This window comes from Alosa sapidissima, chromosome 18, assembly GCF_018492685.1.
Source record: "Alosa sapidissima isolate fAloSap1 chromosome 18, fAloSap1.pri, whole genome shotgun sequence".
Taxonomy (NCBI): Eukaryota; Metazoa; Chordata; class Actinopteri; order Clupeiformes; family Clupeidae; genus Alosa; species Alosa sapidissima.
In genome coordinates this window covers 19456806-19517753 of record NC_055974.1, presented here as the reverse complement: position 1 = coordinate 19517753, position 60948 = coordinate 19456806, and the positions used below count along the sequence as shown (strand labels likewise).

The window sequence follows — 60948 nt, the reverse complement described above, 5'->3', positions numbered from 1 at the left end:
CTCAGTTGTGGTTGTTGTTGCCTCATTTGTGATTGTGGGTTCATTTGTGGTGGAAGTTGTTGTCTCAATTGTGGTTGTTGTTGCCTCGATTGTGGTTGTTGGTTCATTTGTGGTTAAAGTTGTTGCCCCAATTGTGGTTGTTGTTGGTTCAATTGTTGTTATTGTTGTCACTGTTGTAGTCGTTGGTTCATTTGTGGTTGAAGTAGTTGGCCCAATTGTGATTGTTGTTGGCTCAGTTGTGGTTGTTGTTACTTTAGTTGTAGTTGTTGGCTCATTTGTGGTTGAAGTTGTTGCCTCAATTGTGGTTGTTGTTGCCTTAGTTGTAGTTGTTGGTTCATTTGTGGTTGAAGTTGTTGCCTCCATTGTGGTTGTTGTTAGTACATTTGTGGTTGCCTCAGTTGTGGTTGTTGTTGGTTCAATTGTTGTTGCCTCTGTTGTAGTCGTTGGTTCATTTGTGGTTGAAGTAGTTGGCACAATTGTGGTTGTTGTTGGCTCAGTTGTGGTTGTTGTTACTTCAGATGTAGTTGTTGGCTCATTTGTGGTTGAAGTTGTTGCCTCAATTGTGGTTGTTGTTGCCTCAGTTGTAGTTGTTGGTTCATTTGTTGTTGAAGATGTTGTCTCAGTTGTGGTTGTTTTTGCCTCAATTGTGGTTGTGGGTTCATTTGTGGTGGAAGTTGTTGCCTCAATTGGGGTTGTTGTTGCCTTAGTTGTAGTTGTTGGTTCATTTGTGGTTGAAGTTGTTGCCTCCATTGTGGTTGTTGTTAGTACATTTGTGGTTGCCTCAGTTGTGGTTGTTGTTGGTTCAATTGTTGTTGCCTCTGTTGTAGTCGTTGGTTCATTTGTGGTTGAAGTAGTTGGCACAATTGTGGTTGTTGTTGGCTCAGTTGTGGTTGTTGTTACTTCAGATGTAGTTGTTGGCTCATTTGTGGTTGAAGATGTTGTCTCAGTTGTGGTTGTTGTTGCCTCAATTGTGGTTGTGGGTTCATTTGTGGTGGAAGTTGTTGACTCAATTGGGGTTGTTGTTGCCTTAGTTGTAGTTGTTGGCTCATTTGTGGTTGAAGTTGTTGCCTCAATTGTGGTTGTTGTTGCCTCAGTTGTTGGTTCATTTGTGGTTGAAGATGTTGTCTCAGTTGTGGTTGTTGTTGCCTCAATTGTGGTTGTGGGTTCATTTGTGGTGGAAGTTGTTATCTCAATTGGGGTTGTTGTTGCCTTAGTTTTAGTTGTTGGTTCATTTGTGGTTGAAGTTGTTGCCTCCATTGTGGTTGTTGTTAGTACATTTGTGGTTGCCTCAGTTGTGGTTGTTTTTGGTACAATTGTTGTTGTTGTTGCCTCTGTTGTAGTCGTTGGTTCATTTGTGGTTGAAGTAGTTGGCACAATTGTGGTTGTTGTTGGCTCAGTTGTGGTTGTTGCCTCAATTGTGGTTGTTGTTGCCTCAGTTGTAGTTGTTGGTTCATTTGTGGTTGAATATGTTGTCTCAGTTGTGGTTGTTGTTGCCTCATTTGTGATTGTAGGTTCATTTGTGGTGGAAGTTGTTGTCTCAATTGTGGTTGTTGTTGCCTCAATTGTGGTTGTTGGTTCATTTGTGGTTAAAGTTGTTGCCTCAATTGTGGTTGTTGTTGGTTCAATTGTTGTTATTGTTGGCACTGTTGTTGTCGTTGGTTCATTTGTGGTTGAAGTAGTTGGCCCAATTGTGATTGTTGTTGGCTCATTTGTGGTTGAAGTTGTTGCCTCAATTGTGGTTGTTGTTGCCTTAGTTGTAGTTGTTGGTTCATTTGTGGTTGAAGTTGTTGCCTCCATTGTGGTTGTTGTTAGTACATTTGTGGTTGCCTCAGTTGTGGTTGTTGTTGGTTCAATTGTTGTTGCCTCTGTTGTAGTCGTTGGTTCATTTGTGGTTGAAGTAGTTGGCACAATTGTGGTTGTTGTTGGCTCAGTTGTGGTTGTTGTTACTTCAGATGTAGTTGTTGGCTCATTTGTGGTTGAAGTTGTTGCCTCAATTGTGGTTGTTGTTGCCTCAGTTGTAGTTGTTGGTTCATTTCTGGTTGAAGATGTTGTCTCAGTTGTGGTTGTTGTTGCCTCAATTGTGGTTGTGGGTTCATTTGTGGTGGAAGTTGTTGCCTCAATTGGGGTTGTTGTTGCCTTAGTTGTAGTTGTTGGTTCATTTGTGGTTGAAGTTGTTGCCTCCATTGTGGTTGTTGTTAGTACATTTGTGGTTGCCTCAGTTGTGGTTGTTGTTGGTTCAATTGTTGTTGTTGTTGCCTCTGTTGTAGTCGTATGTTCATTTGTGGTTGAAGTAGTTGGCACAATTGTGGTTGTTGTTGGCTCAGTTGTGGTTGTTGTTACTTCAGTTGTAGTTGTTGCCTCAATTGTGGTTGTTGTTGCCTCAGTTGTAGTTGTTGGTTCATTTGTGGTTGAATATGTTGTCTCAGTTGTGGTTGTTGTTGCCTCATTTGTGATTGTGGGTTCATTTGTGGTGGAAGTTGTTGTCTCAATTGTGGTTGTTGTTGCCTCATTTGTGGTTTTTGGTTCATTTGTGGTTAAAGTTGTTGCCTCAATTGTGGTTGTTGTTGGTTCAATTGTTGTTATTGTTGGCACTGTTGTAGTCGTTGGTTCATTTGTGGTTGAAGTAGTTGGCCCAATTATGTTTTTTGGTGGTTGAATTGTGGTTGTTGTTTCCTCAATTGTGGTTGTTGGTTCATTTGTGGTTGAAGATTTTGGCTCAATTGTGTTTGTTGTTGGTTTATTTGAGGTTGTTGTTGGTTGAATTGTTGTTGTTGTTGCCTCTGTTGTAGTCGTTGGTTCATTTGTGGTTGAAGTAGTTGGCACAATTGTGGTTGTTGTTGGCTCAGTTGTGGTTGTTGTTTGTTCAATTGTTGTTGTTGCCTCTGTTGTAGTCGTTGGGTCATTTGTGGTTGAAGTAGTTGGCACAATTGTGATTGTTGTTGGCTCAATTGTGGTTGTTGTTACTTCAGTTGTAGTTGTTGGCTCATTTGTGGTTGAAGTTGTTGCCTCAATTGTGGTTGTTGTTGCCTTAGTTGTAGTTGTTGGTTCATTTGTGGTTGAAGTTGTTGCCTCCATTGTGGTTGTTGTTAGTACATTTGTGGTTGTCTCAGTTGTGGTTGTTGTTGGTTCAATTGTTGTTGCCTCTGTTGTAGTCGTTGGTTCATTTGTGGTTGAAGTAGTTGGCACAATTGTGGTTGTTGTTGGCCCAGTTGTGGTTGTTGTTACTTCAGTTGTAGTTGTTGGCTCATTTGTGGTTGAAGTTGTTGCCTCAATTGTGGTTGTTGTTGCCTCAGTTGTTGGTTCATTTGTGGTTGAAGATGTTGTCTCAGTTGTGGTTTTTGTTGCCTTAGTTGTAGTTGTTGGTTCATTTGTGGTTGAAGTTGTTGCCTCCATTGTGGTTGTTGTTAGTACATTTGTGTTTGCCTCAGTTGTGGTTGTTGTTGGATTAATTGTTGTTGTTGTTGCCTCTGTTGTAATCGTTGGTTCATTTGTGGTTGAAGTAGTTGGCACAATTGTGGTTGTTGTTGGCTCAGTTGTGGTTGTTGTTACTTCAGTTGTAGTTATTGCCTCAATTGTGGTTGTTGTTGCCTCAGTTGTAGTTGTTGGTTCATTTGTGGTTGAATATGTTGTCTCAGTTGTGGTTGTTGTTGGCCCAGTTGTGGTTGTTGTTACTTCAGTTGTAGTTGTTGGCTCATTTGTGGTTGAAGTTGTTGCCTCAATTGTGGTTGTTGTTGCCTCAGTTGTTGGTTCATTTGTGGTTGAAGATGTTGTCTCAGTTGTGGTTTTTGTTGCCTTAGTTGTAGTTGTTGGTTCATTTGTGGTTGAAGTTGTTGCCTCCATTGTGGTTGTTGTTAGTACATTTGTGTTTGCCTCAGTTGTGGTTGTTGTTGGATTAATTGTTGTTGTTGTTGCCTCTGTTGTAATCGTTGGTTCATTTGTGGTTGAAGTAGTTGGCACAATTGTGGTTGTTGTTGGCTCAGTTGTGGTTGTTGTTACTTCAGTTGTAGTTGTTGCCTCAATTGTGGTTGTTGTTGCCTCAGTTGTAGTTGTTGGTTCATTTGTGGTTGAATATGTTGTCTCAGTTGTGGTTGTTGTTGCCTCATTTGTGATTGTGGGTTCATTTGTGGTGGAAGTTGTTGTCTCAATTGTGGTTGTTGTTGCCTCATTTGTGGTTTTTGGTTCATTTGTGGTTAAAGTTGTTGCCTCAATTGTGGTTGTTGTTGGTTCAATTGTTGTTATTGTTGGCACTGTTGTAGTCGTTGGTTCATTTGTGGTTGAAGTAGTTGGCCCAATTATGTTTTTTGGTGGTTGAATTGTGGTTGTTGTTTCCTCAATTGTGGTTGTTGGTTCATTTGTGGTTGAAGATTTTGGCTCAATTGTGTTTGTTGTTGGTTTATTTGAGGTTGTTGTTGGTTGAATTGTTGTTGTTGTTGCCTCTGTTGTAGTCGTTGGTTCATTTGTGGTTGAAGTAGTTGGCACAATTGTGGTTGTTGTTGGCTCAGTTGTGGTTGTTGTTTGTTCAATTGTTGTTGTTGCCTCTGTTGTAGTCGTTGGGTCATTTGTGGTTGAAGTAGTTGGCACAATTGTGATTGTTGTTGGCTCAATTGTGGTTGTTGTTACTTCAGTTGTAGTTGTTGGCTCATTTGTGGTTGAAGTTGTTGCCTCAATTGTGGTTGTTGTTGCCTTAGTTGTAGTTGTTGGTTCATTTGTGGTTGAAGTTGTTGCCTCCATTGTGGTTGTTGTTAGTACATTTGTGGTTGTCTCAGTTGTGGTTGTTGTTGGTTCAATTGTTGTTGCCTCTGTTGTAGTCGTTGGTTCATTTGTGGTTGAAGTAGTTGGCACAATTGTGGTTGTTGTTGGCCCAGTTGTGGTTGTTGTTACTTCAGTTGTAGTTGTTGGCTCATTTGTGGTTGAAGTTGTTGCCTCAATTGTGGTTGTTGTTGCCTCAGTTGTTGGTTCATTTGTGGTTGAAGATGTTGTCTCAGTTGTGGTTTTTGTTGCCTTAGTTGTAGTTGTTGGTTCATTTGTGGTTGAAGTTGTTGCCTCCATTGTGGTTGTTGTTAGTACATTTGTGTTTGCCTCAGTTGTGGTTGTTGTTGGATTAATTGTTGTTGTTGTTGCCTCTGTTGTAATCGTTGGTTCATTTGTGGTTGAAGTAGTTGGCACAATTGTGGTTGTTGTTGGCTCAGTTGTGGTTGTTGTTACTTCAGTTGTAGTTGTTGCCTCAATTGTGGTTGTTGTTGCCTCAGTTGTAGTTGTTGGTTCATTTGTGGTTGAATATGTTGTCTCAGTTGTGGTTGTTGTTGCCTCATTTGTGATTGTGGGTTCATTTGTGGTGGAAGTTGTTGTCTCAATTGTGGTTGTTGTTGCCTCAATTGTGGTTGTTGGTTCATTTGTGGTTAAAGTTGTTGCCTCAATTGTGGTTGTTGTTGGTTCAATTGTTGTTTTTGTTGGCACTGTTGTAGTCGTTGGTTCATTTGTGGTTGAAGTAGTTGGCCCAATTATGTTTTTTGGTGGTTGAATTGTGGTTGTTGTTTCCTCAATTGTGGTTATTGGTTCATTTGTGGTTGAAGTTGTTTGCACATTTGTGGTTGTTGTTGATTCAATTGTGGTGGTTGTTGGATCAATTGTTGTTGTGGTTGCCTCTGTTGTAGTCGTTGGTTCATTTGTGGTTGAAGTTGTTGGCTCAGTTGTGGTTGTTGTTACCACAGTTGTAGTTGTTGGTTCATTTGTGGTTGAAGTTGTTGGCAAAATTGTGGTTGTTGTTGGTTCATTTGTGGTTGTTGTTGGTTCAGTTGATGTTGTTGGTTCAGTTATTGTTGTTGCTTCTGTTGTAGTCGTTGGTTCATTTGTGGTTGAACTTGTTGGCTGAGTTGTGGTTGTTATTACCTCAGTTGTAGTTGTTGGTTCATTTGTGGTTGAAGTTGATTGCACAATTGTGGTTGTTGTTGGTTCAATTGTTGTTGTTGTTGCCTCTGCTGTAGTTGTCGGTTCATTTGTGGTTGTAGTTGTTGGCTCAGTTGTGGTTGTTACCTCAGTTGTAGTCGTTGGTTCATTTGGGGTTGAAGTTTTTGGCACAATTGTGGCTGTTGTTGGTTCAATTGTGGTTGTTGGTTCATTTGTTGATGAAGTAGTTGGCACAATTGTGGTTGCTGTTGTTTCAATTGTGGTTGTTGTTGGTTCAGTTGTTGTTGTTGTTGCTTCTGTTGTAGTCGTTGGTTCATTTGCGGTTAAAGTTGTTGGCTCATTTGTGGTTGTTGTTACCTCAGTTGTAGTTGTTGGTTCATTTGTGGTTGAAGTTGTTGCCACAATCGTGGTTGTTGTTTGTTCAATTGTGGTTGTTGTTGGTTCAGTTGTTGTTGTTGCTTCTGTTGTAGTCATTGGTTCATTTGTGGTTGAAGTTGTGGTTGTTTTTACGTCAGTTGTAGTTGTTGGTTCATTTGTGGTTGAAGTTGTTGGCACAATTGTGGCTGTTGTTGGTTCATATGTGGTTGTTTTTGGTTCAGTTGTGTTTGTTGGTTCTGTTGTTGTTGTTGTTTCTTCTGTTGTAGTCGTTGGTTCATTTGTGGTTGAACTTGTTGGCTGAGTTGTGGTTGTTGTTACCTCAGTTGTAGTTGTTGGTTCATTTGTGGTTGAAGTTGTTTGCACATTTGTGGTTGTTGTTGGTTCAGTTGTGGTGGTTGTTGGATCAATTGTTGTTGTTGCTTCTGTTGTAGTCGTTGGTTCATTTGTGGTTGAACTTGTTGGTTGAGTTGTGGTTGTTGTTACCTCAGTTGTAGTTGTTGGTTCATTTGTGGTTGAAGTTGTTTGCACAATTGGGGTTGTTGTTGGTTCAATTGTTGTTGCCTCTGTTGTAGTTGTTGGTTCATTTGTTGTTGTAGTTGTTGGCTCAGTTGTGGTTGTTACCTCAGTTATAGTTGTTGGTTCATTTGTGGTTGAAGTTGTTGTCTCATTTTTAGTTGTTGGTTCATTTGTGGTGGAAGTTGTTGTCTCAATTGTGGTTGTTGTTGCCTCAGTTGTAGTTGTGGGTTCATTTGTGGTTGTTGTTGGTTCAATTATGGTTGTTGTTGTTTCAATTGTTGTTGTTGCCTCTGTTGCAGTTGTTGGTTCATTTGTGGTTGAAGTTGTTGGTTCCATTGTAGTTGTTGTTGTTTCCATTGTGGTTGTTGTTGGTTCAATTGTTGGTTCCATTGTGGTTGTTGTTGGTTCAATTGTGGTTGTTGCTGTTCCCTCAAATGTTGTGGATGTTGGCTCATTTGCAGTTAATGTTGTTGGTGCATTTGTGGTTAATGTTGTTGCCTCAATTGTTCTTGAAGTTGTTGTTTCATTTGCAGTTGATGTTGTTGCCTCAATTGTAGTAGTTGTTGTTTCATTTGTTGTTGAGGTAGTTGTAATTAAATGTGTTGCTTTAAAGTAGAATTTTTAGACATTCTAACTTTTTAGAGATTTATATTTTTCAATGCAAATATTTTTCAGTGAATTGATATTTTTCAATGCAAAAATCCAAATATTTTTGTGGTTAAACTCACCAAGAATCATCATGACCACAGTAGTTGTTGTTTCCCACATTTTTAGTAGTTTGATTATCTGTGAATAAAATGAGAAATTATACAATGAATTTTAGTGGATGTTAAAATGCATGAAACACGGTGTGTCCAGCACTGGATTTGTTTCCAAAACAACTCATTAAAAAAGAAAGGTGAGCAGAGCACTACTTACACAGTTTCCCCTCTAGAGCAATGCCACTAGCTATATTAAATGCATTTACATGGTCGGTGATGGACCACGGTAAACTGTGTGAATATTACCACAATCATTCATTAAAATAACTAACTGATATACCCATTAAAAGAGTCCATCATACACTTTCGTCACGCCTGTAATCTGAACCTAAATCTTTTAAGTTTTACATCAGTACCCTTTATATAGTTTGAAGTTAGATCAATGCCTACATATGTACGATAATGATTCCACAAGCATAAGTATTAATAATAATACATGAGTAATAAGAATTTGTTAAGCTATTTCACTATTTTACTTTTGGTCTATAGCATACCCGTTTTAACCACTACACTGTAAAACTGAGTACTGAATGATTTGTGTTCAAGAGATGATTAATTATAGTTAATCTTTCATAATGCTGCACTAAACGTAAACGTTTTCTCAATAGAAGATGGCCTTTCTATGATTAGATGATTAGTTATATAGGTTACTTTGGCAATAAATATTTTAATAAACATGAAGAAAACTAGATGAACTGCATAGCGGTACAAAATATGACTGCCACTCAGTCCTGCACATTCTCTCTCCAAAACTAAATTACGCTTGTCAATTTGTCTCCATCTCTTCACTATACCACAAATGACTGGTTAGGGAATGGCTTAAGATGGCACCTTGAGAGACCAACATACAACAAACCTTTGGTCATCCTAGGCCCTACGGCTCTAGAGATATTCACAAAAACTGTCTGCCCTACCCTTTGGGTGGTCTGGGGCTTCTGGTGAGCTACGGATCAAAATGAAAATCAATGGTTCTGTGTCATCCTTGTGAGGCTACATGCCCACCAATTTCTGTACTGCCCAGTCTTTCAGTGTCCTGGGAATTGTTGACAGAAAATTATGAACGAATAAAATCTGGAAGAAAAAAAAACACTTCGCTAGCGTGGCAGTCATAATAATGTGCTCTTAAATGTCATACTGCAACCGTAACCCTAATGAATCACTGTTAAGTAACTATAGACTACAGCGTCTTGAGAATGATGGATTGAAATGTGGTGTGAGTTGAGTATATAAGCACACCACACATCTCAAATTTTCATTACATAGAGTAGACTTTACTAAAAGTGGTATGAACAGGTCATTACCATAACTAATTAATTTGTAGTTGTTGGCTCAATTACTGATATAAAAAATATAAAGATGCTTGAGGGACATGGATTGAAATGAAAAAATCATGGAGATTTTCCACTTGACACTAACAAGCTACTTTTCCTAAAATGTTTGCGAAAACCTTGTAGACATCATAAAACACAGTCCAATGTGTACTGATAATATCTTGTTCTATATTGTTGACAATTTTGCAATAAGGAGACTACATGCAAAATATTGTAAAAATGTATGCTAAATTTATGCATTTCTGCAGGCTGACTAACCCAAATTACAGAACTGCAGCTTGGACAGGTAGTCGGAGTGATGTATGAGTTTATTGGTCCTTTGTGACCATATTCCATCAAAATTAATTTGAAGATGGTACCGTAATTAGTTGCTTACTTAGAAAAAGTAAGTATAGTAAGTAGTAAGTGTTTACTGGAAATCTACACAGATTCAAACACATTCTGTCAGGCCTATTCAATTCAATTTAAAAGAGTTGTAAGTAAAACTGTAAATCAAGAAAGCCTCACTGACCTGATACTAAGTGGTTAGGTGACACCAAAGATGCACTGTGAGTTAATTTCCTGAAAGCGGTTAATCCTTGGGAAGCTCTATTCGTTGAGTAGTCCCGGAGTCCAGTCTCCTGGAGCACCTGAAATGTCTCAAATGATTCTCTGTTCAAATTAGATATTTATATAGGTGTGGTTCTGACCCTTAACATCAGCAGTCATTTTAATTTGCATTGGAATCCAGTCGTCAACACATATCAGGATCCCCCTCCCTGATGCACAAACTAGCAAAGACATACGCCTAGAAATATACACCCACACCCACACCCACCAACACACAGCTACCTAGATAGATCATTCAACACACCCTAGGACATGTAACATACCATAATGACACTTTGGCAGTTGTGCTCTTTGAAACATCATCAATGCATTCCATTGACAAAGTCATCAAACACAGTAAGTGACATTCATGAAACAAAGGAGAGGCCATATTTAGGAGGCAAAACATGTAATTACTTGCATTCTTAAGTAAATGGCTTACCTTTTGTCCCTCTCCTCCAACGTAATGGATTCTCTGAAATTTACACTCCTGCAATTCCAAATGTTCTAGTGGTGTCTTTTCAGGCGCATCAGTGTTCTTATTCTTTCTTGGCGGCTGTCTCATGTCTTTTGTCTCCTTTGCAGTATACTCTACCTGAGCTCTGGCTCCTCTGATTCATTCCTTTTTAATTCATTTGTTTGTGAAAAAAGATTTTTTTTTTTTTTAAATAAATCAAACTGCTCTTACCACTTAATTAATGTATTAACTTAGTTTTAAGGCTGGTTTTAAGCCTACCAAATTATTTTTTACATGACATGATTAAATAGGATTCTCTTAACTATACATTGCTGTATATTTGTATTTGTAGTTGCTTTCTCTGTCTCCCCTCTTAGTTGTCATCTCTTTAAAGGACAATTCTGGGGCAAACTGAACCTAGGGGTTAATAACACATGTGTACCGAGTTTGACCGTTGCTGGGATTTATTTTCATGCTAGGCGAATGTGACCAGTTTTATTGCAAACCGCTAATTAGCGCTTAACGCTAGCCTTCGGGGCACACGTACAGTAAAAAGAAATCAATTCAATTCAATTTATTTTGCTTATAGAGCGCCAAAACATTACACATGTATCATGGCGCTTTACAGAATGTAGGCAATCAGAGAAAAAAGAAAAGAGGAAGAAAAGAAAAGAAAGAAAGAAAGAAGGCCCATGGGTAACAGGGGCGAGGAAAAACTCCCTAGAATTAGAGATACATATAGGAAGAAACCTCGAGCAGATCCATGACTCAAGGGCCTGACCCATCTGCCTAGGGTCAATACGGACAGTAAGGTCTGTATACATGACAAATGCATATGATAGTCAGGTGTGGAGAATAGGACATGGTGTTTAAAGCACCTGAGGTGAAAGTTACAAGAGGTGGGATGATTACGTATCCGGTATGATAATGCATTAATCATGATTTAGTGAGAGAAAGTGGAAATAGTCCGGCGTTGGAAATGTCCAGGGAGAGGGAGTTGTCAGGGGGCAAGTGGTGGGTCGGCAGACAGGCCAGGAATCCGGGCAGAGTTGTCATAGACAGGTGATGGGGCTGTACGGGCCAGGAATCCAGATAGGGGGACAGTAATAGGCCAGTCGAGGATAGGACATCAGGTGGGATGGGTGAGAGGAGGGCCAGGCACACGGATGGTTGATGACTGGTGATGATATACCTCACAGGGCAGCCGTGGCCCACTCTGGACTTGTAACCGGAGGGTTGCCGGTTCGAGCCCCGACCAGTGGGCCGCGGCTGAAGTGCCCTTGAGCAAGGCACCTAACCCCTCACTGCTCCCCGAGCGCCGCCATTGTAGCAGGCAGCTCACTGCGCCGGGATTAGTGTGTGCTTCACCTCACACACCTGTGTGTTCACTGTGTGCTGTTTGTGTTTCACTAATTCACCGATTGGGTTAAATGCAGAGACCAAATTTCCCTCACAGGATCAAAAAAGTATATATACTTATACATATACTTATACAAGTGAGGTACAGTAAGGGGGAAGAAAGAGAAATGTAGAGTGGGTGAAAATCAAAATGGTTAATGTCAATAAGTAATCAGTGGTACTATATATTGTTACAGTAAATCATAGTGAGAATAGGCAAGAGAGGGAGAGTTGAGAGAGAGAGAGAGAGAGAGAGAGAAGGGGAGAGAGAGAGAGAAGGGGAGAGAGGAGGGGGGGGGTTGTACGGCGTGGCACATGAAAAGTCCATGACAGCACTATGCTATAGCAGCATAACTAAGGCATGGTGAGGGGTAGTCGACACCAGCGCAGGTATGGTCAGTGACCACCATCGCACGCACGACTGGGGTGCCAGTCACACGGGGACTCAGCAGGGTGGTCCATTCAAAAATCCCTGAGGTGGGTGAAGTTCCACACCGCACCATACCTAACTATGGGAGGCAGTAAAGAGGTATGTTTTAAGTCGCTATTTCTATACCACTAACAAGGCTCAAAATAGCACTACACTTACACCGTAGCATAATGAGGGTCTCTACATGTAAACTGAAGCATTGAGAACTTTGTAAGTGTACCGCAGCTCTTCGTCGGTATATTCCAGCTCGAAAAGATAAGGACGTCCATCAAACCGAAAGGGTTCATCCTCGATGTCTTCAAATTCGTTCAAATAACCTGCCATCTCTTATGTCTCCTGTTGCGTTCAGTGCTTCTCTTATGTGTTCAGGGCTTTCTTTCGGCAACGTTTCACGCGAGATTCACTTCAGATCCCAGAGTTCTTTTTTCCCAAGGTGCTTGCCTGTATGTGAACCAGACGTGAACGGTAATGTGTTTCTTTTTAATAAACTGCCTGTACACTTACAAAGTTCTCAATGCTTCAGTTTACATGTAGAGACCCTCATTATGTTACTGTGTAAGTGTGGTGCTATTTTGAGCCTTGTTAGTGGTATAGAAATAGTGATTACTTTTTACTGTACGTCTGCCCCGAAGGCTAGCGTTAAAAGCTAATTAGCGGTTTGCAATAAAACTGGTCACATTCAACTAGCATGAAAACAAATCCCAGCGAATGGTCGAACTCGGTACACATGTATTATAAATCCGTAGGTTCATTTTGCGCCAGAATTGTCCTTTAAGCTGCAGTAGTATCCTTAGTCTTCTTCTTTCTTGTCTCCATGCTCTTAACTCTGTGTCTTCTCTCTCCTCTGCTTCATTTATTTCTGTTAAATAACTGCTCTGTTATAATCAAGCTGCTCCCGGGGAGGCTAATCTCTGAAATGAGCATTGTATTGATGAGGTTAGTGTTATTTAGTGAATTCCCAACTTCCCAAGTGTTAATCCCACACCATTACCCGGAAAAGGGTTCCCCTTACTTACGAGCAGGGATGGACATATAACATATTTTGTTATGAATATAGCTACCTAAATGATGGTTATCGGCATTATTGTGAACTCAAAATTGGCCTGTCCTCCATGCACAGCAGCAACAAAACTGAAGGTCAACAGCATTCATATGCCATAGTGTCATAAAAGTGGTGTGGCTCCATTAAATCATTAAGGCTACAATGACAAACTTTTAGCCATGAGATTTATATTCTCTGATTCTAATATTTACAGATATCTAGGCGATGCAAGCACAGCCCAGTTTTAAGGAAAGTTTAAAGTTGGCAAATGTTTTTGAAATTCTAACGGCTAAACACACCATTTTCTGAGGAATAGAAATACAGAGAGTGTAGGCCTATAGAGCCCGTCTTCTGTCTGACACATGTGAAGTGAAAATTGCCTGCCTGCAATAGCACATCACTTCCTGACACTACCCCACATGAAGAAATATTGCACGTTAACAATGGAGAGATCATTTCAGAAATTATTTATTGTGCGAACAGGTTAGCAAAACCATAGCTTTTGGTGAACAGAGACAGATTATCCCCCATGTTGTACGTTCACTCCAGTGAGAGTGAAATAAATGTTTTAAAGCCTGTGTCATCACCATAGGCTATTTGCTACGATATTCACCTCTGTTACAAGTCGTGACTTATGCCCATTAAACTTTGAACTGAAACAGCCTATTTTCAAATAGCCTAGGTGAGACCAGGAAGGACTGGCAATCTGCGTGTTCTGGAAAAGTCCAGAACGGCCGTCTATCTCTGGCGACTTCAATCACATAACACTGGATTCCACACTCACGAATTTCTACCAGTTTGTTGACTGCCCTACAAGGAAAAACAGGACAATAGACCTCATGTATGCAAACGTGAGGGATGCATACAGCGCAAACCCCCTTCCCCCCCTGGGAAAGTCAGACCACAACCTCATTCATCTCCAGCCAATGTACAAGTACAGAGGCTACCGGTTGCCACACGCACCTTCAGAAAGTGGACACCTGAAGCGGATGAGGCTCTGAGAGACAGCTTCAAGTGCACTGACTGGAGTGTGTTACAGAATGGAGAAGACTAAGAGGAGGTCACACATTGCACAACTGACTACCTGAACTTCTGTATGGACATTGTTGTTCCCGCCAGAACTGTACACTGCTTTCCTAACAACAAGCCTTGGATAACCAGCAATGTCAAGACCCTTCTCCATAGGAAAAAGATGGCGTTCAGAGAGGGGGACATGGCAGAGCTGAGGCGCGTGCAAGGGGAACTCAAAGTCAAGCTAAAAGAGGCTAAGGAGGACTACAGAAGAAAGGTGGAACAGAAGTTGCAGGAAAACAACATGAAGGAGGTGTGGGACTGTATAAAATCCATCACTGGCCTTAAGAAGAGCAGCAGCTCTGTGGAGGGGGACCTGGACAGGGCGAACCAGCTGAACCACTTCTACAACAGGTTTGACTGCCCTGCTCCAGCTCCAATGGCAGTGGTCTGTCTACCACCCCTGCTGACTTAGACACTGCTCTTATTTGCGTGCCTGCCCTAATCCCACCTCCCAGTCTCCCAGTCCCTCCAGCCCTGCATCCCGGTGACACTCAACGACCTAAGCCACCATCACCTCACGCCTTGCCCCCGCCTGTGCCTGTTGAGGTGTCCACGACCAGCCTTGACAGGGATATCAAGGAGGTGGTCATCCCCCAGCCCCCATCCCCACACCCCCTCACTGCCAGTGCAACACTCACCTCCACCATCACAGGCTATCGCACCCCCACCATCACTGAATATTGCACCCCTTCCCCACATGGCGATCACGAACAATGAGGTGACAACGACTTCAGTCAACAGCCATCAGACACACAGATCCCAGATGCACCCCTCCCCCCCCCTCATCATCACAGCAGATCAAGTAAGAGAAAACTTCGGCCCCAAGAAGGCAGCCAGACCTGACAGACTGTGTCCAAAGCTACTCAAGGCCTGTGCTGCTGAACTGGGGGAGCCACTGAAGCACACCTTCAACTCGAGTCTACGTCTCGGACAAGTTCCAACACTGTGGAAGACATCATGTCTCACCCCCATCCCTAAGAAGCCACACCCCAGTGAGCTTAATGACTACAGGCCTGTCACTCTAACATCACATGTGAAGACAATGGAGCGACTGGTCTTAGGTATGCTCAGACCCCAGGTACGCCATGCACTAGACCCGTTACAGTTTGCATACCAGGAGAAAGTGGGCGTGGACAATGCCATTACTTATCTTCTACACAGGACACATTCTCACCTAGACAAGGGGAAAAGTGCTGTGAGAATCATGTTCTTTGATTTCTCAAGTGCTTTTAAAACCATCCAACCCCTCAGACTGGGAGACAAGCTCTTGCAAATGGGTGTGGACGCTCACCTTGTAAACTGGATTACAGATTACCTGACCGGGCGAGCACAGTTCGTCAGACTGAAGAACTGTCTCTCTGACACTGTGATCAGCAGCACCAGAGTGCCACAGGGAACTGTGCTCTCCCCAGTCCTGTTCACCCTGTACACATCTGACTTTTGCTACAACACCGAGTCATGTCACATGCAGAAGTTTCTGACAATACTGCAATTGTGGGGTGTATCAGGGACGAGCAAGAGGAGGAGTACAGGAGCCTGGTGGAGGACTTTGTGCAAACTCAATCACTTTCAACTCAACACTTCAAAAACCAAGGAGATGGTAATGGATTTCCGCAGGTCTAAGCCCGCTCTGCTACCAGTCTCCATTGATGGGGTCAATGTGGAGGTGGTAAGCACCTACAAGTATCTGGGTCTCCACCTGGACAATAAACTGGACTGGCTGAGCAGGCTGTACTTCCTGAGGAGGCTGTGGTCCTTCAATGTGTGCAGCAAGCTTCTCAATATGTTCTACCAGTCTCTTGTTGTCAGTGTCCTCTTCTATGCAGTGGTATGCTGGGGAGGAAGCGCAAAGAAGAAGGATGCTGGGCGACTTGACAGGCGGTTAAGGAAAGCTTTCTCTGTAGTGGGAGCTGAACTCGAGTGCATCACTTCAATATCTGACAAAAGGACCCTGACCAAACTGATCAACATTTTGGACAATGAGTATCATCCACTCCACAGCACTATTGTAAAGCAGAAGAGCCTGATCAGCTGGAGACTTTGCTCACTGCCTTGCACAACAGACGGACTGAGGAAGTCATTTGTCCCCAGGGCCATTGAACTGTTCAATGCTTCACTTAAGGGAAGAGGAGAGAGAGAATTCTCTGCATAGTCTGTTTGCCTCTCCACCCTCTCCATGTTTGGGTACTGTCTGTCCACTTGCTGGGTGCAATATCCAGTGATGGTGGGGGTGATATATATAGTTTTTCCATAGTTGTTTTTTTTATATTACCTTGCCTACTCTCTTATATGTCCATATTTATTTTATGCTGGTCTCTAGACTTTATTCTTGCACTGTTACACTGTTGGACTTACTCATTTGCACCATCACCATGACATTCACTCACACAGAGCACCTTACCTTACTCTGCACAGAGAATCACAGGCTCAGTCCCTGCCTCAGTCATTGCAAGCGCCTCTTGATTAATCACCCACTATGTGGATACTGTTTTTAGACTTGATTTAGATTTTGTGTTATTTAGTATAATTTGTATTTTAGTATATTCTTTATCTTCTACTGTCCTTATTGCTTAGTTGTGTTTCTTATATGATATACTTTTAATTAATTCTTTCTGCTGTTAGTGAATGTGGGTGTGATGTCTGTATGCTACTGAGACCTTGAATTATCTATCTATCTATCTATCTATCTATCTATCTATCTAGTTAGTCAGTAACATGTATTCGAGAACTTGGATAGGCCTATCAAAAATGAAAAACAAGGCAACAGAAAACAGTGGGAGAACAGCAACATTTAACCAGTTTTCCCCCAAAGGTAGGCTATATTTAGGCTATTAACAAACTTTACCCCACAAACAATTTTATCGTAGCCTATTGTGCGTTTGATGTGACTTAAACCTTACCCCTTATCCAGTTTTAAACATGATACTGATGTTTTTTTAAAGGGGCTTCGAATAGGCTTGCTGTACATCTAGGCATTACCGTTTATTTTCTTCAGTTCAACAAAGTGGTACGTAGACTATTCATAAAACATTCATAAAACACAACTGTAAGAGCAGATGACATACACTAGGCCTACATAAAGTATCACAATCAAATCAAATTAAAAGTCGCCAAAAAAGGCAGAAGGCCTTTTCATTAAAGCAACACTAAAGCACTTTTCCTCTGTCGCACGCATGCTATTTGTTTATTTAGCACTGGCTTTGCAAATAACACAGACACGGCGATTTAATGAAAGTATGATGTATCGCGACATCAGATGCAAGTCAAAATTTGTAGTTTGTTATGTATCATTCCATCGAACTACAGATCCGCTACCCGATCTGGCAAACTTACATAGTGCGGTTATAGCCGATAGAGGGCCGTGAAGCGAATGCAGAAGTGTCGTTCACCCTGTTACGAGTTGATGAACCACTGAAACGATTTTGGTAACATTATATTAAGGTACAAAAAACTCTCTGGTGTTGCTTTAAACATATATAATTAAATGAAAATAAAAAAAAAAACTAGAATCTACAATAACATGTAAACAGATCATACATGTTATAAAGGGTTATTTGCAATGAACTACCCCTGTCTTGCCTACAGACTAGAGGTAAAATATAAGCCTGACAGTGCTTTGTTTAGTCTATAAGATAATGTTTATAAGATTGACTTGTAGATTGATTTGTACCCTCAATAAATGTCATGTTCAGGTTAGTTTTACATGTGTGACCTTTACTGTACATTCTTCAAAGCTTGCTCTTGATGAGATCAAACTCCCAATAGACTTGCTTAAAATGAGTTGAACATAACAACCTGTGTAGGTTTTTATAGGTTGTATTGTAATATGCGATCAATATATTATAATATAATATGTTATAAGTCAATTTATCAATTAGTTTCACAAAATTCACCAGAAGTCATCATTTAAGGGGTTATTTTTCAAAATTTCCGTCACGGGGGAGCATGCCCCAGAACCTCCCTAGTATCTGGGAGGCCCAAAAGTATTTTAATCACATGGGGCCCACATTCTCACCCAACACCCAATCAATAATTAGTATTTTTGTAAAATGTGACCACTTATTTTTCAATGTGATACCTTGACTGCCAAAGTATATGAGACAGGGTGTGTGTGTGTGTGTGTAAGAAAGTCCAGGGCCTTTTTTTAGTCCCAGTCCGGCCCTGAGACAAGACCCATATCTGTATCACTGGGATATTAATCCATGATAGGCCTACTCTTTATTTTGTAAGGAAATGTAAAAGACCCGGATCATGGGAGTGAGAATTTAGGGAGGTAAGTGTAACGGAGGCAAACTGAGCTAGCATGCTAGTTGCGCGTGTAAATCCTCACACCCCTAACCTTCAGAACGCTTCTAACCAAGTTGGAAGCCTGGACTTTTAGCTCAGTGGTTAGAGCGTTTGATTCCCATGCTGGTGAGTGTTGAGGTGCCGGGTTCGAGGGCCGTGAGCGGCGGACGAATTACGACCTATGTTACAATGACATGATCTCTACGAGACACTTTCTTATTTTTAACCGTCATTACATATGTAAATTTGCCTGTATCTGACTGTATATTTGTGGTATATGCTCTATCTTACCCGACATAGTGGCTGGTAATTTGAGCAAATTCACCCACATTTGGCTGGTGGCGGGTGCTAATTTCCATCCCTGCTTACGAGATTTACAATAGACAGGGGCAATGATATATTGGTGTACCATGTGAACCTGATGGAGTGGAATGAGAGGAAGACTACAGAAGCCAAAGTGATGATGGTACAGAAGATGGAAGTAGATGAGTGATCAGTAAATAGAGTAGTGAGGATAGCAGCATCTGACACAAGGCAGGAGGACATAACCTGATGCTGGAGTATCTGTCCAGATTGCAGCCTCCCAGCAATCTAGGTAAGGAGGGAGGCAATGTGACAGAGAGTTCTGTCTTAATTCACGAGCAGCAACTGTAGTTGGCTAATTAATGTTTGTTTGTTTGTTTGTTTAAGTACACTAAGCACAGTATCTGTTTATCTACCCGCTCATAGATACCATCACCACTTGCATAATAGATATTACTGCCATTATAGGGGTGCAAAGTGGGCAGCAGGCTACTATAGCAACATGCATGCGCATATGTCCCCCTTCATGTTAAATTGTTTATTAGTCAAACACCCACTAGCATAATAAACACATCCAACAATAACCAAGTATAAGTAGACAGTAGGTATATACTGTATACTCTTTTGATCCCATGAGGGAAATTTGGTCTCTGCCTTTATCCCAATCCGTGAATTAGTGAAACACACTCAGCACACAGTGAACACAAACTGGGTTGTTTTCAACCCAGCCGCTGAGTAAAATGGGGTCCAACACAGCATTGGGTTATCTTAACCAAGCAAATTGGGTTACTAAATTTAACCCAACAACTGGGTTGAAATTTAACCAATATGTTGGGTTATGTTGACACAACTGTTTAGTTAAAGTTACGTAATGTTTGGGTTATGTAACCAAATCCCCAAAAACTACTGGTTGATTTTTAAAATACTCTGCTGTTACAAACTTTCAATAACTCAAAGTTTGTATTTACTTACTTGAAAGTCACACCTTCTGTTAACAGCTTTAGTCATGGTATAAACAGTCTATCAAATAGCCATCAAAAGCCATGCAATGAAATAAAACAGGTCGACACAATTATTCATTTGATATTTTTCTTTATTTTTGAATAGATAGCCTAGTATAAAATGCTTGTGACACTTCCATGAAGGCATGCAGATTCCAAAGTCCGTTTTGGGGGTCAGCCCTGTCAATCATAGAAAAAAAGAGTGCATTTTAATCACTGTTAGCTACAGCACTTTATGTCAAGACTTGCATGAACCAGTGAATTATATTGACAGACACAAAAATCCACCAGGAGACAAATTATTAGTGCAGCACACTCGGAAACCATGACCACCTAATATTATGGAGTTGTTTTAAACATAATACCGGTAATAGCCTACAAAACGTGCGTTTATGTCAGATCTTGATAACACTAGCATTACCATTAGCCTAACATTAGGCTGACAAACATAAGTTCAGCAGTGCTAACGTTAGCTAGCTAATGTTTACACATTATTCAATTAGCGAATCCAAGTTAATGTTACCACCAAGAACCACCCAGTAGGTTAAATGGCTATAATATGAGGCTACCCTGAATGATTTCATAAGATGTTGTTTGGCATGATTATTATCGTAAGTTACGTGTTGTGAAGAGACTACTTCGACTGTGTTAGCTAGTTGACAAACGTTAGCCACGAAGCATATTTAATTAGCATAAAGTTTCCAAGTCTGCTAACGTTACCTACCAGCTGCTGGTATAGATAGATAGATAGATACTTTATTGATCCCCAGGGTATGCTAATTGTAGTTCGTTGTAAAAGTTATTCCAGCAGAATATTCCTTGATATCACGAAGGGTATGTCTCTGGGTGAACTTTTAAAATCCGTCTGGATAAAAATAAATAAAAGCAGATACATACCTTCCGAAATCACCCGATTTCCATTGCATTTTGACAGCTGCTGGACTTGACGGTTGAAAGAATATGCCTGCCTGCCGATTTTTTTTTTTCTCAACCTTCAAGTAACTATGCAGCTGTGTTGAAGTCACCCTGGTGCTGGGTAGTGTACTCCACGTCAGGTGGGGACAGGAGGCAGCACAGCCCTAAACTATCAACCCAGCAAGCTGGGTTACAGAAATGACCCAATATGAGTAAAAACAACCAAACAAAATGACCCAACAGCCTCAACCCAGCGTTTGGGTTGAAAAAATAACCCAGCATTTTTTAGTGTGCATTTACAGTTTTTAACTGCCGCCGGTTGTGTTTTTCTGGCTCAGTTAGAAGGCAATTTCCTTGTCAATGAGGTTTCATGCAGTCAATAAACGGTTTCGAATCAGTTTATTGGGAATAAACCGAGTTTGCGTGTGTCTTGTAAACACCTTATTCTGATTGAAATACAGCGGGGAAAATAAGTATTGAACACGTCAACATTTTTTTCAGTAAGTATTCTTCCAGTGAGGCTATTCGCATGAAATTTTCACCGGACATTAGTATTAACTTAGGTAATCCACACATATATAAAAATCCAAACATTAATGTCTAAAAGTAGTGTTATGAGTAAAAAAGTAGAATGGCACAGGGAAAAAGTATTGAACACGCTAAGAAAAAGCAGTACACAAACACAAAGAATGGCAAGGAACAAACTGGAATCTATAAGTAGTTAGAGAAATTATCCCTCCTATCTGTACAAATTGATATAAGCTGGGTTAGTACATACTGGTGGGCTATAAAGGTTTTTTGTTAGCAAGGTGTCACACAAGAAATATTTCATGATGGGTAAAAGCAAAGAGCCCTCCCAAGATCTTTGCAACCTTATTGTTGCAAAACATATTAATGGAACTGGTTACAGATGCACTTCAAAACTTCAGAATCATCCAGCAAGCAGTATTGGAGCCATTATTTGCAAGTGGAAGGAACATCACTACATCATCAACTGGCCATGCACAGGATCTCCTTGCAAGATTTCTGACCAGGAAGTCAGAAGGATAGTCAGAAGAGTAGCCTAAGAGCCAAGGACCACTCTGAGAAAGCTCCAGAAAGATTTGGAGGCAGCAGGTGCAATTGTTACAGAGAAAATCATAGGTAATGCACTCCACCGCCATGGCCTTTATGCACGCACATCCCGCATGACTCTATTGCTGAAGAAAAACATGTCAAAGCTCGTTGAAAGTTTGCTACACAACATTTGAAAAATCCTATGAAATACTGAGAGAATGTATTCTGGTTAAAATTTTAACTTTTTGGATGTCATACTACACACCATATTTGGAGGAGAAATGGCACTGTGCATCACCCTAAAAATACCCTACCAACAGTGAGGTTTGGAGGTGGTGGCATCATGGTGTGGGCTGTTTTTCATCTCATGGTACTAGCAGACTTCATACAGTTAAAGGAATGATGAATGGAGTCATTTTGTTCCAGAAGAATCTTTACATCCACCAGGATGATGAGGATGAGACATGGCTAGACCTTCCAGCAGGACAATGATCCAAACCATTCAGCAAAGGAAACTCTCAATTGGTTTCAGAGAAAGGAAATCAAGGCCCTGACTTTGATTCAATTGAACAGTTTTGGAAGTTAACTAAAGATCAGGATTCACAACAGGGACCCCTGAAATCTTCAATATTAAAGGACTATCTGTTTAAAAGAATGGGCCAAACTCACACCAGAATACTGTGACTGATTAGTTTCATCATACAGGAAATGCCTTAAAGCTGTCATTACGAATAAAGGCTTTTCCACAAAGTATTTAAGAAATTTCAGCAGGCGTGTTCAATACTTTTTTCCTGTGTCATTCCACTTTATTGCACATAACTCTACCTATGGACTTTAATGTTTGGATTTTTTTATATGGGTGGATTATCTGAGTTAATACTAATGTCTAGTGAAAATTTCATGCAAATAGCCCCATTGGAAGTACTTACTGAAAAAAATGTTGACGTGTTCAATACTTATTTTCCCCGCTGTAAACCGAAAAAGGCCATATTCGGTTTACTAATAAACCATTTGCACACCTTAGCATATGCCTGTTTTAAACGTAATATTGGGTCATGAAAACACCTTAAATGGAATATGCTCCCACGGAAGAGTGTTGTAGGCCTGCACATGCTCAATTCGCACAGAATTAGGATAAATGAACCAATTGCCTCTCATGCACTTTCCTAATCATGGCGAAACAACGTGCACACTTTTGGAAAGACCAGGAGACAAACTTAAGTCTTGCAATCATACAAGAGCTGCACCCTTAAAACAAATGTGTTGTTTTTAACACATCTCTGTGTCCAGATAGGGACAACACAGTTTGTGTTGTTTCCTTTTTACAGTGCATGAAAATGCACTGTACTGTTCTTCCTAGGCAACAACTTCTTATTATTATTATTCCGCTTACCACTTTTTCCGTACGCTATTTCTCTTGAACAGTTTAACTTAGAAACTTCATTCAAACTTTGTAACGTAGGTATTCAAACGGACGAAGCTGCTATGTCTTTTCAACTTTGAAACTTTTATACTTTTTAAACTATTAAAGAAAAACTTTTTTAAAATCCCCATAGACTTAACATTGCCGATTGTGACATCATAATACGGCCGTTAAGCAATTAGAATCCTATGGCAGGTGTTCAGGCCACCTGGATCAACTGCCAGTCTCAGGCTTTAAGCATACAAACTGGCCCTATTAAGACTACACATCCTGTTCAACTGCTTCCTCTGCCAAAAACAAAATAAAAGTCCTCACTACAACATTTCACTGTTAAACAATTTAACCCTTTAAACTACTGAACTTTTTAACTGTTCAGCCATTGTAACTGTTACTTGTCATCAACTATGACTCCTACCCACTGTAGCTAGTTAGCATAGTTAGCATTGCTAACATTTTTAACAAAACTGCTAAAAATGATTAGCTAAGTTAGCTAAGTCACATGGTTAGCATAGTTAATATATTAGCATGCTAGTTAGCATTTTTAGCAAAACTGCTAAAAATGATTAGCTAAGTTAGCTAAGTAACATGGTTAGCATAGTTAGCATGTTAGTTAGCATAGTTAGCATAACTACTAAAAATGATTAGCTAGGTTAGCTAAACCATATGGTTAGCATAGTTAGCATGCTAGTTAGCATAGTTAGCATAACTACTAAAAATGATAAGCTAGGTTAGCTAAGTCACATGGTTAACATAGTTAGCATGTTAGCATCGCTAACATAGTTAGCATGTTTAACAAAACTGCTAGAAAAATTTAGCTAAGTAGCATGGTTAGCATAGTTAACATTGCTAGCACTGCTATACACATTAGCTAAGTAGCATGGTTAGCATAGTTAAAAATCTTAGCATAACTACTAGCAAACATTAGAGCCATTCCAACTTTCAGTTATCGTCAAATATCTACTTATACACAGCCATTAAACTATTTGAATATCAACATTCATTAAACTGCTAGAAAACGTTAGCTAAGTAGCATGGTTAGCATGTTAGCATTGCTAGCACTGCTATAAAACATTAGCTAAGTAGCATGGTTAGCATAGTTAAAAATCTTAGCATAACTGCTAGCAAACTATAGAGCCATTCCAACTTTCAATTATCGTCAAATATCTACCTATACACAGCCATTAAACTATTTGAATATCAACATTCATTAAACTTCCAGTCTGTCAACAACTTTTAAACTATTTACCTTCAACTTTTAAACGGTCTACTTTTAAACTATCTATTAAACTAGCTGTCTATCAACAACTTTTAAACTATCTACTGGCTATCAACAACTTTTAAACTATCTACATTCAGCTTTTAAACAGTCTACTTTTAAACTATCAACTTTTATTAAGCTATGCAGCCACCATGTCTATCCTAGCATCACCGTAGTAACCATCTCTGTATTATCTATTTTAACTATACATGATATTTTACATCACAACTTTAGCATTTTCATGCACTGGTAATTCCTTGGAATTGCATTTCTAGTTTTATTTGTTACACAATATGTATTGAAAATAACACAACTTGCATATATAATAATGACGATTGCTATGTAAACAGGAATATGCTCAAAATGTGACATTCTACTTGCATGTAAACAGGTTAAACGGAATATGGGCAATAAATTGATTCAAAATGGTTTATTCCTGGCATGAAAATGTGCTCATTGATAAGATTAACTGGGTAATTACAACAGAGCCATTTTGAAGCATTTTTAGTCACTTGTCTGACATGTGTCTATTGTTAGTGATAATTCCATGAGAATCAGTGTATCAACTTACCCTGGCAGCATTATACATGGGTATTACGGCTGTTAAAACTGGACAAAACCATATTTTTTATGTTTCACTGTTTTTGGTGTTTTTAGTGTGTATGTGAAGTATACACAATATTGTGGTTGATTAATTTACACTTGCTTAATGTCTTGCTTGGGGCGTAAATTCCCAGTTAGAGAACAATCTGCTTTGTGCACATATGTTGTATGCAACTATTTTCCCATGGCTTAGAATAGAAGTTGAAGAGCCTGTTCTATGGAGAATGAGGAGATTTCCTTAACAGGCAGAGAGAATGAGTGAGAGCCAGTGCCTCAGGCTAGGACAGGGATGGGCAAACTTTTTGGCTCAAGGGCCACATTGGGTTTTGAAATTTGGCTGGTGGGCCGCAAAACCATGATGTTTTGACACTGACATTGTAAAGGTTCTCTAAGGAGACTGAAAAGCAGTTTACAGTAAAGCTAACGGTAACACTCCATAATAAGGTGCCATAATAAATAGCAAACTAGTAATTACCTAACCCTTTGTTAATATTTGTTAATTGTTACTAACATATCTATTTGGCACAAGTTAATAGTTTTTTCATCATCAATTAAATATTTGTTGTTTGCATAAAATCTGTATGTTAATGTTTTAGCAAATATATTAACTAATATTGTATTAAAATGTGTTAATAGTTAACTAAATGTCTTTTTGGCACTAATTAACAGTTATTTCTTACATCATTTCAATGTTAAATGTTTATTTACAAACTATATGTTAATAGAAAAGTTTATGACTTACTATTATTTAACTAATTGTTATTAAACTGTGCTTCTGCCTATCCTAATATGAACCACTCCCCATAGGACCCTTACAATAGATATATAGATAGATATAGATAGATAGATAGATAGATACTTTATTGATCCCGAAGGGGAAATTCAAGAAAAAAACACGGAGCTACCTTAACATGCCGCCACTCTTGTCGACGCCAGAAACGCTTGCAATAAAGTTGGTTAAGCTTAATTAATATATTAGTAGTATATAGCTATAAGCGTGGGGCCCCTTATAATAAAGTTGGTTGAGCTTAATTAATATATTAGTAATATATTACTATCAGTATGGGGGACCCTTATAATAAAGTTGGTTAAGCTTAATTAATATATTAGTAGTATATAGCTATCAGTGTGGGGCCCCTTATAATAAAGTTGGTTAAGCTTTATTAATATATTAGTAATATATAACTATTAGTCAGACAGTGAAGGGACTGAGACCAAAACTGGCTTATCACATTTATTCCTTTAGGAAAAGTTAAAACAAAACATCCCTTCAGGCACTGGCATACATAAAACAGCATCTGCATAAGCAAAATAAAAAGAAGTAGTTGAATGGGCTATATTACATGCATGATTCCTATACCATCACTGTCAGCCCTACTAGCAAGGGAGACGTGCGACATGGAATGTTCAGGTGCACAGAACGAGTTTATTAATATTCTGAGACTCACTAGGCCTAAACACTCACAGACGTAGACCATACAGAGATAATGCATAAACATAATGCTAAACTAAATGTACATTCATTTTCTGCTAGACTGAATTGCACTTTCCATGCGCACTAAGCTAAACTACACTGAATGCATGGAAAGTTTACAGCTAGTCACGTGAGACTCGTGTGTATGAACTCGTGGTCATAATGAAAACATTAATAAACATTCTCTAAGTTGCTAGAATTGCACCCAAATCCTAACAATACATGTAAAGTAATATAATACAGGTGGTATATCGAAGTTTTCAACTTAAACAACATTTTCAACACTGTTCTTCCAAAGCTACACCAGCATGTGGATTTTCCAACAAGAGGAGACAACATCCTGGACCTGGTCTACACACACTACACACAAAGGAGCATACAAAGCCACCCCCCTCCCCCACATTAAACGTTCCACATACTCGACGCACCCGACCGGTAGCACGACAAGGTGACGTCACAGAAGCGCAGTAACCATTTATACTCGCGCGTCGTGGTCACGACACAATATAATAATAGTTGCAATATATAATACTTGCAATATTCAGCAACAGAGGTGTCGCTGTTGTGAAAAGATTAACGCTAACTACGTTACACAGCAGAAGAAGCTGCATTAAGAAACACTAGTAGCAGAGAATGTAAACGGGCTCTGCTATTATCTAGCCTCTGTGATGGTACTTCAGACTTTGGTTGCTACTATTCACAACTACCACCATCATTATCATCTAGTTTCCAAGGTGTGTGCACAGGTAGATAGATAGATGGATATATAGATAGATACTTTAGTCATCCTGAGGGAAATTTTAATAATTTAAACAGTTTAGTTAGCTGGCTGAGTTTGTGTAATTTCCTGAAGTGGAAAGAGATTTTGTTCAGGCCTTAATAGATATCCTTCGTTTGAAAATAAATCGTTTCTATTCTAAGTATAGTATAAGTATATATACTTTTTTGATCCCGTGAGGGAAATTTGGTCTCTGCATTTAACCCAATCGGTGAATTAGTGAAACACAAACAGCACAAGTCCAGAGTGCTAACCAGTGGGCCACGGCTGCCCTAATTCCTCTTAATTCCATGTGTTGCAACTCTCGCTGGTAACTTTGTTAACTTATCCAGCAAACTATTAAAAATTCACGACTGTAACAAAACACTGCAACTCTCGCTTGCCCTCGAACTAGTCCATCTTCCTGTTTCCGCTTTGTCGCACTCGTGTGAAAAAAAATGAGTGGTGCGCTACCTGGCTAAAAACTTTTATTAAGCTATGCAGCCACCATGTCTATCCTAGCATCACCGTAGTAACCATCTCTGTATTATCTATTTTAACTATACATGATATTTTACATCACAACTTTAGCATTTTCATGCACTGGTAATTCCTTGGAATTGCATTTCTAGTTTTATTTGTTACACAATATGTATTGAAAATAACACAACTTGCATATATAATAATGACGATTGCTATGTAAACAGGAATATGCTCAAAATGTGACATTCTACTTGCATGTAAACAGGTTAAACGGAATATGGGCAATAAATTGATTCAAAATGGTTTATTCCTGGCATGAAAATGTGCTCATTGATAAGATTAACTGGGTAATTACAACAGAGCCATTTTGAAGCATTTTTAGTCACTTGTCTGACATGTGTCTATTGTTAGTGATAATTCCATGAGAATCAGTGTATCAACTTACCCTGGCAGCATTATACATGGGTATTACGGCTGTTAAAACTGGACAAAACCATATTTTTTATGTTTCACTGTTTTTAGTGTTTTTAGTGTGTATGTGAAGTATACACAATATTGTGTCACATTAGAGACGGTTGATTAATTTACACTTGCTTAATGTCTTGCTTGGGGCGTAAATTCCCAGTTAGAGAACAATCTGCTTTGTGCACATATGTTGTATGCAACTATTTTCCCATGGCTTAGAATAGAAGTTGAAGAGCCTGTTCTATGGAGAATGAGGAGATTTCCTTAACAGGCAGAGAGAATGAGTGAGAGCCAGTGCCTCAGGCTAGGACAGGGATGGGCAAACTTTTTGGCTCAAGGGCCACATTGGGTTTTGAAATTTGGCCGGTGGGCCGCAAAACCATGATGTTTTGACACTGACATTGTAAAGGTTCTCTAAGGAGACTGAAAAGCAGTTTACAGTAAAGCTAACGGTAACACTCCATAATAAGGTGCCATAATAAATAGCAAACTAGTAATTACCTAACCCTTTGTTAATATTTGTTAATTGTTACTAACATATCTATTTGGCAAGAGTTAATAGTTTTTTCATCATCAATTAAATATTTGTTGTTTGCATAAAATCTGTATGTTAATGTTTTAGCAAATATATTAACTAATATTGTATTAAAATGTGTTAATAGTTAACTAAATGTCTTTTTGGCACTAATTAACAGTTATTTCTTACATCATTTCAATGTTAAATGTTTATTTACAAACTATATGTTAATAGAAAAGTTTATGACTTACTATTATTTAACTAATTGTTATTAAACTGTGCTTCTGCCTATCCTAATATGAACCACTCCCCATAGGACCCTTACAATAGATATATAGATAGATATAGATAGATAGATAGATACTTTATTGATCCCGAAGGGGAAATTCAAGAAAAAAACACGGAGCTACCTTAACATGCCGCCACTCTTGTCGACGCCAGAAACGCTTGCAATAAAGTTGGTTAAGCTTAATTAATATATTAGTAGTATATAGCTATAAGCGTGGGGCCCCTTATAATAAAGTTGGTTGAGCTTAATTAATATATTAGTAATATATTACTATCAGTATGGGGGACCCTTATAATAAAGTTGGTTAAGCTTAATTAATATATTAGTAGTATATAGCTATCAGTGTGGGGCCCCTTATAATAAAGTTGGTTAAGCTTTATTAATATATTAGTAATATATAACTATTAGTCAGACAGTGAAGGGACTGAGACCAAACTGGCTTATCACATTTATTCCTTTAGGAAAAGTTAAAACAAAACATCCCTTCAGGCACTGGCATACATAAAACAGCATCTGCATAAGCAAAATAAAAAGAAGTAGTTGAATGGGCTATATTACATGCATGATTCCTATACCATCACTGTCAGCCCTACTAGCAAGGGAGACGTGCGACATAGAATGTTCAGGTGCACAGAACGAGTTTATTAATATTCTGAGACTCACTAGGCCTAAACACTCACAGACGTAGACCATACAGAGATAATGCATAAACATAATGCTAAACTAAATGTACATTCATTTTCTGCTAGACTGAATTGCACTTTCCATGCGCACTAAGCTAAACTACACTGAATGCATGGAAAGTTTACAGCTAGTCACGTGAGACTCGTGTGTATGAACTCGTGGTCATAATGAAAACATTAATAAACATTCTCTAAGTTGCTAGAATTGCACCCAAATCCTAACAATACATGTAAAGTAATGTAATACAGGTGGTATATCGAAGTTTTCAACTTAAACAACATTTTCAACACTGTTCTTCCAAAGCTACACCAGCATGTGGATTTTCCAACAAGAGGAGACAACATCCTGGACCTGGTCTACACACACTACACACAAAGGAGCATACAAAGCCACCCCCCTCCCCCACATTAAATGTTCCACATACTCGACGCACCCGACCGGTAGCGCGACAAGGTGACGTCACAGAAGCGCAGTAACCATTTATACTCGCGCGTCGTGGTCACGACACAATATAATAATAGTTGCAATATATAATACTTGCAATATTCAGCAACAGAGGTGTCGCTGTTGTGAAAAGATTAACGCTAACTACGTTACACAGCAGAAGAAGCTGCATTAAGAAACACTAGTAGCAGAGAATGTAAACGGGCTCTGCTATTATCTAGCCTCTGTGATGGTACTTCAGACTTTGGTTGCTACTATTCACAACTACCACCATCATTATCATCTAGTTTCCAAGGTGTGTGCACAGGTAGATAGATAGATGGATATATAGATAGATACTTTAGTCATCCTGAGGGAAATTTTAATAATTTAAACAGTTTAGTTAGCTGGCTAGCTAGCTAGCAGCTGGCTGAGTTTGTGTAATTTCCTGAAGTGGAAAGAGATTTTGTTCAGGCCTTAATAGATATCCTTCGTTTGAAAATAAATCGTTTCTATTCTAAGTATAGTATAAGTATATATACTTTTTTGATCCCGTGAGGGAAATTTGGTCTCTGCATTTAACCCAATCGGTGAATTAGTGAAACACAAACAGCACAAGTCCAGAGTGCTAACCAGTGGGCCACGGCTGCCCTAATTCCTCTTAATTCCATGTGTTGCAACTCTCGCTGGTAACTTTGTTAACTTATCCAGCAAACTATTAAAAATTCACGACTGTAACAAAACACTGCAACTCTCGCTTGCCCTCGAACTAGTCCATCTTCCTGTTTCCGCTTTGTCGCGCTCGTGTGAAAAAAAATGAGTGGTGCCCGCATACAGACAAAGAGTGAAAGCAAACAAACCGGTTCGCAAGCAGGTAAAAGTCTGGCCTGGGGAGCCTCTGATTCTCTTCAAGACTGCTTTGACACAACAGACTGGGAAATGTTTAAGCAGGCAGCCACTTACAACAACCAGACAGACATAGAGGAGTATACAGACACTGTAACCTCTTACATCACCAAGTGCATTGATGATGTTACCCACACAAAAGACATCATCACTCGGGCTAACTGGAAGCCATGGCTGACAGGGGATGTCCTCGGGCTGCTGAGGGCCAGAGACAAAGCCTACAGAGCTGGGGATGAAGCTGGCATGAGAACAGCGAGAGCCAACCTGTCCCGTGGCATCAAGGAAGCAAAAAAGGAATACACTCACAAGATAACCACCCACTTCAAAGACAGCAGGAACGCACAAAGCCTATGGCAGGGCATTCAGGCCATCACAGACTACAAGCCCGCGCCACAGAGCTGTGAGAGCAACATCCCTCTGCTCAACAATCTGAACCGCTTCTTTGCCCGCTTTGAAGCACAAAACAGCACTTGCCCACAGAAGACCCCTCCCCCTCCCCCCTCCACACGAGCAGCCCCTGTGTCTCTCTGCCGACAGCGTGAAGAGGACACTTGCTGCTATCAACACCCGTAAAGCAGCAGGCCCAGACAACATCCCAGGTCGTGCGCTGAAGGACTGCGCTGAGGAGCTTAAGGATGTCTTCACAGACATCTTTAACACTTCCCTGAAGCAAGCCATCGTCCCATCATGTTTCAAAGCTGCCACCATTATACCTGTGCCGAAGAAAACTGCTCCATCCTGCTTCAATGATTACCGCCCCGTGGCACTGACACCCATCATCATGAAGTGCTTTGAGCGGCTTGTCATGTCACACATCAAATCCATTCTCCCCCCCACCCTGGACCCCTTCCAGTTTGCATACCGAGCCAAACGGTCCACAGAGGATGCAATCTGCTCTGCCCTCCACCCAGCCCTCACCCACCTGGAAAAAAGAGACTCATATGTGAGATTGCTGTTTATAGACTTCAGTTCTGCATTCAACACCATAATACCACAACAACTCATCTGCAAACTTGACAAACTGGGACTCAGTACCTACCTCTGCAACTGGCTCCTGGACTTCCTCTGTCAGAGGCCTCAAGTAGTACGTGTTGGCAACAATATCTCAAGCAGCATCACACTGAGCACGGGGGGCCCCCCAAGGCTGCGTGCTCAGTCCGCTGCTCTTCACCCTGCTGACGCATGACTGCACTGCACCCTACAGCAACAACCACATAGTGAAATTTGCTGATGACAAAACTCTGGTGGGTCTCATCACCAAGGGCAACGAGACTCAATGTGAGCAGCACCAAATTCCTGGGAGTGCACATCAGTGAAGATCTCTCCTGGACCACCAACACTGCATCACTGGCGAAGAAAGCTCAGCGCCGCCTGTACTTCCTGCGGAAACTCAGGCGAGCAAGTGCTCCACCAGCCATCATGACCACATTCTACCGAGGCACCATTGAGAGCATCCTCTCCAGCTGTATCGCTGTGTGGGGCGGAAGCTGCACTGAATACAACAGGAAAGCCCTGCAGCGCATAGTGAACACAGCTGGAATGATTATTGGTGCTTCACTCCCCTCCCTGAAGGACATTTACACCTCCCACCTCACCCGCAAGGCGACCACAATTGTGAGTGATGCAAGTCACCCCGCTCACAATTTGTTTGATCAACTGCCCTCTGGGAAGAGGTACAGAAGCCTGCGCTCCCGCACCACCAGACTCACCAACAGCTTCATACACCAGGCTGTTAGGATGCTGAACTCTCTCCCCCCTCCACCCTCAGCCACATAACATCCTGGACTTTTGGACCCACAATGGCTGCCTTGCACTACTCCACTTGTACTACTCCACTTGTACTACTCCACTTGTACACTTTGCAACTTGTTGTTGTTGTCCTGTTGTCCTGAAAACATTTCTGAACACACTTCTGCTGCTCTTACATAACTTGCACCACTATGCCACTTGCATACTTAGGTCAAACAGAACTACCTCAGCCATTTATTGGCCTGACTTTTGCACTATTATATTGACTGTCTACTGTATGCACAATTGCACAATTTCAACCCAAATTTTGCTGCTCTTATTTCTTCATTGTATGTGCCTTCTTATTTACTTTTTATATTGTTTACTTGAATGTTATGTTTGTCTGTGGACCTAATTGGTAAAATATGTCTTGTCTCCACCGTGGGATAGTGGGAAACGTAATTTCGATGTCTTTGTATGTCTTGACATGTGAAGAAATTGACAATAAACCAGACTGGTAACACTCCATAATAAGGTGCCATGATAAATAGCAAACTAGTAATTACCTAACCCTTTGTTAATATTTGCATTGCATGTAAATGCAATGGACTATTATCGCTGTTCTTCTTCTTCTTCTTCTTCTTCCGACCAACTTTGACGTTCAAAGGCTCTAAAACCACTGAACCGTTTTACGTCATTCAAACACTCCTACAAAGGTCTTTTAACGGAGATTTGTCCAATATATTTTTCACATTTGTGAACTTTATACTTTTTGAGATATTTACGATAAAAGAGCAATAAATTCCCATTGACTTAACATTGACCGCCGTGGCGGCAACTTTTAGCATTATGACGTGACCTCCAGCTGAAAGTAATCAACAGTTGAACGTGAGCTACCGCTGGCCCTGGAGTTGTGAATCTTCTGAACGTCTTCGCCTGCTGTGCCTTGGTCACTTTATTTGCTCATAAAACTCTTCTTCAGAGGCACATTTCTCTAATTGCAGACAAGGTAAGTGTTCCGGTTTTTGGTATTTGAGTCATTTATGTCGTCAAACATTATGTAATGTAAGCGTGTATGAAATGATGGGTCACAAATAACTAAACTAACGTTATACAACAATTGGGTTCTATGGAACTATTTATTTGTTTCTGATTGGCCGAGAGACGTTCCATGAGTTGGAATATCCCTGGACATTTCAACTCAGACTCAGCACAGCTAATAATAAATCACTCCGCGACACAATGCGAAGATTTGACACCCAGCTCTCCACTATTTCAAGCAATGGGTTACTCCTTAGCAAACCATAACGAAACAGTGCTTCACCACATCTGTGGATTAAGCCACACAGTCAACTCAATGTAAGTAAGATAAACGAGGATGCTAATTGTTCTCAGCATTGCCAGCATTGTGTATAATATGATTGTCACTTGGAGGAGACTTGTAGATAACTAACGTTAGCATAATTAGCTAACCACTGCTAACGTGCTAGCATCATCACATCAGGCTGTGCACAGTAGTGTAACATTTATTCACTATACATTAATAAAGTTGAGTGGTTCTGCAATGTAGACTGTTTCCATTTTTTTGCAGTACCATGTCCCTTACATGACATGGCCCAGTGTCCTTGTAACATGCATGCAGCAAACCTAGATATTAATGTGATTTCCACATTTCTTTCAAGAAGACATGTAAACCACAAAGACCCGTAACGAGGGGTCTGGAATGTTGGTTACCTAGCAACCAAGACGCTGTCTATTGAAAAGGGAACTATTTTTTGATGCGTAAGAACGATGTCGAAATTAACATTTTTAAACAATAATGGGCTGTTTTCAGATTAATTAGTTTGTGGTAGAATTCTTGTATAAAAGCAATATAGCACTCGTGATCGTGGGATTGGTCATGGATATTCCCACGGCTGTTGTTGCCTGCGCCACTCGCCCTCCGGCCTCGTGGCTACGGCCAAACAACACCCGTGGGAATATCCATGACCAACCCCACTCTCACTCGTGCTATATTGCTTAATTATAACGTTAGGTAACGTTAACGTTAGTGAAATAGTTGACGTTAGCATCTTGCTACGTTGATATGTACAGTATTATGTAAGGAAACCCACTGTTAATCAACGTTAATATGTCGTCAACTTTACAGTGACCGATTAGCTGTAGGTTTCGATAGCTAACAAAAACGTAATGCACTAACGTTACATTTGTTCATTAGGCCTACCTACCAGGAGCGTTTTAACTAGAACGTTAAAGGTCTCATCTCATCGTTTTTTCATTAATTTTGCAGTGGTCTGTAGTATTGATGAATGCCCTGTGAGCCGGTTTTGGTGAAAAAAATGCTGTCCTGCGTCTGTTTCATGCTGTTCTAGTTTGGTGGGGAAGGTGGGCGGGGAGGAACGACTGGATTTCGCCTCTAGTCATGAATATTAATGACATGCTAATGAATTCACCTCTGATTGGCTAACAGTACTGTGACGCTTCCTCCAGTGCATCCTCATCCGATTCTGCCTGTGCTATGCTCCATATTCAACTTTAAAGTGCTAAAACCTGGCTAAATCTCGAGTCAAAACTGTTGCACAAAATGTCTTCGGAGATACAACTTCATGTGTTTGATCCTAATATTCGAGTAGGAAGAAGAACCGCTTCCTGATCGTTTGTCGGTGAACGTTGGTTTAATAGAATGGTAACAATTGCCTGTCAGCTTAAAATTTCTCCTAAAAGAGGTAAACGTTTGTGACAATCGTCATCTTGCTTTCAAGTAATAAACAGTTGGAAACGTTTTAAAATAAAGACCTATTTCTTTACACAGTCAAAAGTCTTTGCAATCTTCCTAGTAGATATTTTACTTCACAACACAGGTAAGCACCCTAAATGCAGTTCAGCCACTGACCTAGCCTGCTAATGCTATCGGAATAGCTAGATAGTTATGGTTTGAATTCCATGATACTATCATTGAAAGACCACTTGGTCATAGCCCAATATATATATAGATCTAAATGCAAACACGCATACCTAGCTATATTTTGCTGGAATTGTACCAGAATGCCTACAGAAGCAGAGAATGTGTGCTGCAAGACTTCTCCGGTAATGAGAACTATGGCTTTGATAGCCTGATATTGGCAGAGGTTAGCCTACTCAAGTTGTTTTCTGTCACGTATGACAGAAAAAGTAGCCTACTATAGTATTTTGGGACTAAATATTACAGTAATCTTATAGGAATACTATAGTATTTGGACATACTATAGGTACTATAAGACTACTATAGAAAAACTATAGCGGTTACAGGATATTATAGTTATTAGTAGTACTTTTACAGTATGTCCCAATTATTCCTATAAGATTACTATAATATTTTGTCCCAAATACTATAAGATTCCTATACTACTTTTTCGTAATGGGATTGCTCATGTGGTTAGAAAAATGGGCAACACCAGTACCCCTGTTGTCTGTATGACCCTGTTCCCAGGATTAGAACCAGTCTGCCTTAGCATAATGTACTCCCTTCAAAATGCACTAAACATTCGACTATGACAACTATGGCCCTCTGTGAGACAGAAGATATGAAGGGTAAGATAAACCTTTAGCTTAAAAGGGACAAAAACTGATGAAACTCCTAAAACCAATATACAAAACAGGTCAATTTTCAATAAATAACTTTATTATATTTACATACAGCAGTACTCAAAGTGTGGTCCGCAAGCTATCTCAAGTGTTCCACAAGTAGATGTGGTAAAATATAATAGATGAGTTGTTTGCAATATTGAACCAACTTGTATGTAAATCCAAACAGTTCTGCAACACTGATGTAACCTATGCCAGTTTAAATCATATGAATCCTCTGACACCATAAGCAAGGTGCAAAGACAACAAGCAAGGTGGTTCAGTGAGAAGGCCTATTGTGTAATATACTGTTGAAGTAGGTCTACTGTTTTTTTTTTTGCTAGGTGGTCCGTGAAACACTGACAAATAGTAATATTGCAGTCTATTAAAATAATGCAAACACAAAACAAGAACATCCAAACTATGCACAGAATTAACAATGTCCTCTTTTTGCCAGACGATGCAGACATCTGGCCTACAGATCCTTTGTAAGATGGTGCTGGGATTATTTAGGGAAAAAGGTCTGAGTTGCTGTTTCGGCTTGTATTGTCCTGGGGATCCGAAGGGACAACACACAAAACACATTTGTTGGCTGTGATGATTCTATTACATTGCTCTTTGATTGCGCTGGGCCATAGGTGGAGCCATCAGGTGTTATTGTGGAGATGTCGCTTTCATCCTCCTCCTCCTTTTGATCAACCCGAGGTCTTCTAGCTGGCCTTGGATGAACAGGCTTGATGGCAGTAGAGGTAGCAGGCCCCCATGCCCATGGTGTATTGTATCAATACTCATACTTTTCATGAAGTATTCTGTTTGGGTACCCAAAGTAAATAAATGTGTATTACTGTTAACACAGGTGTATTAATCAAGCACCATGCAGTCTACATTCATAATCGAAGTGCTTGATTTTATACACCTGTGGAAAGTGACCTGAAGAAATCCATGAATTGACTTTCCCAAACATTGACGAGCACATAAGAACCTGTATTAGCCTACTAGAAAAAGACTTCTAGAAACTAACACAACAATAAAAGTTAGATCACAAACCTTTGCTTCTAACGTGATGACCTAATGTAGGCTAGAATAGTGATGTAGTACTCGAGTCCGGTCTCGAGACCAATTTCTGCTTTCTCGGTCTCGTCTCGGACTCGTTCCTTCAAAGACTCGGTCTTGACTCGGTCTCGGACCACAGTGGGAGGAGAAGGACTCGTAATTTCAGACCGAGTCCTCGAGACCAACGCATTTTTTATGTTCATATAAAAAAACAGACAACACATAACAACAATAATAATAAAATGCAATGTTGACCGGCATTATTTGAAAATGACATCCCATGGTGCAATGCAAAGATACTGCCGTCAGAGCCGTTTATTTATCTCTATGGCTCTGCTGCCGGTGAGTGTCTGTAGGTCAGCATAGTCTATATTAAGATGTTAAGACTGCTCCTCTAAACAATTCCCAATCTAGCTTAGTCTGTAGGCCTAACTGTTGATTATTAACTGGGGTGATATTAAATTATGAATATTAAAACTGCAATTTTTTTATGGTCTTGGTCTCGACTCGGTCTCGACTCCTAAAGGACTCGGTCTCGACTCGGACTTGCTTCCTCAAAGACTCGGTCTTGACTCGGACTCGACTGTATTTGAAAACCAACAGACTCGGTCTCGACTCGGTCTCGACCCTTCAAAGACTCGGTCTTGACTCGGACTCGGCATAGGCGGTCTCGTCCCCATCACTAGGCTAGAAAGCTGTGTAGCTTGACATGAGGATGTGCTCTGGAAGACATACAAAACACTAAGTAAACAGCAAGTAATCAAACAAAACATCATTGTAGGCCTACAAAGGTCAATGTAATAATGGCAAGAAGACATAAATTAGACTGAAGTGTAAATACCTGAGCTCTAGTGATAGCAACTTAGCCTAATAGTGCACGGGTATTGTGTTTTTGATTTTCCCTGTTTAGACTAGAACAATACCCGTACTTAGTTGAGCATAAGATATTGTTGCTAATATTATTATTTGTGGTTTAACACTTAGGTTAGAAGATTATAGGTTCAACAAGCTAAATCTCTGGGTAGTGTGGTCAGTTTCTTATGAGTGTAGCTACACCAGGCACGTAACTGAAGCATTCCGTTCGCGTTATGTAACGTTACTGCAACAATTAGCTTCCAATAGGCCTAATCAATGGAAGTAGCTACACCTGGCGTGTTAGTGGCCTGTAGGCTACGTTCGGAAAAATAGACCATTCCTCTAATGGATTTTACCAGAGCCCTTCCTATTAGACATTCTCTGATTTTACACGTCGCGAACAGAACACTTCAGTTACGTGCCTGGTGTAGCTTCCTGTAATATAGGCTAGCCTAAGCCTAGCTTGTACCCTTTTCATGCATGCTAACGTGAAGAATATGAACATGCTATTTTGTAACAGACGTTAGGTGGAAAAGTTTGTTTGTACTTACAGGTGTGAGCTGGTGGTCGATCATCATGACGGTACAGAACCAGGTTTTCAGAACATCGATGCAAAACCACTTTCTAACTGTAGGCAGTGACTGTGGTCGAAATGATTGGAACACAGAACTAATGTTGCACTACTTCGGTGGTGGTGTTCCAACGATAAATCCGAACCATTTCTTCCTCAACTCATGTTTCTAAGGCAAGACATGCAACATTGATGTGTTATTGCCACAAATAACACAGGCACGATTTTTTTCCGCCATGTTAGCAACTTGCTGTTAACTCCTACTAGCTGCAGAGAGACAATCCCCTAGCCGCAAAATCTTCCAGTCTTCCTGTAGGCGGTCACAAGCCAAGGTGGGCGAGGCCATGAATAATCAGTTTCCCTTCGGCCTCATTGGGAAGGGTTCTTTCTGATTCGCTTCTTTTTCCGTGTATTTTCTTTCATTGGCTAATGCGGGCAATGGGGGTAGAAGATCATTTTCACGTGTAGCATGCATAGGCCTATGCAACTTGGAGTGAGCTATAGTATTTCGAAAGTAACAAGTATTTAACGGTTTCTCAGTGAATGAGACCTTTAACGTAAACCAGAGAAGTAGGCCTACAGATACTAGGCTCTGGTTCTATTCAACATCAGGTCACTTTCCCTAGAATAGATTATGAATGCAGACTTCGTGGTGCTTGATTATAGCCTAGGGCGGCTGTGTGAAGGGACCTGATGAAACCCATCATGGGTTTCATTCATGGCATGAATAACGTTAGCTAACGTTACTTGTTGATGGTCATAACGTTATAGCTTCTACCGTTCACATTTTAGTTAAAGTTAACAAATATATGCTCCTGTTTTTATTTTAACAAATGTTTAACGTTGTACACCGCTTGTTTGTGTATCAAATAGGCCAGGCTCGTTTCATTCTACACTCCTGATTCTTACGTAGCCTACAATAAGTAAACACTATCACGGTATACTATAGTTCGTCTATTGATGGGTTTCATCAGGTCCCTTTTCAACAGACAATCAAGCACCTAGATTATGAATGCATTGGTGCTTTATTAATACTCCTGTGGAAAGGGACCGTATGAAAGCCATGAATAGGCTACTGCTAGGAAATGGACAATACGACTAAAGTCTTGTTAAAACACACAACAGAAGTTGAGCTATAATGTTTGTGTTGTCAACATAGGCTACAATGTTTACTTGGCTTACTCATTTCTGCATTGTTCTGGTCTATAAATTAAAGTGTAGCCTGGCACGTGAATCAAACTTTCCAGTTGTAGTACATTGTAATCTGTAGGAAAAAATGTGGCTGACAGACCTAGCAAGCTGTTTAAGTTATAGCAGTTGGTTATCAAGATACTTAGTATCAGAATGATCCATCCTTACTCATATGATTATCAACAGCAACAACAGACCCTTTGCCTGCAAAGTTTTCTAAGCTGTTTACGTTTTATATTTAAAAAAAATATGATTAGCTATCACCTATACTAAAACTGAAAATAATAAAACACAGAATTCTGCTTTGTTTGCAATTTAATATTATAGGCTAGTATTTAACTACCAGTAGCTTGATGGTGCAACAATTGTATTGTAGGCCTACCTTTTTTTTAATTGTCCTAGAATTGTTGAGAGAATTGTTTAAAAAGCTTAAACTGTTTACCATGTTAGTCGTTAGGTTATAATGTGTCAGCCTAATGTAATGTAACAACTTCACTTAAATACCTTAGTTGTATTGAACAATTGTACAATTGCAGACATTCCTTGTTTTGGTATAACTGTTAAACTTGTTTGCTTTTGCCTTTTAGGTTCCAGACCAGACCAGACCAGTGGTGATGACCGTGTATGACATTACGTGTGTGCCTGTCTGTGTGCACACCTGTCAACCACACATCTCTGACAATGTTGCTAGCAACATACCTACTAACATACATTCTTACAAACATGTGACCATATCTCAACATATCTGCACATACCATTTAACCATACTGAGACTTATCTGAAATCTACACTGAGACATTCTGAGAAATATATTGTTGTGTGAGGACTATACTCACTAACTATATAGAACATGTATACCTGTGAATCATATTTGTCAACCATTCATACCTTTAATCATACCTGTGCTGTAACATCTGTGAAACATAGCTGTGCTGTTAGACCTCTCTTTTTAGACCTGAGCTGTGCTGTGTGAAAAAAAAAGATTCTAACCTAAGTTCTGTCTAAAACTGATCATCTGAAGGGCTGACTCTTTTATTCTTCAGTGTATATATCACCATCAAATTTGACCTAATACCATTAACTGAGGCCTAGCTGTTGCTGCCAGTTCAGAGTTACCACTGATAAATAGATCTGTCTTAGGATAATATGATTGGCATTATCAAGTTCTGTATATATAATATGCACAACTGTGATTTTTACTTCAAGCTTACATTGGTAAGTGTTCATTAGTGTATTCTGAGTATTATTCTGCTGTATTAAAACAAAGAATGTTGATCAATATTGAGTTGACAATTTATTTTTACTGACTGTCATATACTCTAAGCTAACATCTAACCAAGTAAGTGGTTTTCAAGAATACTGTAAGACTGTGTAATATCTGAATAATCATACTGTAAGTAATATAATGTTATACACAGCAGCTTTTTTGCATTTACATGCAATGGTAATTCCCTGGAATTGCATTTTCTAGTTGTTAATTGTTACTAACATATCTATTTGCCATAAGTTAATAGTTTTTTCATCATCAATTAAATATTTGTTGTTTGCATAAAATCTGTATGTTAATGTTTTAGCAAATCTATTAACTAATATTGTATTAATATGTGTTAATAGTTAACTAAATGTCTTTTTGGCACTAATTAACAGTTATTTCTTACATCATTTAAATGTTAAATGTTTATTTACAAACTATATGATAGTAGAAAAGTTAATTTAGCTTTTTTTACCTGTTGAGCCACAGTTATGCTTTCAGAGACGGTGAGAGGGTTCAGGAGCACCCCCTGTCTGGAATTTTCTAAATTTTCTCTCATTTGCGATGCTACTTCAGAAGCCGTCCCAGGCGCATTCCCCCCGCATTTCCCCGGCTTCAGGTATGCTTTGAGTATTATTGAGTATTTTTCACGCTGAAGTGTCAACCTGGTAGGTCAAATACCTGGCAGATGAGGTTCAACTAAACTAAACCTATACATATGATATCACACATCAGGTGAACGTGCGGAATCTAAACTTTCCAATGATATTAGCGCCAAGTTGCTGTGATAAATGGTTCGCGAGACAATTAACATTGAACCGATGTGCAATTTAGGCTAATCATATTTGCATTTTTCTTTAGCATGCCTCTGTGCAATAAGTGGTTCCTGAGTAATCCGGTTTTGAAATGGCAACACATTTCTACATAGCCTCATTGGGGCGAAATTATAATGTATTCTAATGTAAACTATTTGTCAGTAGGCCTACATACATTTTTGTAAATTGCTCAGCCATAGATTATCCCACTATCATGGTTCTTATATTGTCAGGTTCCAGCCAATCCCATTACAGTTAAAAAAAATATATCTATATTGGCATGCTTCCTAGTGACATTAATGCAAAAATATGAAGAAAATCAAATAACGAGACACAAATATTGATATAAAGCCTGACATAAGCCATATGCAAACATTCACATCGTGCAGATATGGGTACATCCTGAAAAAGGAATAGCATGTAGGCTATAGGCTATGGCCATTACAATGACCAATATATTTATTATCTTAAATAAACTAGCTGAATAACACAGGTGACCACTTCTGCGTAATTTCATGGAGTGCTGAAATGTACACACATTATTGAACATTTCTGAACTGTGAAATGTAGCATATGTTTTTGTGGTTGTGAACTTATTGCAATATCACCATAACTATTCCACCTGTGTGTGCATGGTTATAATTCTGAAGTGCAAAATAGCTTAGGCTACAGCACAAGTATTTCCATAAAAATAAGCAAGTCTGACCTCTGAATTTATTTTGAAAGTGCAGCTGATTGATGCATTTAAAGATTTAAAATATACAAACATTTCTTAAATTCTTACAAAACACCCACCCACTTTTTAAAATTGTTGACGCTGAAGTGTTAACCTGGTAGGTCAAATACCTTCTTAAATTCTTACAAAACACCCACCCACTTTTTAAAATTGTTGACGCTGAAGTGTCAACCTGGTAGGTCAAATACCTGGCAGATGAGGTTCAACTAAACTAAACCTATACATATGATATCATACTCCCTGGTCCCAGGGATGGATTACTGCACGGGCCTTCCGGGCCCAGACCCAAGGTGTCAGGGGGCCCCTGAAGCACAAGCCTTTGCATGGAATCATTGCCTCAATATCAACACATTAGGATGTAGGCTATGAATCTGATTGAATTTAGTGTTGGCCATCCCCAAAATGCACCAGAATACAGGAAATCACATCAAACAAATTTAAAAAATTCTGGGGCAAGACCCCCAACCCCCCCTTCCACATTAGTGGGGAGCCCTTAATACATGTGGGCCCAGGGGCCCGAAAGTTCATAATCCCTCCATGCCTGGTCCCTACACCTGAGAACCACTGATGTATGTTTTTTTTACTGTACGGTATAATGCTGAATGAGCCAAACAAAAATTTACGCAGCAAAATTTGGGTTGGCCCCACCAAATCTCACTCCAAGGTTTTTTGAAAAGTTGGCAGCCCTGCCAATAAGGATGAAGTGGAAGAAGAGGTGTGCAAACTCTCACACAACCAACCACTGGCAGTAGGGTGCCTTATACACCCCAGAAGACCATAAAGCCATAAACCATGAATTCCATAAATTCTCCACAAAGCTAATCAGAAAAGCTAGATAAATAATATGTCATTAACTTTTATATTAGTATATAGTTTGTAAATAAACAGTTAACATTTCAATGATGTAAGAAATAACTGTTAATTAGTGCCAAAAATACATTTAGTTAACTATTACCAAATATTAATACAATATTAGTTAATAGATTTGTTAAAACATTAACATACAGATTTTATGCAAACAACTAATATTTAATTAATGATGAAAAAACGATTAACTTGTGCCAAATAGATATTTTAGTAACAATTAACAAATATTAACAAAGGGTTAGGTAATTACTAGTTTGCTATTTATTATGGTACCTTATTATGGAGTGTTACCATATCTAGCCTACTCTTTAAAAACAGCCCCTACAAGATGCTTGGTGATTCTGACCTTTTGAAGATTGAAACTATCTCAGCAACAGAGACATGAAACTGCCCCAACTGGTCCCTGACAAGTCCATAAAACTACAGTGCATTCTCCTCCAAGCACTTTGGGATGCCTGAAGCCATAATTCTCAATGTCCCCAAATATGTTGTCTTAAAGTGTGCTCTACCAATCAGTTGAGCAGGCAGTTAAAGGGTTAGATGAATAATATGTGAATGTTTCTAGGCTAGCCGATAAGAGTTTTCATTATTCTAAAACCTGGCAGCATGTCAATTGATATAAATGTAAGAAAGAGTATGTGCTTGTGTGTGTGTGTGTTTGTGTGTGTTAAGAAAAATAATTGCCAGACAATGTTATGTACATGTTTTACATGTCAGCTCCAACTCAATTTAGAGTTAAATACATGGTTTGTTTTTCCTCCAACAATTTTATTGTTTGGTAAGTAAATAAATATATAAATTAATATCTTATCAATACAGACAGTAATCAACAATAATCAGAATACATGTAAATACATGCAAACTCAGAATTCATTGTATCCCTTTGTGCATTGTATCCCTTTCTTGCAATTAGTGGGTTACGATATTCAGGAATAGGAGAAAACATGGCAGCAAGTAAATTGTTTTTTTTTTTATTATTATTTTTCTGATGTCAAACTACGGTACAACCTATGTTTTGCTTTTCCTCCAACATTTTTATTAAATAAATACATATATCCAAATATATACACATACATATATAATAAATATATCAGATATAATCAGAATACATGTGAATCTGTTTTGGCGGCAGAATTAGATTCATCAAACTTTTCCTCTTCATGGTGACAGTCAAAGGTGACAGACAAAGGCGAGACATCTCCGATTCCATCAGGGCCGAGCCACAAGGAGCGAGATGAGGGTGAGCCCACAGGCACTCAGGAGGTTAATACTGCTGCTGACTTCACCCGCTGACACCGCTGTGTGTGTATATGTGTGTGTGTGTGTGTGTGTGTGTGTGTGTGTGTATGGTAATTGGGGAATAGATCAAAAGAGGAAGTTAGAACAGACTCAATATATAAGCAAGTTGAAATGCAATCCCATATAAGGCGTTTATGCAAACATCAAAGCAACACAATGTATGGAATTTTTTACCCCAAGATAACTTATTTTGATTACAGAGAATAGAGTACACAATGCACAACACATTATATATACAATACGTTTTGACCTCACTAGGTGCATGAAACACATCAGTTTACCTGTGCCGTCGATGAAGATGACCTGGCTTTCAAATAGAGGTCCCTGTTTGAGCGCACAGGCTGATGCATTTGGTGCAAGTACATTTAGTACATGATAAATGGATAACTCCCTGACTTAGTTCAGGACAGTTTAGGATAGGAAGCTGAGAAAATATGAACTATTTTCAACTTTCTCCTTCTGCTTCATATTAATCTGAGGCTCTTTTCATAGAGAATACAATTTCATTTGTAATTGTCTGATGCATGATTTAAAAGGGTTGCTTTAAGTCTACTAGTTCAATGATGCGTTTTGGGCGTAACATAAAGTAAAACTATAAGAGTTCCATCTCCCATCCATTCCCTTTAAAAAACAGGAGAGCTTAACCAAGGAGTGGCAGAGTGTTATTATAATGGCTGATTTGCCAAATAGGAAATACTCTTCCAGATTCATCCTGAAATGTAACCTTTTTTTGAAGACTACCACAGATATGAATTGCATGTTCACTAATACATAAGTATGTAAATCTGTACTCTGTCATTTCAGCCAATGGGTGCAGACGGATCTCTTAAATTTGTCATGTTTCATTCTAGAATACTTACTGCATTTTCTACCACAACTGCTTGTTGCTGGAACTCTGGACTCTGTGGGTTGGTAAGCGCTGACTCAAATACCATGAAAAGGACAGCCCGAATCTCAAATGTAGAAGCTGGACGAGATGGTGGTCTAGTTGTGGTTGTTGTGGTGGGAGTTGTTGTAGTTGTAGTAGGGGCTGGAGTAGTTGTAGTGCTTGTGGTAGGTGCTGGGGTAGTTCTGATTGTTGTAGTACGGGCTGACGAAGTTCTGGTTGATGTGGCAGGTGCGGAGGTAGTTGTAGTTCTTGTGGTTGAGGCAAGAATAGCTCTGGTTGTGATAGTAGTTGTTGTCTCAGTTGTGGTTGTTATTGCCTCAATTGTTGTTGAAGTTGCCTCAATTGTGGATGAAGTTGTTGCCCCAATTGTGGTTGTTGTTGATTCATTTGTGGTTGATGTAGATACCTCAATTGTGTTTTTTGATGGTTCAGTTGTGGTTGCCTTTGGCTCAATTGTGGTTGTTGTTGGTTCATTTGTGGTTGTTGGTTCAGTTGTGGTTGTTGTTTCAGTTTTGGTTGTTGTTGGTTCAATTATCATTGCTGTTGGTTCATTTGTGGTTGAAGTTTTTGCCTCAGATGTGGTTGTTGTTGGTTTAATTGTGGTTCAGCGGTCCCCAACCACCGGGCCGCAGGACATTCCTAACCGGGCCGTAACCTACGACATGAGTTTTAAAAAAAATGCATGCGAACTAAACTAAATTTAATTCGCAATAATGTCACGTTTTTACATGGCATAGGTCTATATGCAGTTGTTTGATTGCACGCATGTTTGCATTTTGCAAGGTCTATTTTCTTACGTCTGTCTGTCCTTTTACATATTGCCTTCAGCGCTGCGCAGCCTCAGGTCAGCTCACTTCACTTGATCAGTTCTTGGCGAACGGTAGTGTCACACGAAGTTAGCTAAACTGCTAGAATGAGCAACAAAAAACAAGCATCTTTAGCAGGTCACTGGCCAGAGTGTTTGAGTTGCGAGAGCCGCTGCAGAGATTTCTTACAGAAAAAAAGTCACCGTTAGCTGCACATTTTAGTGATGAGGACTGGGTGTCAAAACTCGCTTACCTGTGTGACATATTCGGGTTGCTTAATGACCTCAACCTGTCACTCCAGGGGAGAATGACGACTGTCTTTAAACTGGCAGATAAAGTCGCTGCATTTAAAGCAAGCTTGATTTGTGGGGACGACGAGTGGACCGGGGTGTATTTGATATGTTCCAAACAGTAGTGGGGGTTTTGGGAGAGACTGAGGCAGGGCCCTTTCTCTCGCAGCTGGTGCGCGATCACCTTGTTGCGCTTTCAAATGAGTTTGAGCGTTAGGCTACTTCCCATCCTCCAAAGATCCACGGCAAACCAATGAGTGGGTCCGCAACCCATTTGTCAATATCCCGAATAGTCCTAACTTGTCAGCGCAGGAGGAAGAGCAGTTGATCGAAATTGCAAATGACGGTGGTCTTAAGAGTGTGTATAAGGAAACCTCTCTGGCGGGTTTTTGGATCAAAACCAAAGCAGAATATCCCGAGATAGCCGTAAAAGCGCTGAAAACGTTTCCCACCACGTATCTATGCGAGGCCGGGTTTTCGGCATGACTGCGACTGAAAGACCAAATTGCGCAATCGACTGGACATTTCAAACACACTGAGGGTGTCACTGTCTTCCATCACCCCCAGATGGAAGCTTCTTGTTGCAGGGCTCACACTGATTATATTCGTAATGCACGTTTAGTTCCCATATTTTGTTAAGCATGTTCACACTTTAGCTTCAAGTTGTTCAATATTCATAGTTCATATTGTTCAATTTTCACTTCTTCAAGTTCACGTTTTTCACAAGAGATCGTTACCTTCACTGTTCATACATAACTGGAGCTAGTTCTTTTCAAGTAATGCATGTACAACACATATGGAACATGGAACACCCGACCCGACCCCCCCCACCCCCCCGCCGGTCCGTGAAAAAAAAAATAGGAATCAAACCGGTCCATGGTACATAAAAGGTTGGGGGCCCCTGTTGTGGTTGATGTTGTTACCTCAGCTGTGGTTGTTATTGGTTCAATTGCTGTTGTTGTTTCAGTTGTGGTTGTTGTTGCCTCAATTGAGGTTGTTGTTGCATCAATGTTGGTTGTTGTTGGTTCAATTGTGGTTGTTGCTTGTTCATTTGTGGTTGTTGTTGGTTCAAATGTCTTTGTGGTTGAGTCATTTGCGATTGAAGTAGTTGCCTCAATTGTGATTGTTGTTGGCTCATTTGCGGTTGAAGTAGTTGTCTCAATGGAGGTTGGTGTTGGTTCAATTGTGGTTGTTGTTGCCTCAGTTGTAGTTGTTGGTTCATTGGCGGTTCAAGTAGTTGCCTCAATTGTGGTTGTTGTTGCCTCATTTGTGGTTGTTGTTGATTCGATTGTGGTTGTTGTTGGTTCCATTGTGGTTGTTGCTGGTTCATTTGTGGTTGTTGTTGTCCATTGTGGTTGTTGTTGGCTCAATTGTGCTTGTTGTTGCCTCATTTGTGGTTGTTGTTGGTTCCATTGTGGATGTTGTTGGTATATTTGTGGTTGTTGTTGGCTCAATTGTGCTTGTTATCTCAGTTGTGGTTGTTGTTGATTCAATTGTGGTTGTTGTTGCCTCATTTGTGGTTGTTGTTGGTTCTATTGTGGTTGTTGTTGGTTCCATTGTGGTTGTTGCTGGTTAATTTGTGGTTGTTGCTCGTTCCATTGTGGTTGTTGCTGATTCATTTGTGGTTGTTGTTGGCTCAATTGTGCTTGTTGTTGTCTCAGTTGTTGTTGGTTCAATTGTTGTTGTTGTTGTTGCCTCAATTGTTGCTGTTGTTGGTTCATTTGTAGTGCCTGTTGTTGGTTCAGTGGTGCTTGTTGTCTCAGTTGTGGTTGTTGTTGATTCAATTGTGGTTGTTGTTGCCTCAGTTGTGGTTGTTGTTGGTTCAATTGTGGTTGTTGTTGGTTCCATTGTGGTTGTTGCTGGTTCATTTGTGGTTGTTGTTTGCTCAATTGTGCTTGTTGTTTCTGGTTCAATTGTGGTTGTTTTGGTTCAATCATGGTTGAAGTTGTTGTTGTTGGTTCAATTGTTGTTGTTGCCTCAATTGTTGTTGTTGTTGTTGGTTCAATTGTGGGTGTTGTTGGTTCATTTGTGGTCGCTGTTGTTGGTTCAGTTGTGCTTGTTGTCTCAGTTGTGGTTGTTGTTGATTCAATTGTGGTTGTTGTTGGTTCATTTGTGGTTGTTGTTGGTTCCATTGTGGTTGTTGTTGGTTCCATTGTGGTTGTTGCTGGTTCATTTGTGGTGGTTGTTGACTCAATTGTGCTTGTTGTCTCAGTTGTGGTTGTTGTTGGTTCCATTGGGGTTGTTGTTGCCTCATTTGTGGTTGTTGTTGGTTCAATTGTGGTTGTTGTCGGTTCCATTGTGGTTGTTGTTGGTTCAGTTGTGGTTGTTGCTGGTTTATTTGTGGTTGTTGTTAGCTCAATTGTACTTGTTGTGGTTGTTGTAAGTTCAATTGTTGTTGTTGTTGCCTCAATTGTTGTTGTTGCCTCAATTGTTGCTGTTGTTGGTTCGATTGTGGGTGTTGTTGGTTCATTTGTGGTTGTTGTTGCCTCATTTGTGGTTGTTGTTGGTTCAATTGTGGTTGTTGTTGTCTCAGTTGTGGTTGTTGTTGATTCAATTGTGGTTGTTGCTGCCTCATTTGTGGTTGTTGTTGGTTCAATTGTGGTTGTTGTTGGTTCCATTGTGGTTGTTGCCTCATTTGTGGTTGTTGTTGGTTCAATTGTGTTTGTTTTGGGTTCAATTGTGGTTGTTGTTGGTACATTTGTGGTTAAAGTTGTTGCCTCAATGGCGGTTGTTGTTTGTTCAGTTGTTGTTGACTCAATTGTGGATGTTGTTGCCTCATTTGAGGTTGTCATTGGTTCAATTGTAGTTGTTGTTGGTTCAGTTGTTGTTGTTGTTGCGTCAGTTGTGATTGTCGTTGGTTCATTTGTGGTTTAAGTTGTTGCCTGAATGGTGGTTGTTGTTGGGTCAATCGTGGTTGTTGGTTTAGTTGTGGTTGTTGCTGGTTCATTTGTGGTTGTTGTTGGCTCAATTGTGCTTGTTGTTGCCTCATTTGTGGTTGTTCTTGGTTCCATTGGGGTTGTTCTTGGTTCCATTGTGGTGGTTGTTGGTTCAGTTGTGGTTGTTGGTACATTTGTGGTTGAAGTAGTTGCCTCAGTGGTGGTTGATGTTGCCTCATTTCTGGTTGTTGGTTCCATTGTGGTTGTTGCTGGTTCATTTGTTATTGTTATTGTCTCAGTTGTGGTTGTTGTTGGTTCAAATGTTGTTGTGGTTGGTTCATTTGCAGTTGAAGTAGTTGCCTCAATTGTAATTGTCGTTGGTACATTTGTGTTTGAAGCAGTTGCCTCAATGGTGGTTGTTGTTGCTTCAATTGTGGTTGTTGCTGGTTCATTTGTGTTTTTTATTGGTTCACTTGTGGTTGTTGTTGGTACCTTTGTGGTTGTTTTAGTCGTGGAGTTTTAATCGTCAGCTGGACAAGTGAACGAAATTACCAGCCAGAGTAGCAGCACAGGGGAATTATGAACTAGAACCAGGGACATGGCAGGTTCGAGCAAAAGGTAATGAAGAGATTTATTTTTAACCAAAGTAGCTATACAGACCTTTCTTGACACTGAAGAGTCGGAGCGTTGGCAAGCGCAATAAATGCAAGGATTAAAGTTCTCTGTCATAGGACGGATTTCCGTCAATTTGATTTTAGAAATGTCATATTTGAGATCGATGCAGATCCGATAAGAAAAAAATAGGAGGGGGGGATTATCACCTTTGCTTTTCCAAAGACTAGATAGATAGATAGATAGATAGATAGATAGATAGATAGATACTTTATTGATCCCCGAGGGGAAATTCAGGACTATAACGGTCTAAAAGTTGGATTATAGTGACATATTAGATACAGCTGATGAGGTTGGCCAATCCGTTTAACTTTTTTGGATATGATATTGTGAGCTCTATGTGCAAATTCGGAGAAGCGTGCGGTGACCATACATTTTGGTAGGACAGAAAGTCTGACTTTTTTTAATAGCCTATCATTTTGAGCTACATTAAAATGACATATTTTACAGGACTTTGTTGTACTGTATGCTTAAATCATGTCACAGTCAGAATTGTAGATCAGTAACACATCAGTTAAGTTTGCACCGTTCTCATCACGTTAAACCAGCGAAGCATAACAAAACTTTTTTTGTTTTGTTCTGTCTGGCCTGCTGCTAACTATCTAATATTTTTAAGTAGTTGGGTTTTATAACTGCAACTCAAGACAGTTGGGTGTTATGGATAATTGTCTGACCACTCGCTGTAGAAACTAGGCTATATTATAGGATATACCTCATTCTCTGCAGCAACCTATGCCATACCTTTGAACACCGTTGCCTTCTCGTTTTTGCGCTGTCAAAAGATGCTATTAAATCCACTAGAAGCTAAACCAAGGAAGACACCAGGGTTAGCTAACGTATCTTCTAATTTCAACCTAATTTAAGAACCTAAATTAAGAAACTCAACACGGTTAACAGGTGCAACACTACTCGCCATTTCTGCATCTTGAAATGAAACGATAGGCCTAATTTATAACTAGCGTAATAATTTGAGTAGTTCTAGAATATGACCATGGGGCAGACTACTTTACGACCATACAGGCGTCTTTTAGCGCGGATTGCAATCCTCTTTAAAGCCGCCAGGGTTATGCGATAAATTATTGAGGAATGCGATCGTCGAGGTGCCCTGCCCCAACATTGCATGACACATTACACTCAACGAGAATCGCCATCATCATCCAAAAGTTGATGTCAATAGACCAAAAATAGTTGCCTACAGAAACTATAGATAATTAATGTGACAATCACATTATTAAAAGTAGACTTGGAGCAATGATTTACTGAAGAACTATTTTTTGTGGAGGATGCTTCAGGTAGTTCGCTGCCCCACCTGCCCATATGGACCGCACGCTCCTGAGAAGAAGCGTAGGCTGTGTTCTTTCCGTGCATCAATGTAGACAATTTCTTACTATCGCGAACTCTTGTCAGGGGAGGTCATTCATTTTGGGTGTCACCTATGACTTAAACAGATAGCCTTCTATGCCACCCGATGTAGGCTACTATTATTGTTACAGTTTTCAATGCAACTAACATTATTTGTAAAGCGACGCAATATAAACCGTAGCCTATGCAATTTATTATCCCGTCTGTTATGACATGTACAACAATGTTTTTCACAATTTGCGACGGAAGGTTTTGACTGAGCGTGTTGGCATAAAAAAAAAGACAGACAGCCTTTTAGCCTATTTTGCTTAGGCCTCACTTTTAACGACAGTAGGTTGTGAGTGTATGTTGACAAAAAATAACCATACAATTAAAATAGTCAACTTAAAACTTTGCTATAAAATATTATTAATTTATAGCACAAAACCATAACCAACAGGCCTACCAGAACCTCGCATATTAGCGTCATGATTTGTGTGCGTCTATTTGGCAAGGCCACTAGCTGTCATGGATGCGTTGTTGCTAAAGGAAGGCAGGCGTCAAACGTTAAAAAATAAATGGAGATGGGCAGCTGTTGGAAACGGGGGAGAACTAACAAGCCATGGTGTAAAGAAATTAAAGTGCCAGGGGTTTGCTTTTGCGCGGTTCGCTGCAAGAAAATTGTTTATGGATGCAATAGGAAAACGTTTTAGCACGCCACCAATCAGAAGACCGCCATAAGGTTAATGTTTGTGCAATTCAGGACATCTTACCTACCTGGTGCAACTAGCCACCACGACAGAGGTAGGCTACGTTTATCTATGGCTGACCGTTTTTACGTTTAGAAAGTAGGCTACGCATGTTCTTTCATAGCGCAACACGACCTGTCCCTCACCATATCGCAACCTCTTGTCAACCTTGTACAATCTGTTGCTGAAGACAAAAGCACCGTCTCCAGATTGTCGTTATCTTGGAAAACTGAGTTGTCAAAAACTGAGTTGTCAAAATTACCATGTTTTCATTAAATGCGGATGAGGCAACAAATGGAAATATGAACAATATCTAGAATGTTCTGGTTCGTTACTTTGATGAGGAAATGGGAAGTCTTGCAAACTTGATTTTATAGATTTTACTTGGTGTTGAATTGCATATTAACAAGAAAAAAATCTCCCCTTTAAACACTTTTGGCCTGAAGTAATTAAATAAGAGTGCGTTAAAGCCTTTCTACAATATTGCTGCAGTAGAAAAGAACAGCAATGGCTAATCAGCAATGGTCAGGGATGGTACTAAAATATATTTTTGTTCATCAGGAAAACTCTATCTCAATCAAGAACACTCTCAATTTGCCTTATTCACATGGCGGCCATTGGCGGCTAAAACGAGGCTACAGGGTACACAAACCATAGGATTGTTATGTTCTATGCATTCACCTGTAGGTGGCATTAATTATATAGTAAGTGTACCCTGTAGCCTCGTTTTGGTTTAAACAATGGCCGCCGTGTGAATAAGGCGAATACTCCCTTTACTTTGCTGTTTGCATCTTTTTGTACATTAAAAACCAATAGGTCGCGATCGCAAAAGGGGTGCTATCTCTATAGGTAGATAAGAACAACGTATGACTTATGGCCTGAAAAAAGTTCAGTCAAACGATTTTTTTTCACTTTAATCCCTGAATAAATGTGTTTTGGTGACGTCACATATTACAAAGCGTAATCGCAGCCTTTGCGGTTTGAAAATCGTGTTTCATCATATCGCGATATTATCGCAAATGCAATAAATCGTTCAGCCCTACTACATACACAATTTACCGTCTTCCGCCATGTCACTGGCTATATTACATTTACATGGACCATGATAAACTGTGTGAATATCACCACAATCATTCAAGGTAACTAACTGATAATACCCATTAAAAGAGTGCATCATACTGTACTTTGAAATTAAGTCTTGGTCACGCCAGTAATCTGAAGTGAATGGCTATATCATCAGTTAAGAAAATAACCCTACATCTTACATCAGTACACCTTATTAAATATAGTTTGAAGTTAGCCTATTGCCTTATTAAGCTACTTTCAAATATGCTCGACAGTGATTCCACAAGCATAACTAAGGATTAGGTGAATTTGTTAAGCTCTGTCACTATTTTAAAGTTTCCCTCATTCTTTGTTTTTGCTCTATAGCCTACTCTTTTTAACCAACCACTACACTGTAAAGCTGATTAGTGAATGCTTTAGTACAGTAAACATTTCTCAATGGAAGATGGTATTTCTATGATTAGTTATATAGACTTCTTTGGCAATAAATACTTGAATAAACATTAAGAAAATAATGTTCTCTGTGATACTTAATTCCTAACACAAATGAACCACTGTAAAGTAACTGGTGACTAAAACGTCTTGAGAATGGTGGAATAAATGTGGTGTGAGTTCAGTATATAAGCACACATCACATCGCAACACACACACAGACACACATATATGCATTATATTATTATTTTATAGACTTACAATAAGACTTTCTACAATATTTCTGCTATGAAGTTTCACATAGAATGCTGTCGGGAGTAACCATCTAAGCCTTCTGGTATCAATGTATTTTTCTTTTTTTTTTTACTATTTATTAGAAGGCAGCAGCAGCACTATTTCTCAGATGAATATGTCATGAGAAACATTGCAAAGATTCTATAGAAGCAACACCTTATTTATTGTCTTTTTTCTAGCTTTACTATATATTCTTGTTTTTTAAGTAAATGATCTGAAGCATCACAATAAATTACCAATTTATTAATAGTGAGTCGAAGAACCACAAAGATTTTCCACCTTACTAGCAGGCTACTTAAGACCTGTTCCAAGACATCGAAGACACAACATACATGTCATATGTACATGTAAGTAATTAACTGGTACACTTAATACGTTTATTCCACTGTATCAAAGAGTAACAAGGTTGTAGCAGCACAGCTGTTACATGTACACTGAAGACAATGAGGCCTTGACCGGAGCTAAGAATGGTTTGTATATCAAATCTACCATGACCAGATTTACCCCATCCAGCAGGTCTCAGGTCAGCTCTTTGCCTCTGATGAAAATTTTGGCAAATTGGCAAAGTTTTGTAAAAGCACTCAGTATTACAATGTAACAACTATATGTAGGTACCCACAAATACATAATGCAAGTACAATGATAGTACCTGATAGTACATGTTGTTACACAGGTTGTACCACTGTACCTAATCAGGTAGGTACACTGTAACAGCGACACATTAAAATAAAGTGTTACCCAGGCTACTTTCCTAATATCAAAAAATATTGTAAAATGTTGCAATATTTTGTTAAATTAACTTTTCTGCAGGCTGACCAACCCAAATTACAGAACTATATAGTGTGCAGCTAGGACAGGTAATCGGAGTGATGTATGAGTTTATCAGTCCTTTGTGACCATATACCTTTAAAATTAATTTGAAGATATACCAGAGGTAGTTTCTTATTTAGAAAAAAGTAAGTGTAGTAAGTAGTAAGTATTTACTGGAAATCTGTGCATTACACAGATTCAAACATGTTCTACATACAACATTCTATCATGCCTATTCAATTTAATCTAAAGCAGTGGTGTCAAACATACGGCCCGCGGGCCATGTACGGCCTGCACAATGATTTTTAACTGCCCGCACGTCAGTCCCTCAACAACGAGAGAAAACTTCCCTTGTGTGTGTGTAATGTGTATCACACCAAATTGGCCCACCATACCTTCCCAACTATGCACAGTATCCCATTAGCTGCATGCCATCAGGCTATTTACAATTTTCTATTGCGTAAAGTTAGTGAATACGTTATCAAAATTAACGCGCACACATTTTGTTTGAGCAGGAGACAGAATACGCACGCAAGCACAACTAGGCTACTTGTTGTTTTCTTTTACTCGGCTATCTATATATGGTTATCAGCACACAACGTTGAGCTAATTCACTAACTCATAGGCTACTCATCATGGATATCAATTGGTGTGCTTGTCAGAACGTTAGACTGGACATTGTTATGCACATTATTGACTGCAGTTTATTCTCATCAATGTCAGTCCATGAATGAATATTTATCAGTTGTTAACTAATAGGCCTAGAAGTTGCATTTGAAAATGTTACTGTTGTAGACTGTTTGTTTTTTATTTCAGCCACACTGTTTTAATGTGGTTAGGACCATTATTTCACACCAATTTTGAATAAGCCATACTGCAATACCGACATGCACATGTTCGCCGATTATGTGGCCCTCAGTAACCTATAAATTCAATGATGTGGCCCTCTATGGAAATGAGTTTGACACCCCTGATCTAAAGGAAATGATAATTGAGTTATAAGAACAATTTCAAATCAAGAAAGTCTCACTGACCTGATCCTACTATTTGGTTAGGTGACTCCAAAGATGCACTGTGAGTTAATTTCCTGTGAGCGGTTAATCCTTGGGAAGCTCTATTCGTCAGTGGTGGAGGAAGTACTGAACCTCAGTACTTAAGTAAAAGTACAAATACACAGAGAAATATTTACTTTAGTAAAAGTAAAAGTACCACAATGACAACCCTACTTAAGTAAAAGTAAAAAGTACCTGCTTTTAAATGTACTTTAAGTATTAAAAGTAAAAGTATTTGCATAATGATTTATTCTCTTAATATCTATATTCTAAAAGGAAAAATCAGTATGGGCTGTGGCATTTTAATTAAGCTAGTTTTAGGTTATACTCGACTAGATAGTTTTAAGTTAATGCAATTGTGTTTACCATCTGTGGCCCAGTTTACATTCTGACCTACAATTCTAGAGACTGTAATTCTGGTTATCTACTAGGGTGATCTGCTGAGTAATATCATTCAGCAAAACACGAGAGCCTGAAGTTTAACGGGGTAGACAAGGGAAACGTCGGGTGGATCGTAATGCCAATTATGCTGATTGAACAGAAAAGTTGCTGAGAAAGGTGTCTTTATGATTACGTTCAGTTTCACTTGCGCAGACGCATAGACATTGAATGAGCGCTCACGTTACTACCCCCCAATTGTAGGCTATGCATCTTTATTTAATCACACACAATTAAGGAATATTTCCTAATCTGGAAAATTTTACGTTTTTCCCGGCCACCGGTTCATTAATAGTCTACCATTCATTTGTGCCGCAAATGATCAGACGTGTGACAGAAGCATGGGCATAGCCTGTAACTTCGCTGATCCGCGGATAGCAATCTCATCGGAGAGGAGGCCCTAAAGCTGCAGATAACAGACAGAGAAAGGCACAGAACACAGTTGCATGTACAGTGTAGCCATGGGTCTGGTGAATATAGCCTACCGAATGCAGATGGCTACAAGCTCACGCTTTGCCTGGTCTAGACTAGAAGCTTATGTTTCTAAGAATGCACGTAGCGCTCCAGAACCTGTGGTAGCAACCCCCCGGTAAAACAAACGTGTTTGTCAGAGAGAAAAAAAAAAAAACTGATCATAAAATGTATCGTAAAAAGGAACGATGGTGTTGTAGAAATGTAGCGGAGTAAAAGTACAGATAATTGCTGTAAAATGTAACGAAGTAAAAGTCAAAAGTATGCACTATAAATTTTACTTAAGTAAAGTACAAATACGTGGAAAATTTACTTAAGTACAGTAACGAAGTATTTGTACTTCGTTACATTCCACCACTGCTATTCGTTGAGTAGTCCTGAAGTCCATTCTCCTGGAATACTTGTCGTCTAAATGATTCTCTGTTCAGATTAGACATTTATATGTATATAGGTGTGGTTCAGACCTTTGATGACATCATTAGTATTTTTTTATTTCTTTTTTTTGCACAGGAATCTGGTAGTCGTCAACAGATATCAGGATCCCCCTCCCTGACGCACACACAATTTGTAACGGCATACCAAAACTATACACACACACCCACCAACACACAGATGTACATAGATATGGTTCAACACACCCCAGGACATGCAACATTCTATAATGACAAACTCATCACACATTCGTGACGTACACAAAATAATGGAACACGAGGCAATATAACTTGCATTCTTAAGTAAATGGCTTACCTTTTGTCACTCTCCTCCAACGTAAGGGATTCTCTGAAATTTACATTCCTGCAATTCCAAATGTTCTAGTGGTGTCTTTGAGGCGCATCAGTGTTCTTATTCTTTCTTGGCGGCTGTCTCTTGTCTTTTGTCTCCTTTGCAGTATACTCTACCTGAGCTCTGGCTCCTCTGATTCATTCCTTTTTAATTCATTTGTTTGTGAAAAAAAAATAAATAAATAAATCAAACGGCTCTTACCACTTAATTAATGTATTAGCTTAGTTTTAAGGCTGGTTTTAAGCCTACCAAATTAGTTTTTAGATGACATGATTCATTAGGATTCTCTTAACTATACATTGCTGTATATTTGTATTTGTAGTTGCTTTCTCTGTCTCCCCTCTTAGTTGTCATCTCTTTAAGCTGCAGTAGTATCAGTATCCTTAGTCTTATTCTTTCTTGTCTCCATGCTCTTAACTCTGTGTCTTCTCTCTCCTCTGCTTCATCTATATCTGTTAAATAACTGCTCTGTTATAATCAAGCTGCTCTCAGGGAGGCCATACTCTGAAATGAGCATTAGATTGATGAGGTTAGTGTTATTCAGTGAATTACTGAATGAAGCTGCACTGAATACAACAGGAAAGCCCTGCAGCGCATAGTGAACACAGCTGGAAGGATTATTGGTGCTTCACTCCCCTCCCTGAAGGACATTTACACCACCCACCTCACCCGCAAGGCGACCAAAATTGTGAGTGATGCAAGTCACCCCGCTCACAATCTGTTCGATCTACTGCCCTCTGGGAAGAGGTACAGAAGCCTGCGCTCCCGCACTACCAGACTCACCAACAGCTTCATACACCAAGCTGTAAGGATGCTGAACTCTCTCCCTCCTCTCCCCCCTCCACCCTCAGCTACATAACATCCTGGACATTGGACCCACAATGGCCGCGTGCACTACTCCACTTGCACACTTGCACACTTGTACACTTTACAACTTGTTGTTGTCCTGAAAACACAACACATCTGCTGCTCTTACATAACTTGCACCACTATGTCACTTTCTTTCTTACTTAGGTCAAACAGAACTACACAAGCCTTTTATTGGCCTGACTTTGCACTAGTATTTTATTGACTGTCTATGCACAATTTCAACCAAATTTTGCTGCTCTTATTTTTTTCATTATTATATGTGCCCTCTTATTTACTTACTTTTTTGTTTACTTGAATGTTATGTTTGTCTGTGGACTTAAATTGGTAAAATATGTCTTGTCTTCACCGTGGGATAGTGAGAAACGTAATTTCAATCTCTTTGTATGTCTGGAACATGTGAAGAAATTGACAATAAAGCTGACTTTGACTTTGACTTTGACTTTGAAGTGTGAAATTCTACACCATAACCAGGAAAATGGGTCTTGTTACTTACAAGGTCCACCACAGACAGGAGCAATGATACAAAATATGGAAACAGATGAGTGATCAGTGAGTAGAGCAGCATCCGACACAAGACAGGAGGACATAACCTGATGCTGGAGTATCTGTCCAGATTGCAGACCCCCAGCAATCTAGGAAAGGAGGGAGATAATGTGACAGAGGGCTCTGTCCTAGTGGCACCTGTAGTTGGCTAATTAAGAACATCTGTTTGTTTGATTCTGTGTTTGTTTAAGTACGCTAAGCACAGTATCTGTTCATCCACCCTCTCATTCATACCACCATTACTTGCATAATACTATATTACTGCCATTATAGGGCAGCAGGCTACTTAACAGTGGGCAGCAGGCTACTTAACATGCATGCACACATTTCCCCCTTTATGTTAATTGTTTATTAGTCAAACACCCACTAGCATAACAAACACATCCAACAACAACCAATAAATGGTTACAGTCAGTCTTTATTTGTATTTAATGTTAGAGTATTTGATTTTGTTGTAGTATTCCATTTTGTCAGCCAGTGCCCTTGGCTTTGTCGGAGTCATGAATGTTGCAGCCCTGTTCTCCATGACATTTATCAGGGCTTTCAGTGATCCATTCACCTCTAACACAGCATTATGAGTCAATGGTCATCTCACTGTATGTGATTGCGTAATGTTCCGCTAGGGGTCATCTAATTGTTTGTACAATTAATACAGCTTGGCATTTCAGTAGATGGTAGAATATTTTTTAATCTTCATGTTGTCATCTATGTATCTTGCAAATGTAATGAGTCACTTTGTGTTACTTATGCCTGTGGATCCATATAGTATAAAGGAAAACAGGACATTTGTGCACAGCCTTGTCTACATTCTCCATGTCTACTTGCTGTTTTTTATCATTACTATGATCTATTCATTCATTCATACATACATTCATACATTCATTCATACATACATACATACATACATACATACATACATACATACATACTGTACATTCATTCATTCATTCATTCATTCATTCATTCCTGTTGTTGGGGGGACTCACAGAATAAGAGTTTCATTGTGTTGTGTAACACTGTGCATATGATAATAAAATTGATCTTAATTGAATTTGTCTACTCATATTTTTACGTTTCCCTTCTATTTTGGTGTGAAGCATACACATAGAAAAGCAAATTGATAGACATGTTATTGAGTCACATTAAAGAGGGTGACAGTGTAAATTGATTAATTCACGCTTCGTGATTGCTTAATGTCATGCTTGTGGTGTAAACTCCCAGTTTGAGAACAATGTTGGTACATTGTGCACATATGTTGTTTGCGCTGTACTATTTTCCCATTACTTAGAATAGAAGTTGAATAGCCTGTTCTATGGAGAAGGAGTGAGAGAGCTTTCTCTTGTAACAGGCAGAGAGAATGAGTGAGAGCTAGTGCCAAATATTGTTGCCCAAACAGTATGGTTCCAGTAACATTACTGGTATTTAAGACACAGTTACCCAAAGTGACGCAGGCTTGTGACGATCATATTGTCTATTGACGCTGTTTCACCACGCCCAACATTTCTGAAAAAGAGGTCAAATGTATTGACATCAGCAAGCATGTACCCTTGGGGTAAAGACTCCGATCATCACCATAGTAACCCAAGTAATACCTGGTGGCGTTAGTGGCATTATTGGGCCAGTAGGGGGAAGCCTTCCATCTGGTCATAATCTAATGCAGCAGTGCAGTCACATGGATACTGTGCTGTAGGAGATTATGACGGATGAAACATTAAACCAGTGTCCTGACTCACTGAGATCATAGATACAATGGCACTTGTGTCCTGACTGAATTCCTACACTCTTAAAACGAAACTTGCAAAACTTGCATTGTTTTTAACACATTTCTGTGTCCAGATAGGGATGAGACAGTTTGTGTTTTTCATTTTTTT

At 39.6% G+C, this 60948-nt stretch overlaps 1 protein-coding gene and 1 long non-coding RNA gene across 2 annotated transcripts; both read right to left on the bottom strand.

Annotated features, from left to right (window-relative positions):
* Positions 1 to 303: 303 nt before the first annotated feature.
* Positions 304 to 1499, bottom strand: LOC121690307 (salivary glue protein Sgs-3-like; the record flags this gene model as incomplete). Its single annotated transcript, XM_042070793.1, has 2 exons — positions 1495 to 1499; positions 304 to 1072 (listed from the first exon to the last, which is right to left on the bottom strand). Coding segments are annotated over exons 1-2 (774 nt in total), but the record flags the coding sequence as incomplete, so codon positions are not given.
* Positions 1500 to 7208: 5709 nt separating this feature from the next.
* On the bottom strand, positions 7209 to 56036 carry LOC121689956. The gene is made up of 3 exons (XR_006024942.1): positions 55955 to 56036; positions 7530 to 7587; positions 7209 to 7406 (listed from the first exon to the last, which is right to left on the bottom strand). It is a non-coding gene; the product is annotated as an uncharacterized LOC121689956 (long non-coding RNA).
* Positions 56037 to 60948: the final 4912 nt, after the last annotated feature.